Below are 60,948 nucleotides of genomic sequence, written 5' to 3'. Positions count from 1 at the left end.
AGATGAAGAGGGATGTTAATGCCACATTACATTCTGCACAAGGGAAGATATGTGCTGGTCGTAGCAAATTAAATCATGAAGATTGTTCTATGCATGTTTTCTTCAGGTGTCAATGAGGGATGGAGCCTTCATGGTTCAGGAGGATCTTTCACCTGGAGCAATTGACAAAACCCACCTGCATTAGCAAAATTAGATAGGTTTATGTTGAGCTCAGAACTGGCTTCGAAGTTTCCAACTGCTAAAATTTCAGCCAGATCATACTTCTTCTACATTACTGATACACCTCCCAAATTGCTTGAAAAAATGGAACCTGAATTGCTTGAATTGGAACAACTGAAAGGTAAACTTGATGTTAACAAAGATCAAAGGTCAAATGGATGAGAAAATAAGATGAAAAATAAATCATAATTCCGCAAAATAGCTTCGAGCAGAAACGTAAGAATCAGAATCAATTCCCTAACATTAGGAGGTCAAGAGGTGAAAGAACATAACCATGTCATCAAATGCTCACTGAATTTTTCAAAAGTAGCATTGGCACTACCCGTTAGTCGGATATCAGACTAGCCACACATATTGAATATAATCTGGCTAGCCCCTTTACCACACCTCAAATAGAGAGTACAGTTAAGTCTCTTAGAAGGCTCAAGTACCCTGGTTCTGATGAGCTAAACACTAAGTTCTTGTTACTTGGAACACTATTAAATCAGACAACATGTTCAATCAATTCTATGATGGATCTTTGGAAGTTGCAAGAGTAACTGTTGTTTTTCTAGTGCTGCTTCCCAAAAAGGAAGGAGCAAATAGCCCAAGAGGTTTTAGGCCTATAGCATTAGTGAACATCACTGTAAAGCTGTTGTCTAAAGTCCTCTCTACTAGATTACAAGGGGTTATTAAAGATCTGGTTAGCAAGTTCTAGAGTGGTTTCCAATGCAAAAAATAGTTTTATGTGTGCCAATGAACTTATCTTCTTATGCATAAGTTAGAAACAAGATGTTGCGGTAAACAAGTTGGATTTTTAAGTCTGCTGCATATAATTCTGATTAGAAGTTGTAATCATGGCATAATTTCCCAACTGCCACTAAAATTTAAACCACAAGGTAATAATATGGCACTTCCATATGCAATGATCATCCTAAAGGCTAATAAGAGACAATTCTAGAAACTCAAAGTCATCTTGGCACGATTAAGTTAAGACAATGGAGTAGAGGTGGAATCTCCGAACAATCTGTTAACTAGTATTTTCATTTTTTTTTTGGCATATATTACAACTCTCAATCACACGTAAACTTTTTACTAACCTTGTTATCTATACTGAGTTTATGTTCGTGCAAGGATTCAATGAAAAATTGTGGCCATCTATTAACCCCTCCCCCCTCCAATCAATTATTTATGATCACACATTAACATTCACAGAACCAAAAAAATATTTTTGAGGATGACACTATTGGAAGTAAATTTCCTAACTTTCTTTTTATAGCGCATGCTTACTCAAAGAAATGTATTATCATGGAGGGATAGATGTTGTTTACTTTTATCCTTCCACTTTTTTACTCCAATGGATGGAAAAAATAAAAAGAGAAAAATATATATATATAAGAAAAATTGACTTTATGTTCTATTGGTGCAGAGAATACCACACTGAACCTATATTCTGATATATGATAAATTTAAAGTTAGGTTATTTGTGGATTTGTGTGTCTCAAGTATGGAATGCAAGTAACTTGACATAGGAAAGACGTCTTGGTAGGTCAGGTGGCTAGATAACAGGTAGTAGAAAATACCTAGTGAGTTAGGTAATTAAACATTAGATAGTGGAAGATTTGATGAGTACTGAGTAGTAGAAAAATTTTAGTGGATTAGGTGACCAAACACTAAGCAATGGAAGCCCTAGTGGATCAGTAGAAGCTCGACTAAATGCTTGCAGAGACAAGTCTTGGATGTACTAACAAGGTAAGTTGAATGTCTTTTTGACACAGAAAGTGGCGAGGAGAGCTATGTTGAATTTTGTATTAAATTCAAAGTATTTTTTGGTAGTGTTTTTAGTTCCACATTGCTAAGTGGAGAAGCTTGGAAGGGCTTATATAGGAAGCCCTTCCATCCTTGCTTAGCAATGATAAGGGGACCTACACGCATGCGCGGGCCAAGCCCAAATCGAGTGGATTTGGGGGGTTCGAGCCGGAAATCCATAAACCGGGCGTCACGTACGCGATTAACGCGCGCAACACACACTATAAGTGATATCATTTTCCAACTTATCGGGGTGCAAATCCCCAGCCCGTGGGCCTTGCGCTCACGGGCGATCCGGTCTGTTTTTGCTAGTTTGGTTCAGTCTGAACCAAACCAGTTCGGTTAGTTCGAACCAAACCAGAGTTTGGTTTTTGTTCCGCGTAAGGAACGGACACAACACCGCGCGAGAGGAGATGCGGACGCGATACTGCGCGTGAGGAGACGCGGACGCGTTTCCTCGCTAGCGAAGCAGTGCTTCGTACCTCCTCAGAGTGAATAAAAGGGGACAAGCAGTGCCCCTATTCTTCACTCAATCTTCCTTCTTCTCCCTTCTCTGTGCGATACATTCTGCACAGCACCTCCTCTGTTTTTCTTTTCGAGTTCGAGTCTTTCTGCGCCTTTGTTGTGTCCTGAGGCTTGGTCTTTCGGCGATCTGAGGTTGGGTCCGAGTGTTGCGTCCGTTTTGGAGTGCACCTACGGACAAGACGAGCGGTTGTCGGATCTTGGGGGAATTTTGCCGGGGAGCCTTTGCACTGTGAGGCGACAATAAATTCTCTAAGGACAGTCGGCATGCCGACGCTTCAACCGGATAACTATATTCTAAACCCGACTACTTTATTTATCTGTCTATTGCATGCTATTTTTGTGTCAATATAATACTGCTGTTTATATTGCTTTAAATATATTACCAACATTCTTAGAGAATTTATTTGCCTGCATCTATAGACATGATGAATGATAGGGTAATAGGATCTGATGAGGCTAGTGCTAGACCCGAGAAATTTTACGGGCAAAACTTCAGACGTTGGCAACAACGAATGAAATTTTGGCTTACTACGCTAGGGTTATTCTCTGTTATAGAAACATACTCTCCTTCACCTAATGAAGAGGAACCTGCCCGTAGTGCTGCCTTAGAGAGGTTTAAGCAAAGGGATTATCTCTGCCATGGGAGAATCCTGTCTGCCCTCTCAGACGCACTATTTGATGTATATTGCTCAACCTCTTCAGCTAAAGAGCTGTGGAAATCTTTGGATAAAAAATACAACTCCGAAGATTCTGGTTTAGAAAAGTATACTGTGGCAAAATTCCTGAACTTCAAAATGGTTGAAGGCAAATCTGTGATTGAGCAGACACATGAATTCCAAGTTCAAATTCATGGTCTTGCTGAAGGAGATATGTCATTACCCGAAAAATTTCAGGTCTTGTCTATCATCGAAAAATTACCTCCGAGTTGGGAAGATTTTGGCATGACTCTTAAACATCGGAGAGGTAAAATCTCTCTCGAAGATTTGATGATTGCCTTAAATATCGAAGAAGAACATCGGAAGCAACATAAAAATGATGATACAAGAATGCCTATGGATTTTATTCCAAAGGCGAATGTAGTAGTCTCATCTGACAAGAGGAAATTCAAAAACCAGAAAATGAAAAACAAGATGAAACCCAACCCAAAGGTTCAAAAGAAAACTGGAACCAAACCTAAGCATTGCTGGGCATGTGGACAGGTTGGACATTATGCCAAATTCTACCCTAAGCGAAAGGACAAGGAGAAAAACCAAAGCAATACGTCCAACACTAAGGCACAAGTAAATGTCGTGACTGCTAGTGACGACACCAGTGATAGGTTTGTTACCTTCAAACCCGAACTAAACTTGATCTATCAACCCAATGAATGGTTAGTTGATACAGGTGCTAATGTACACTGTTGTGCTGATCGCTCTGCATTCCTTACTTATCAGGTAATTGAAGGCACTTCCGTGACCATGGGGAACCATTCTGCAGCCAGGGTGTTTGGGATAGGACAAGTTGACCTGAGGTTCACCTCTGGAAAAGTCCTGTCACTGCATGAGGTGCATCATGTTCCAGCGGTCCGTCGGAATTTGATTAGCGGATCAAAGTTAGTCCGTGCTGGTTATGAGTTGAACTTTAAATGTAATAAAGTTGTAATATTACATTTAGAAACCTTTATTGGAAAAGGTTACCTTAATGAAGGTTTATTTAAACTCAATGTAGAAAATGCTACTTTAAATAAAACTTCTGATATTGGTTGTTCATATAACATTGAGTCTTATGATCTATGGCATGACAGATTAGGACATGTCAATTTTAATACCGTAAAAAGGATGATGAATCTTGACATGATCCCTAAGCATGCTATAAATGATAAGAAAAAATGTGAAATTTGTGTGCAATATAAACAAACCCGTAAATCCTTCAAATCAGTTGATAGAAATTCTGATATTTTAGAATTGATTCATACTGACTGTTGTGAGTTTAACGGTGTAATAACGAGAGACCATAAAAGGTATTTCATTACCTTCATTGATGATCACTTTCGTTATTGTTATGTTTATTTGCTAAAAACCAAGGATGAAGCTTTAGATAAATTTATGGTTTTTAAATCTGAAGCTGAGAATCAAACCGATAAAACAATTAAGAGGTTAAGGTCTGATAGGGGTGGAGAATTTACCTCGAACCTGTTTCAAAAATTTTGTCAAGATACAGGTATAATCCATGAGGTAACTGCTCCATATAGTCCTCAATCCAACGGTATAGCAGAACGAAAAAATCGAACCCTTGAAGATATGATTAATTCCATGTTAGGCAGTTCTGGGTTACCCAACTTTATGCGGGGGGAGGCTCTATACACTGCATGTCATGTACTAAATAGAGTCCCAATGAAGTCAAGGGATAAAACCCCATATGAGCTTTGGAAAGGCCGAAGGACAAGTTTGAAATACCTTAAAGTATGGGGGTGCCTTGCAAAGGTACTAGTACCTGAACACAGAAGGAAAAAACTTGGTCCAAAGACTGTAGATGGTATCTTCTTGGGTTATGCTCAAAATAGTATTGCATATAGGTTCCTGATTATTAAATCAGAAATTCCTGGAATAGATGCAAATACTATTGTAGAACTTCGCGATGCTACATTTTTTGAGGATATATTTCCTATGAAGACGAGAACACCTCAATCTAATATTCTACTAGAAATGAGCCTTCTTCTGTAGAGGTCCCATTATCCGTAGTGGGTACACCTTCCTCAAGTCACTCTAGACTAGATGAATCTAGTGAGTGTACATAACCGAGAAGGAGCAAGAGGCAACGTGTGTCTACGGATTTAGGCTAGGACTTTATCACCTATAATATAGAAGGTGACCCTGTGACATATAGAGATGCTATGGCTTCTCCTGAAGCTAAGTACTGGAAAGAGGCCATTAAAAGTGAAATGGACTCTATTATCTCTAATGCTACTTGGGAGTTAGTAGATTTACCTCCTGGTGTAACACTATAGGATGTAAATGGGTGTTTAAAGGAAAACTAAAACCTGATGGGTCAGTAGATAAATTCAAAGCCCGCCTAGTTGCTAAGGGATTCAAACAGAAAGAAGGGATTGACTATTTTGATACTTATTCTCCTGTTACAAGAATTACTACAATCTGAGTATTAATAGCATTGGCGTCCATATATCATCTTGAGATCCATCAAATGGATGTTAAAACGACATTCCTTAATGGAGATCTTGAAGAAGAGATATATATGGATCAACCTGAGGGATATGTAGTTTCTGGAAATGAGAACAAAGTTTGTAGGTTAGTCAAATCTCTTTATGGTTTGAAGCAAGCCCCAAAGCAGTGACACGAAAAATTTGATAGAGTTATGCTATCATTTGGCGTTGAAGTGAATGACTCTGATAAATGTGTATATGCTAAAATGAAAGGTGATAATTGTATTATCCTATGCTTATATGTAGATGATATTCTACTGTTTGGAACTAACCTTTCTATTATAAATGAGACTAAGACCCTCTTAAGTGGTAAGTTTGATATGAAGGATATGGGTTGTGCTGATATGATTTTAGGGCTAAAGTTGACTCGATCAACTGATGGAATAGCAATTTCTCAGTCACTCTATGTTGAGAGAGTATTAGAGAAATATGGCTATAGCCAAGTTAAATCTGTTGTCACACCATATGACCCTTCAAAAACTCTCCACAAGAATAATAGTGGTGTGGCAGTGTCTCAATTAAGATACTCACAAATAATAGGTAGTCTAATGTATTTAGCTAATTGTTCTAGACCTGATATTTCTTTTGCTATATCGAAATTGAGCAGGTTTACCAGCTGTCCGGACAGAACACATTGGGATGCATTAGACAGAGTATTCAGATATCTGAAAGGCACTATATCCTTAGGCTTGTGGTACGGGAGATTCCCTGCAGTCCTGGAGGGATATAGTGATGCTAGTTGGATAGCTGACACTGCTGAGTGTAAAGGCGTTACTGGTTATGTCTTTACACTTGGAGGCGGTGCAGTTGCTTGGAGGTCTGTTAAACAGACGATTATAACCCGGTCTAAATCTGAGGCAGAATTGTGTGCTTTAGATACCACAGTAACTGAAGCTGATTGGCTTAAGGGTCTTCTTTATGAAATTCCCTTGATGATGAAGCCAATACCTTCTATTTCAGTACACTGTAATAATCAAACAACAATAGCTCAGATTAGAAGCTCCAAGTATAACCAGAAACAGAAGAGACATGTACGAATAAGATTAAAATATATTCGTGAGCTAGTGTCTCTTGGAGTGGTGTCATTGGACTTTGTAAGTTCAAAAGACAATATTGCTGACCCACTCACTAAAGGACTTGATTCTGAGAAAATCAAGAGATCCAGTAAGGGAATGGGACTGAGGCCTGTCCTGGTTTCATCTATAGCGGCAACCCAACCTATCTGATTGGAGATCCCAAAAAGTAGGTTCAATGTGGTACAAACAAGCTATAAGGGTGAAACGTAAGCATTAAATTGATTAAGATGTAATCTCATAGTCTCTTCCCTGGATAGATGCTTGACTGCTAGTAAGGATGAGCTTAGGAGCTCTTAATGAGTTCAAGGTCTTAATGACAGGATGCTTGCAGTACATCCTTGGAGAACTCACCTATGTAAGTGTAACTGTGTGGCCGCAGTGTGGGGGGTCTAGGCAACTCCCCTTAGTACTTATGAAACAAGATTCGGTGGCATGGTCGTAATGCACCAACCCAGAAGGATTCAACCGTCGCCCGTGATGAGTTGTTACCAATTGACTTCACATATAAAAAAGGTTTAAGTTCAAGACCTAGTTCACTTCAAACCTATGTGAATAAGATTGGTGTACTCAGGTGAAAATTCAAACCGGAATGTATTTTCACTAAAAGCTCATTGCAACCTAGCCTCAGGACATATTTTATCTTTTAAACCGAAATGATTTGAATTTGTGGGGGATTGTTGAATGAGGAATGATTCTCGCAGCAAACTCGGTCAGCGAAAACTCATCGCGACCGAGTTGGCTGCTTGCGTGGCGGTGCCCACCTCAGCGCGAAGCCCGTGCCCTAACTTTTTCTCCTCCCCTTTCTCTTGCGCGAAAAGCCCGTCGCATCCTCTCCTGCCCTAACTCAGCTCCTCCTCCTTCCTCTTTCGCGATTCTCCTTCGTGAAGCTCCCGAGCCGCTTCTGAGTTCCCTTTCGAGAAGAGAGAAGCGAAGCCCGTCGCTTCCTCCCCTGCCCTAACTCAGTTCCTCCTCCTCCTCCCTCTTTCGCGAGCGTTTCTGAGTTCCCCTTCGAGAAGAGAGAAGCGAAGCCCGTCCCTTTCGCGCCCTAACTTCTTCGGCCGCAGCCTCGCGTTCTCCTTCCTCTTACTCCCAGTGAGTTTTCTTTCTTTTTTTTCACAGTTCACGTTTTTGCTCCATTTGCATGCCCTAACTCCTCCTTCTTCTTCCCTCTTCCTTAGCACCAGCAGACAAGGAGCAATTTGAGTTTGAGCACCAACCAGCATATAGCACATCAAGTTTTGTGTGAAATCAGGCTTCGCTCTACTTTGTCGGTCGCAACTTCGGTAACCCACTTTTTTCTTTTCATCTATGCACCTCGATTTTTTGTTGAAGTAATAGCACCAGCAGACCTAGCTACGGGGTGAAGTAATAGCACCAGCAGACAAGGAGCAGTGAGCACTCTTTGAGGTAATCAACTTCTATTCCATTTGTTGTTCTTCTTCTTCGGCGCTTCATGGTTCTTACAATGTTCAGGTTCTTAAATTGGTCATGTTCTTAAATTGTTCTTACAATGTTCAAGTTCTTACAATGTTCAGGTTTTTAAATTGTTTAGGGTCATGTTCTTAAAATTCTTACAATGTTCAGGTTCTTAAATTGTTTAGGGTCATGTTCTTAAAATGTTCAGTTCAAGTTCTTAAAATGCTTAGGTTCTTGAAGAATGTTGTAGATTTATCAATAACAAAGAAAGAAAATATATTTGCGGTAGTAATGTGAAATGAAAGTTTTTTCTTCAATATAAACTCATAATCATATTTAGAATTGACCATAGTATTTGAATATGTGGATTTACCTTCGAATTCACTGCTCCTTTTGCTTGCTAATATCCAAAAGGTATTATTGATTTGCCCTTTTATTAGGTTGTTATTTTATGGCTGAATCAAGTTACAGCAACATCGACAATACAAGATTTCAACATGTAACATGTAGGGAATGCGGAGAAAGAACAATGGTGTGTGTTTCTAAATCAAACAAAAATCCTGGAAGATACTATTACAGATGTGGGCAACATGGATGGCAAAAGTGGGTGATGACTGATACTACTTCATCCTGCAAAATTGAAAGTGAACAACATGCTTCTCATGGGCATAATCAAAGAATAATCAATGTACCAAAATTCATTTGGATATTAGTGACGGTGAACTTGATTCTCTGTGCCGTAATCCAGATTGGGTTGTTAGTTCATCTGTTTAGTTAGTGTTAAGTAATGTTTGCGTTGTAATGTACAAGCTGTTAAGTAATGTTTGTGTTGTAATGTTTTGGCTATTAATTCATTTGGATATTGTAATGTTTGTGTTAAGTAATGTTTGTGTTCTATGTGATGCCATTGATTTGAGAATCATTCCTCTTGTATAATTTATGTGATGGTTATGCTAATACTGTGGTAATAATTTATGTGATGCCATTGATTTAGTAATGTCTATACTATCCATTCATGCTTCTTGATTCTAATTAGTGTGTTTTGCCCAACCTAGCTTAACTCTATCAGCATGGTGGGATACTGCTATATGGCTGTTCATTGACTCTGAAGAAAGACCAATATTAAAATTTTAGCTTTTCAATTCTCAATATTTTTGTTACGTACAATACTTTTTCCAACATACCTTAAAATATTAGGCGACTAAAATTTCCTGGTTATAACGTACCATAGGTGAGCCTTTCTATGATCTCCATTCTCTACTTTTTTTTCCTTGACCCAATATTGTTATTAGCAGTTAGTTATTTGCCTTTACCATAGTATTACCATAGTAGAATTCCATAGCTTGTAGTGTGTTCTGTTTCGGGCTGGAAACCACCAAAACCCACATGAGCACTGGATCGGTCTGCAGACCTATCTAGTGATACTAAGGATTCACTGATCGGTCTAGTGACCGATCAGTAACCACACAGAAAGTTTCTGTGGGTTATTTGATCGGTCTGTGGACCGATCAGTAACCACACAGAAGCATTCTGTGGGTTATCTGATCGGTCTATAGACCGATCAGAAAGAAGCGATGGGATGCGCTGGGACTCAAAGCGATAAGCGATAAGGGGGATCGGTCTGTGGACCGATCCACGCACAAGCTGATCGGTCCACAGACCGATCAGACTCATCCCAGACCGATCTCCTGATCGGTCCGGAAGGCTATGGATCGGTCTGTTGACCGATCCACAACATGTATCGTACCAATTCCATCAGAAGAATAAGAACAAGCCCTTTATGCTGTATTTCACTGCAAGGTCCTAACAGAAACCTCATATAATCATGTTATATATTTCAAAAAAGAAAATTTTGAATGAGTCTCAGAAATATTCTAGCAATCTTTCTCGTGAATCAGTGATGGAGCAACTCATCCATGCAAATCAGGGGCTGAATTTTCAACAGCAGAATAAAGATTTATTTAATGTAACTCCAAATTAAGCTAGAATAACACTTCCATAGACTCCAGATAGAAGCTAGAATAACACTTTCACATTACAAGTAAGCTATGCCAATTCCATCAAAGTAACTCCAAATCTAAAAAGACTCCAGATACATATACATACGAGCTCAACAATTATGCCAAAAAAAAAAACAACAATGAACTAGGCTCCAGTTACATATGCAGGTCAGATAACAACATCAGAAAATTCTTCAGACCCAGTAACTCCCTGCAGCAGGTTCAACCCTCATATATCATAGAAGCTCCAGCAGAATTTTACTCAGGACAGCAAGCTGCAAATTGAAAGAATCGGCTAATAGGATAGCAATTATGCAAAAGGAAAACAGAAACCAAAATATGCAAATTGATATTGACATAGACTACAAGCAATCAACCACCAATCAACTCCCTGCAGTGATTTCAGAACAGCAGGTCATACAATAGTTTCAGAACAAGCTTCAGAACCAGCAACTCCCTGCAGTGATTTCAACCCATCATATATCATAGAAAAAAAATTTAAACTAGCTAAAACAAGACCACACAATTATTTTAGGTATCTATTATATGTATCATTTACCTTCTTTCGGGCCTTTGCAATTGATTTCTTCATAATTTGTTCAACCTTAGATTGTTTCCTCTTTGTAGGTGGACGACCTCGAGATCTTACTTTTAATGGAGAATGTATTGCTTTTGCACCGGATGTAGATACTTCTTTCAATTGTTCAGCCCTTGAATGCTCAAAATCAATAGCAATCAATTTTTCCTTCGTGTCTTTCAACATTTCCACCAAAACTGAACAACTGTTGTCATTTTTTGCGCCAAGTTGTTGAACCTCTTGTATCAATGGAGTGAGAATATTATACCGATGTCTTTCTCCATCACAACCATAATCATCATAGATGTTACTGATACTTTGATAACCACGCTTAATATCTTTGTGCCATCGGTCCATAATATAATTCATAGAAACCTCAATCACCTTCATTCTTATCAACACATTGATCACATGCCTACATAAAATTCCCCGAAACTCAAATAGACGGCACACACACTTCAATTGGCAATGTAACTCCGTGTAATGTACCCTAAAGGAAACTTCTCTTACAAGTTCTCCATTCTTTCCCAACATAGTTTCTACTACTTCAAATACTAAAGTTGTCCCTTCTTCTTTCAACAAAGAGGCATTGCAAAACATCAACCCCCTAATTTCATCTTGGAACAACTTAAATAAGTTATTTGTGTAAGCATTTTGAAATTGTCTTTCAATAGGATGACCAAGAATAACTGGCATTATAGAATTAAAAGAAACAAAATCCATATGTTTTTCATTCTCAATCTTCTTCTTCAAAGCACTATCATACTGCTCAACAAATTGCTTCAAGGATGTTTTAGAATGAATGTAGTCATCAAAAAATGCATTCATACTTTCACTTCTTTGAGATGTAGACATACCTGCCCAAAACTTATCTTTAACATATATATGTATCCATCTATTCCGTTCTTTATGCAAAGATTTCAACCAATCATTGTTCTCCAAATTAAACTCCTCAATCATTTTCAACCAATTTTCATCACACTCATCAATTGTAAGAGAGTTATAAACAATGTTCTTCAATTGTTTCTTTATCGTTTTGTATTGAGCATGACCACCTAATTTTGCTGGAAGTTTTTTCATGATATGCCAAAGACACAGACGATGATGCAAATTCGGAAATACTTCTTCAATTGCAATTGCCATGGCGCGACATTGGTCTGTGATTATAGCCTTTGGAGCACGTCCGAGCATACATGACAACCAAGATTTGAACAACCATATGAAAGTTGCTGAGTCTTCACTTGATAATAATCCACATCCTAGCAAAATAGATTGACCATGATGATTCACCCCAACAAATGGAGCAAATGGCATGTCATAACTATTAGTCAAATAGGTTGTATCAAAAGTCACGACATCATAAAAGTATTCATATGCAGCCCTACATCTTGCATCTGCCCAAAAAATATTTCTTATTCGAGATTCCCCATCTAAATCAAGCACATAAAAAAAGTTAGAGTTCCTACTTTGCATGCGACAAAAATAATTACTCAAAGCTTCAGCATCTCCATCCCCTAACCTCAACCTTCTAACTTCTGAAATATAATTTCTACACTTTCTCTCATCAAATGCTAAATTCTCATAGCCTCCAGCCTCAACTACAAATGATTGAAAACTTTTACATAAAGTTATTCCAGCTTGATCATTTAACTCTAATTTTCTCTTTGTAGCTGAATCCAATACTTTATTACATCTAAAATGTCGTGACTTTCCAGGGCTCAAAATATGATTATGATCAAGGCATACACTAGTTATCACAAAGCTTCCATCATTGCGAATAACAACATTAATCTTAGCTTTGCAATTCGTCTTAGTAGAAGGTCGAGGGTATAAAACATTTTTTGCTTGAGATACTTTTCTACCATTTTTGGCACATCCAATAGAGAAATATTTTTGCTTTCCATCATCTCCATTTCTACCACCTAATTTGCAAATACCGAAACCAACATTCTGAGCATAGGAATTATAAAAAGTACGAATTTCTTCTTCAGATAAAAAAGTCATTCCAATCTCAGGGAGCTTGACTTCATTTACACTAGATGGAGATGGGTCTTGATCCATATGGTCATTGTTATCCGTTATCTCATTTGAATCAATTTTTCCTTCTTCCATGATACTTTCTTCACCTACATTGATTTAAAAAATACAGGGCCAAAAATAAATAGAAAACATAGACAGGATCAAAAAACATGAAACAAAGTGGAGAAAAACAAAACAAAGCTAAAAAAAAGAATATAGACCTTCAATTCTTCACCTGGTTCATATAATTTGTAAACAGTAGACTAATTTGCAGGCATACAACTATGAGCATGAACAAAATTCAAGCAAACAGTAGACTAACTTATTAAAATCATAAACAAAATTCAACAAAAAATCTCATTTATGAGCATAAACAAAAAAAAGAGTATATAGTTGACTATTTTGGTTGGAAATCTAGCAATCAACGGATGTATAAATCAAATACCCTTTAACTCAGTCAATTTTTAATCAAGCACGAAATTGAATGTTGAAATCGAATCGGAGAGGTGCAGAGATGAAAAGAAAAAAGTGGGTTACCGAAGTTGTGACCGACAAAGTAGAGCGAAGCCTGATTTCACACAAAACTTGATGTGCTATATGCTGGTTGGTGCTCAAACTCAAATTGCTCCTTGTCTGCTGGTGCTAAGGAAGAGGGAAGAAGAAGGAGTTAGGGCATGCAAATGGAGCAAAAACGTGAACTGTGAAAAAAAAGAAAGAAAACTCACTGGGAGTAAGAGGAAGGAGAACGCGAGGCTGCGGCTGAAGAAGTTAGGGCGCGAAGGGGACGGGCTTCGCTTCTCTCTTCTCGAAGGGGAACTTAGAAATGCTCGCGAAAGAGGGAGGAGGAGGAGGAACTGAGTTAGGGCAGGGGAGGAAGCGACGGGCTTCGCTTCTCGCTTCTCGAAAGGGAACTCAGAAGCGGCTCGGGAGCTTCGCGAAGGAGAATTGCGAAAGAGGAAGGAGGAGGAGCTGAGTTAGGGCAGGAGAGGATGCGACGGGCTTTTCGCGCAAGAGAAAGGGGGAGGAGAAAAAGTTAGGGCACGGGCTTCGCGCTGAGGTGGGCATCGCCACGCAAGCAGCCAACTCGGTCGCGATGAGTTTTCGCTGACCGAGTTCGCTGCGAGAATCATTCCTCTTGTTGAATTTTGTATTAAATTCAAAACATTTTTTGGTAGTGTTTTTAGTCCCACATTGCTAAGTGGAGAAGCTTGGAAGGGCTTATATAGGAAGCCCTTCCATCCTTGCTTAGCAATGATAAGGGGACCTACACTGTAACGACCCGCCTTCTACTGACTAGGCTGTAAGGCGAATCGCTACAGTTAATGCTAAACTACACTGTGCGGAAAACTGATCTAATTTGAGTTTTGCTAATTATCTGATTAATGTTAACTCTGACACTAACATTCCGGGTGTACCTTGGAGTTGTACACATGCTAGGGGAGGTATTTACAACTGGTAACACCCTCCGGATCGATCCACAGACCGATCTGCTGATACTGGTACGGTCACAAGACCCTGGATCGGTCGGCTGTCCGATCCCGAAGCTACATCGCTTCTGTCCTCAGCTGGATCGGTCTACCGACCGATCCAGGTACGTCTGGATCGGTCGGCTGACCGATCCAGGCACTTGGAACTCGGGGACTCGCTACTGTGTTGTACTGGATCGGTCGGCTGACCGATCCAGGTACCTGGAAATCCGGGGACTCGCTACTGTATTGTACTGGATCGGTCGGCTGACCGATCCAGGTAGGTCGGGAGACCGATCAGAGTCTGATTTCACCCGGGGAACTCTGATTTCAGCACTTTCGCGTGCCAAAACCCCACATAACATTTAACTAATGCATCATAAACTATTCTAACAACATGTAATAACATTCTAACGACATAAACTAGTAATCTAACTTAACATATGGCATAGTTTAGGAATTCATGGCAACACACAACTAAAAGTGCCTAGAACATGAAAACCAAAACCAATAAATAAAATGCTAAAGTAAATGCTAAAGAGTCTAATGCTCAATTTGCTACGTCCCCTGAGGACCTTTGATTCCAGTTCCATACACACCCATCCTCATCTGCATTGACCTCCAGCCTCCACTGCTAGTCCATTTTTCCTTTACCTTTATCTGCAGTATAAGAAAAGTAGTATCTGTAAGCTAACAAGCTTAGTAAGAAACCATCTACCTCACAAAAACATGCGACGATGCAATATGATTTTTAAAGCATGCTATTTGAAATAATCTGACTAGGCTAAAACATATAAACATGGCATGTGATCATACAAGCATAGCAATCAAGAACTAAACATGAGCTATCATAATGTGTAAGCAAGGAAGAGCTAAACTGGTACTGAATTCAAACTCAACTAACATAACTGATTTATATGAGTTTTGAAAACTAATACATAGTAAGTGAAAATACATAATCATGTTGTTTGGGCCCGGCAACTGTACTTGCTGTACGCGCATCCCTGACTAGACCCGGGTTTGCAAGTCCCGAATTTAGTAGGGTTAACTAGGTTATCTAAACCTAGGGACGACTGTGGGAGTCCAACCCAATGGATATCTGATCCAGTACAGTGCCACTGAAAATAAAATGCTGAAATAGCTAATACTTGCTTATTCTATTGTTTCTAGGTTATCTGAACCTAGAGCTAGGTTATCTAAACCTAGAGGCGACTGTGGGAGCCCACCCATTGGATATCTGATCCATATAAGCTGTAATAAACTGAGAATACTGAATAGATACTTCTAATGTATCTAACTAAGCTGTTGGAGATGCATATGGTGCATTTTACTAAACTAGCTGTTTTATCGAACACTTAGTGTGCCCTAACTCTCCTCTCTATTAAGGAGACCACCTCTAGGCACCCGACAACGTCTAACCTCCTATCTGAAGAGAGAAAGCGTGTCCGGCCCATCTAGAGGTGTTCAACTAAATCCCTAATCTGCGAAGAGAATTAAATACACCCTAGATATCGATAAAAATCTGCATACATCCTAACTAAATCATAAAAACTCAATCGGAAGCTATTATACTGCAGGTGAGGGGTTTCTTACCTCTTGTTCGTAATTTCTTACGATTCTATTTGCTAGAATTCCGGTGGAGATGACCTCCTCGACGATCCGATCACGTCTTCGCGTTCCTCTCGCAGAGAAGAACCTCTTTCGTGTTGGAGTCGTCGCCGGAAGGTGTCTTTGGGGCCTAGCCTTGGTGCGCCGAGAGAAAGGGGAGGAAGAGAGGTTGGCGTCGGTGAGGGTTTTGGAGAAGAAAAGTGGCGTGAGGTGAGGAGATGCCGAACCAAACTCTAAAATAAACCAAACCCTCTTTAAGTTCTTAATTTATATTAAGTGGTTTAATGAACCCAACTCTAATATAAATATATTTGGTTCTCCTTTCTTTCAGCACGGCCCTGCTGGGTTCACTGGTTCCTAACATTATCCGCAAACCATAGGTCTCGGGTTCGATTCCCGCCTAAGCTATTTTGCGGTTCTATTTATTTTTGCTGCTTCCGCTACTCGGAAAATTTCGGAAAAATATCTAAAAATTCCAGAAAAATCGTAGAATAATTCTAAAATAAATTTGGGAATTTTTCAGGCTTTACATACACGCATGCGCGGGTCAAGCCCAAATCGAGTGGATTTGGGGGGTTCGAGCCGGAAATCCATAAACCGGGCGTCACGTACGCGATTAACGCGCGCAGGGGGGTGCAAATCCCCAGCCCGTGGGCCTTACGCTCACGGGCGGCTCGGTCTGTTTTTGCTAGTTTGGTTCAGTCTGAACCAAACCAGTTCGGTTAGTTCGAACCAAACCAGAGTTTGGTTTTTGTTCCGCGTAAGGAACGGACGCAACACCGCGCGAGAGGAGACGCGGACGCGATACTGCGCGTGAGGAGACGCGGACGCGTTTCCTCGCTAGCGAAGCAGTGCTTCGTACCTCCTCAGAGTGAATAAAAAGGGACAAGCAGTGCCTCTATTCTTCACTCAATCTTCCTTCTTCTCCCTTCTCTGTGCGATACATTCTGCACAGCACCTCCTCTGTTTTTCTTTTCGAGTTCGAGTCTTTCTGCGCCTTTGTTGTGTCCTGAGGCTTGGTCTTTCGGCGATCTGAGGTTGGGTCCGAGTGTCGCGTCCGTTTTGGAGTGCACCTACGGACAAGACGAGCGGTTGTCGGATCTTGGGGGAATTTTGCTGGGGAGCCTTTGCACCGTGAGGCGGCAATAAATTCTCTAAGGACAGTCGGCGTGCCGACGCTTCAACCGGATAACTATATTCTAAACCCGACTACTTTATTTATCTGTCTATTGCATGCTATTTTTGTGTCAATATAATACTGCTGTTTATATTGCTTTAAATATATTACCAACAAGCTATCCCTTTTTAGGGTCAAGAGTAGGCTAATTAACTAGGCACAAACCGACTAAGAAACTACTTCGTGTTTCTAAGTTAAGGTGTAAACTAGTGTTGTCCTAAATATAAAAACTATATTTTATGAACTAATTTTGTGTTGTACGAAGCTACTTGGTGTTCCAAGCGATCGAAAGGGATCAAGATGATCAGACGCAGATAAAACCAATTAAACCAAGTCAGGAAGATCGAAATAAGGTCCGAGTGACCGGAAAAACTTCCAGGCAACACGAAATCATGCTCCAATCCAGAGGAGATGATCAAGAATAGAAGTTAACCTTACTCCAGACGTCCAGAGGAAGTCCAGGGGATAGAAATCCACGTCATCATGATCAAGAGTCAAAGTAGATCAAATTTGTAGCCAAGTCAATAGTGTTCAAGCGACTGAAAGGCCTTCCAAGTAATTGGACAAGTGTCACGTCAATAGTCGATAGAGCTCTATAAAAAGAGGGCCGAGACACCTATTTCATAACAATAATTCACTCATATTCTACCATCCTTGACTACTTTCTCATGATTATGCTGTTATACTGTGTCCAAGTGCTCTCCAAGTTCAATCGGCAATTTCGTTTGTTAATTTCCATTTCTTTTGTTGTTGCCTTACATTGTTTATATTTTGCTTGATATACTTGATTATAAAGATTTTTTCACCTTCAAAAGATTTCATAAAAGAGATTTTTTAGAGGGATTTCAGGATTAATCCACTTGATGAATCATACACTATAAACATAGAAACTCTGGAGGAAAGCTGAACTACGTTAAATCCTTGAGTACTTTTATGGTATTATTATTTTTTGTTATTATTCCAAAGCATCGTATCCAAGTTACTTAGTAATTGTCTTGCTACAAGTTTACTTAGTATTAATTTCATTGCAAATTGACTTAACATTGATTTCGTTCAACATTAACTTGGTTTTTATTTCATTAAATATTAATTAACTGTTTATTGTTGCAAGTTTAGTTGATCATATTATTCCACTGCAAGTTTAGTTAATCTTTATTTCGTTGCAAATTCTGATTGATTGATTGATTATTTTTATTTACTATCAACACTTAAAATTAATTATACATATTAATTATTCATCTCCTCTCAGGTGCGTATAATCCTACATGTTTAACCTTCTCAACTCGCACAACATGCTCAATCCATTTAGCTTGTTTGATTCATCCATCTTGACTTGCTTGTCTACACCATTCCATCTGACTAATCGATCTAAACCACCCCCAACCACAACTCGTAGTTCATACAATTCAATTTGTTTGACTTGTTCCAACCATTCGATCTACCTAGCCCAACCATCTTGATTTGACTATTAAACCCGATTGTGTTACGTAGCTTGTGTAAAACTACTTGATTTGTTGAATTTGCCGAGATATATTGCCATGTTTGAATCTTTCAACTAATTTGGTTCATCTACCCCACCTAAATTGATTTGCACGATGCTTGTCTAGCCTGACTGGCTCATCTAGCCTGTCATGCATGCCTAATTGGCTAGCTAACTATACTTGATATATTCAACCAATCTATCAAGGATTTAAAGAGTCACAATTGATTACCAATTTATGGTCATTGTGCCAAATAGAACTTCCAAGAAGTCCTAATTATGTTTCCTCGGATGGGTCTAGTGGTTAACAAATAAGATATTACCACAATGAGGTCTGGGGTTCGAATTTCAGTAAAGTCGAGGTAAATACCTCCCTTATGTGCTAGTCACTATTCAAAGGCTAGTAATCGCCCGTGATTTACCTCTTCCGTGTTAACCTTGGGACGGGTTGGCGGGGGCGTTGGGGGCGAGCGTATTCACCTTTTGCCACAAAGAAGTCCTAATTATGAAATCTTAGGTGGCTTTTGATTCTTTTTGAAGAAATATAAATTGGAATGAAAATTATAATATTATAAAATTAGAATGGGTATGAGCATGGATATCACTCTTCAAAATAATATTTGGTTAGTTGAATATTTTCTATCGAAATAAATCAAAATTTTCTTTTTTACCCTTAAAGAAAAATAAGAGAAAAAAGTAGATGAGAGAGAACGATAAGAGGAAATGTGATGAAAAAGAATAAAGAGAATGAAAGTGTGATAAGACAAAATAGGAAAGAGAGTGTGATAGGAGAGATTGAAGAGAAAGAAAGTGTAGGACCGTTAGAGTCGATAGAGGGGGGGTGAATATCGATTCGCAAAACAAGAGTATAAGCGCAGCGGAAAAGTAAAATAGACACAGTTGTTTTACTTCGTTCGGAGCCTGTGACGACTCCTACTCGAAGGCCCGTGGTCCTTGACACTTTCGTTGGGCAATCACTAGCAATTCGAAATAATGATTACAAAAGAATCGTACAGTGAATGCTAATGAAAACTAAAAACAAATACCGACAAAAGGGAAAAGAACGGAGCGTAGTGTCGGAGCTTTGTTGGCGTCGCACTGAACGTCGAGCAGCAAGACCAGCAGTAGAAGAGTTCTCAGCTTAATTGATTGATCCTGAAGCTCCTGTCTGGGGCTTCTTTTATATGCTGTTCCAGGCGCCTGGATCCCTTCCGGGCGCCTGGAATGTGACGCAGCTGCACAAACCATGATGCTCCACGTGGCGACGACTCGACTGGATAGAATTCGCCTTCCGGGCGCCCGGATCTCCGGGCGCCCGGATCCCCTCCGGGCGCCCGGACCACCTTGTTCCAGATAACTCCTTTTTCCTGCAAAACAAAGTTAGTCCGAGGCAGATGTATATCCTGCAACACAGATTGTCAGCACAGTTAAAGTTCAACAAATAAATAAAAAGAGTATGACTTAGATTCCGTCTTTCCGAGACCGGAATCTAGTCACGATCTCGACTTAGACATCCGAAATGGATCTAAGCCGGATCGACGCCTAATGTCCCCTTCCCGGGAACGCGTCCTCACAGTCACTCCCCTCCAGTGACTTACCTCACTTACCTGCCAGACGTCCGGTCAGCCCGTCGACCCGTCTGGACTTCTCGCCAAGCGTCCGGTCAGCCCGTCGACCCGCTTGGACTTCTCGGTCAGCCCGTCGACCTAGCTGGACTTCTCGCCAAGCGTCCGGTCAGCCCGTCGACCCGCTTGGACTTCTCGCCAGCTATCCGGTCAGCCCGTCGACCTAGCTGGACTTCGTGCCAGACATCCGGTCAGCCCGTCGACCTGTCTGGACTTTTCCTGCACACTTGATCAAAGTGTCAGACAACAACAAAACTAACTTAACCTATTTGTCATTCATCAAAACCTGGGTTAGACCGTTAGTGCTACCCGCACCAACAATCTCCCCCTTTTTGATGGAATGACAACTTGGTTTAAGTTAGTGAAAACATATGCAAGAAGCAACATGCATTTGTGTGGTTTTAAAGTTAGTTTGTGTTTTCAAATTGGTTTAGCTAACTTAACCACCTAACCCTTCTCCCCCTTTGGCATTCATCAAAAAAATGAACAGAGGTAAATAATCATAGTGAAGAGTTACTGTAACAGGTAAAAAAAATATCTAAGTTTGGTCAAAATTTGAAAGATAAAAGTGCAATTTTTAACACCAAGTAAAAAATAGTCAAGTTGACTGGGGGGAGACAAGTTGAGTTTTGAAAAGTTGATCAAGTTTAACTCTTAAGCTTTTCAAAAATAGGTTTTTCAAATTTACTTTTTATGTTTAAGTAACATCTACTTTTCAAAAAAAGGAAATTTTTCAACTTCGATTTTTCAAAACAAAGCAAAAATTAAATAATTTTTCAAGAAATAAAATTTTTGCCAACATTAATTTTTAAGGCTAATTTGATAGAGGCTAAATTTGAAAATTGGGTGGGATTAAACTTTCACATTTTTCAAATACTTAGTTAAATTTAACGTTTTGTAAATCAATGTTCAAACATATGTTAGGTTTTAAAAAGTATTTTTCAAACACACAAAATTTGAGTTAATTCTCCCCCTGAACTTGATACTTAACTCTAACCAGCTGTCTAACCAATTAGGTACTAACTAACTATCAGAAGATAGTAGCTTTCACTTGGTTAGTCAGATTAAGTTAATTATAACCAGTCAGTGTTTGACTTGACTGATGAACTTTAATCTGATTAATATCTGAGTTGTATTTAACATCCAGACTTATGTTGATGCACTGAAATAAGCATCTTAAGTCCAGACAGTTGGCCTATGCATCTCACCCCTTTCTATATTTGTCAAACACAAGCAAGGTAAACCTAGGGTGTTGGTGAGATGCTCAAAAACTAATCCTATTAGTACATGCTTTCTAAGGATTCAAAACTAGTCTAAGGCCAAAACTGTTTTTGAAAATCTAAAAATGGAAAGTTTTGAAAACATACAGTTTTAACTTATAAGTTAAAAAAACATTATTTTAAAAATAGTTTTAAGACAATCCTAGTCTATTAGACACATCCCTAATTTTCGTCGTAGGTTGCTAAATTCACTTTCAGGGAGTGGTTTTGTAAAAATGTCAGCTAAATTTGATTTGGACTCAATGTACTTGAGTTCAATATCACCTTTAGTAACATGATCCCTGATGAAGTGGTGCCTAATTTCAATATGTTTGGTTCTTGAATGATGCACAGGATTCTTGGTTAAGTTAATTGAACTTATATTGTCAATTAATACTTTTACATTCGTGATGTTTAAGTTGAAATCTTTTAGAGTATGCATCATCCATAATAATTGTGCAACACATTCGCCTATAGCTATGTATTCTGACTCAGTTGTAGATAGAGCAACACAATGTTGCTTTCTACTAAACCAGCTAACAAGTGATGAACCTAATAATTGGCATCCACCACTTGTGCTTTTGCGGTCTAATTTGCATCCAGCATAATCTGAGTCAGAATACCCTATTAGTTCAAAATTATTTGTCCTAGGATACCAGATTCCTACATTTGTTGTTCCTTTAAGATATCTAAAAATTCTTTTAACTTGTGTCAAATGGGATTCCTTAGCACAAGTTTGGTATCTAGCACACATACTAACTGCAAATAAAATATCAGGTCGGCTTGCAGTTAAGTACAGTAGGCTACCTATTGCACTTCTATAGTATTTTAAATCAATTGGTTTTCCATTTGGGTCACTGTCTAAGATTGTGTTTACTGCCATAGGTGTTTTTATTTCTTTTGTATTTTCCATTCCGAATTTTTTAAGTAATTCTTTGGTGTATTTATGTTGATAAATATAATTTCCTTCATTTGTTTGTTTGATTTGTAATCCTAAGAAATAGGTTAATTTTCCCACTAAGCTCATTTCAAATTCTTTTTCCATTAGATTAATAAATTCTTCTAAAAATTCTGAATTTGTTGAGCCAAATATTATATCATCTACGTATATTTGTGCAATAAATATGTCTGTATTTAATGATTTAACAAACAAGGTTGGGTCAATTTGACCTTGTTTGAATCCTTTAGATGTTAAGTAAGATGTTAGCCTCTCATACCATGCCCTGGGAGCTTGTTTAAGTCCATATAGTGCTTTCTTTAATTTAAAAACATAATCAGGGTGTTCTAGACTTTCAAACCCAGGAGGCTGACCTACATAAACTTCTTCTTTAATTAGTCCATTGAGAAAGGCAGACTTAACGTCCATTTGGTATAGTTTGAGTCCCTTATGGGCTGCATAACCTAGTAACATTCTAATGGATTCTAATCTGGCTACTGGGGCATATGTTTCATCATAGTCAAGTCCTTCAACTTGACTAAATCCTTTGGCAACCAGCCTAGCCTTATTTCTAGTAATTTCTCCAGTTTCACTTAATTTGTTTCTGAATACCCATTTTGTTTCTATTATTTTCTTGTTCTTAGGTGGTGGAACTAGGTCCCAGACCTCATTACGCTCAAATTGGGCTAGTTCTTCTTGCATAGCTATGATCCAATCTGGGTCTAGTAGGGATTCATCCACAGTTTTGGGTTCAATTTTTGAAATTAATGAAATTTGACTTAGGTTTCTAAACGATGATCTGGTTTGAACTCTTAATTCTGGGTCACCAATTATTTGATCAGTTGGATGATTTGGGTTAACCCTTATTGTTCTAGGAGGTTGATCCTCCTGATGTTGTTCCTCTTCTTCATGACTTAGAGTTTGGTTGGTTTCTGGAACAAACTCAGGTGTTTGTGTAGATCCTATGTCTTGTTTAGTTTCTTCAAATTTTACATTAGTAGTTTCTTCAATTTTTAAGGTAACCTTATTGTAAATTCTGTAGCCTCTACTATTTAGGGAATACCCTACAAAAATTCCATTTTCAATTTTAGAGGTGAATTTTCCTAAGTGTTCTCTTGTATTTAAGATGAAAACTGGGCACCCAAATACCTTAAAATATTTTATATTTGGTTGTTTATTATAAAACAATTCGAAGAACGTTTTGTTATGAGTTTTATTTATTGTTGTTCTGTTCTGTACATAGCAGACCCAAAAGTATTTAGGTAGGTTATACTCATTTAACATTGTTCTAGAAGCTTCAAGTAAGGTTCTATTTTTCTTTCTACAATTCCATTTTGTTGGGGGTTTTAGGGCATGAGAACTCATGATGGTAACCGTTTTCAAGACAAAAAATGTGGTGATTTTAAATTCTCCTCGTTGTCACTCCTAATTCTTTTAATTTTAATATCTTTTTCGTTCTCAATCTGTTTGCAAAAATTTGTAAAAATTTCAAAAGTTTCATCTTTATGTTTTAAGAATTTTACCCAAGTAAACCTAGAATAGTCGTCTATAATTACTAAACAATATAAGTTTCCATTTATAGATTTGACTCCATGGGAGTCAAAAAGATCTAAATGTAGAAGTTCTAAGATTGAGTTAGTTTGTGGTTGATTTGTTTGTTTGTGGGCTGATTTAGTTTGTTTGCCTTGTTGACAAGCATTACATATGGTTGAATCTAAGTTAGGTAGCTTTGGTAAGCCTTTTACAAGTCCATTTAGTTTACTTATATTTCTAAAGTTGGTGTGAGACATCCTCCTATGCCATAACCAAGTTTCTTCTTTTTGTGTTAAATAACACTTAATGGGAGAAATGGTTAGGTTGATGGCATAGATGTTGTCTTTTCTAAAACCTTTTAAGCTTATGGTAGGATTATCTAGATGTTTGATTAAACATTCTGTAGTTAGAAATTTGACCTTATACCTAGTATCACACAATTGACTTATACTTAGAAGATTATATTTAAAATTTTCAACAAGTAAAACATTTGTAATTATAAAGTCTAATTTTAATTCAATATTACCTATACCAATTACCTTGAGTTTGCCGTTGTTTCCAAAGGCAACTGTTCCTAGGCTTTTGTAAGTGAGTTGAGTGAACTTGGTGTGATCTCCAGTCATATGTTTGGAGCAACCACTGTCCAAAATCCACTTGGTTTCCTACAGTAAGTATGATTTAGAGTTAGTCTTTTGAGCATGCATTATTTAAGTGTAGAATTAATTTAAGTTTGAAATTAATTTTTAAGTTTAAAATTAAAATTTTGAAATTAATTTTTAAGTTTAAAATTAGAATTTTGAAATTAATTTTTAAGTTTAAAATTAAATTTTTTTTGAAATTAATTTTTAAGTTTAAAATTAAAATTTTTTTGAAATTAATTTTTAAGTTTAAAATTAATATTTTGAAATTAATTTTTAAGTTTAAAATTAAAATTTTGAAATTAATTTTTAAGTTTAAAATTAAAATTTTGAAATTAATTTTTAAGTTTAAAATTAAAATTTTGAAATTAATTTTTAAGTTTAAAATTAAAATTTTGAAATTAATTTTTAAGTTTAAAATTAAAATTTTGAAATTAATTTTTAAGTTTAAAATTAAAATTTTGAAAATTTTGAAATTAATTTTTAAGTTTAAGATTAAAATTTTTGAAATTTATTTTTAAGTTTAAAATTAAAATTTTGAAGTTAATTTTTAAGTTTAAAATTAAAATTTTGAAATTAATTTTTAAGTTTAAAATTAAAATTTTGAAAATTTTGAAATTAATTTTTAAGTTTAAGATTAAAATTTTTGAAATTTATTTTTAAGTTTAAAATTAAAATTTTGAAATTAATTTTTAAGTTTAAAATTAAAATTTTGAAATTAATTTTTAAGTTTAAAATTAGAATTTTGAAATTAATTTTTAAGTTTAAAATTAAAATTTTGAAATTAATTTTTAAGTTTAAAATTTAAAATTTTGAAATTAATTTTTAAGTTTAAAATTTAAAATTAATTTTTTAAATTAAAAAAACTTTTAAAATTAAAATTTAAGCCTTATTCATCTCACCCGATCTATATTATCAATCAGGGAATCCTATGATTTTGTGAGATGAAATTAGTTTGATTACAGAGTTTTGTTTTAACTTGTGTTAGATTCAGACTTAGCTTTGGTTCCCACAAATAGGCATTCTTCGGATAAACTTCTAAGCTTGGTGAGTCACAAGGACATCATTAGAAGTAACCAACCTTTCGAGGTTTTCCGAATAGTCCTATCCACGGAACTTAGTACTTAGGGTTCGTTTAAGGGTAGCTTCGGTCAGTTCCACTTGGCCAAATGCACCAGATCGAAACCATATCTTTCTAGACATGCGATGCCCAAGTTTCCCTAACGTACTATCATCCAAAAATTTCACCAGTACCATGATTCAAGTTAAACTTGGTCTCTTTTTAACTAATCCTAATTACCCTGCCGGGTTAGTTAGTTTTGGAGGTGCCAGCTATTCTGGAGCCTCCCCCTGAATTATTGGCCATTAATTTAGATTTTGGTTTTAGGCTTGTGTCGATTCTTTTTATAGTTATAGTTAACTTGGTGATAATTTTATTGTTTTTTAAACTGTTTAGATTTTGAATTTGATTTATGTTTGTATTTTGGATTTTGGTTTGGTTTATTTAATTTTATATAATGTATTTTTTCTTTAGGTATATAATATTGATTAAGTCCTACTTGCGTGGTCAAACACGCTTTTGGAACCCAAGCTAGATTGGTTGACTTGTATTGGGTTATTAATGATTTGAAGGTTTTATTTGAATTCGACTTATATCCTAGTCCGGTTTTATTATAACATGCTTTTTGATTATTTAGGATTAAGTCTAAATTTTTTGATCTTGTTGTGAATTTTTCTAACATCTCTTTTAAATTGTTTATTTCATTTTTTAATGATAAATTCTCTTCCTCAAGTGTTAGATCTTGAGTTGGATTCGAATTCTTTGATTGTTCCTTGAGGTTTTGATTGTCCTCAAGAAGTGATTTGTTTTCATTTTCTAATTTAGTTAATTTGCTATTTAAACAGGAAATAATTCTAAAAAATTTTTTGTTTAAATTAAAGTATACCTTATTTGGGCCTTCGGAAACGAGTACGGACTCGTGGCTTGTTTCTGTTTCAGCTTCGTGGGCCATCAGTGCGAGGTGGCTCTGATGTTTCTGCTCTTCTTCCTCCGATTCGTCCGAGGAGTCGTCCCACGTTGCTTTGAGTGCCTTCTTTTTGGTTGGTTTTGGTTTGTCGAACTTTAGTTTTGGACATTCGTTCTTGTAATGTCCCTTTTTGTTGCAGCCGTAGCAAGTCACGTTCTTTTGTTCTGAGGGAGAGCTGATCTTTTGAAGATCCTTTTTGCTGAAGCTCCTCTTTCTCCTGGTGAACATTTTTCTTACCAAGTTCACCAGGTGTTCTTCGTCTTCAGAATCTTGATCGGAGTCTTCTTCAAGTTCAGACTTGCTTTTCTTTTCTTTGGAGGAACCTGCAAATAGTGCTATACCTTTCTCGGCTCCAGCATTAGTTTGTTCGTGTAATTCTAATTCACAAAACAGCTCGTCTAATTTTAAGTTAGAAAGATTCTTAGAAATTTTGTAGGCATCCACTATTGATGCCCACAAACTATTACGTGGAAAAGCGTTTAAAGCGTACCTTATTAAATCTCTGTTCTCCATTTGGTGGCCTATTGCATGAAGCCCGTTGAGGATGTCCTTGATCCTCGCGTGTAGTTGATTCGCTGTTTCTCCTTCCTGCATTTTTATATTAAAAATTTTATTTAGAAGCAGGTCTCGTTTTGTTACCTTAGCGTCGCTCGTTCCCTCGTGCAGTTCGATCAGCTTGTCCCATAGCTCTTTAGCGTTTTTGTGTGGACCGACTCTATTCAGTTCTTCTCTTGTCAATCCGCACTATAGAGTGTTGATTGCTTTATTTTCTGTTGACGCTTTTTTCTTGAGATCTGCTGTCCAGTCTTCAGGATCCACTAGATTCCCGGCGTTGTCCACTGGAATTTTGTAAGGTTTCGTAATGCTCATCCACTGATCGAAGTCTGTTTTGAGGTAGACCTCCATGCGCTTCTTCCAGTAAGGGAAGTCGTCCCCGTTGAAGAGTGGAGGTCGCACTGTGCTGAATCCTTCTTGTTGGGACATTCTGTGCACAGGTAAATAACCAAAAAAAATATCCCAAGACTTGGTCTTGGATTAGTAGTGCGGGAAGAGAAAAATAGAAAAAAAATCTAGATTCGTGTTGCACTAATTTAAATTGATTAGTGAAATATTAAGTTAACGAAACACCAGTTTTAAAATTAATTAAAAAAAACAAAAACAATTCACCTCCTGTCTGATTGGTGGTTGCACCAAATCAGAGCGGTACCTGCTCTGATACCACTTGTAGGACCGTTAGAGTCGATAGAGGGGGGGGGGGGGTGAATATCGATTCGCAAAACAAGAGTATAAGCGCAGCGGAAAAGTAAAATAGACACAGTTGTTTTACTTCGTTCGGAGCCTGTGACGACTCCTACTCGAAGGCCCGTGGTCCTTGACCACTTTCGTTGGGCAATCACTAGCAATTCGAAATAATGATTACAAAAGAATCGTACAGTGAATGCTAATGAAAACTAAAAACAAATACCGACAAAAGGGAAAAGAACGGAGCGTAGTGTCGGAGCTTTGTTGGCGTCGCACTGAACGTCGAGCAACAAGACCAGCAGTAGAAAAGTTCTCAGCTTAATCGATTGATCCTGAAGCTCCTGTCTGGGGCTTCTTTTATATGTTGTTCCAGGCGCCTGGATCCCTTCCGGGCGCCTGGAATGTGACGCAGCTGCACAAACCATGATGCTCCACGTGGCGACGACTCGGCTGGATAGAATTCGCCTTCCGGGCGCCCGGAGATCGCCCGGATCCCCTCCGGGCGCCCGGACCACCTTGTTCCAGAAAACTCTTTTTTCCTGCAAAACAAAGTTAGTCCGAGGCAAATGTATATCCTGCAACACAGATTGTCAGCACAGTTAAAGTTCAACAAATAAATAAAAATAGTATGACTTAGATTCCGTCTTTCCGAGACCGGAATCTAGTCACGATCTCGACTTAGACATCCAAAATGGATCTAAGCCGGATCGACGCCTAATGTCCCCTTCCCGGGAACGCGTCCTCACAGTCACTCCCCTCCAGTGACTTACCTCACTTACCTGCCAGACGTCCGGTCAGCCCGTCGACCCGTCTGGACTTCTCGCCAAGCGTCCGGTCAGCCCGTCGACCCGCTTGGACTTCTCGCCAGCTATCCGGTCAGTCCGTCGACCTAGCTGGACTTCTCGCCAAGCATCCGGTCAGCCCGTCGACCCGCTTGGACTTCTCGCCAGCTATCCGGTTAGCCCGTCGACCTAGCTGGACTTCGTGCCAGACATCCGGTCAGCCCGTCGATCTGTCTGGACTTTTCCTGCACACTTGATCAAAGTGTCAGACAACAACAAAACTAACTTAACCTATTTGTCATTCATCAAAACCTGGGTTAGACCGTTAGTGCTACCCGCACCAACAGAAAGTATTATCATAGAGAAAGCGTGATGAGAAAAAAATAAGGAAAGAGAGTGTGATGGAAAAGAAAACATGATGAGAGAGTGAGAAGAGAGAATATGTGATGAAATAGAACAAAGAGAGTATGTAATGAGAGATATTGAAAAATGATAAAGTTTGATGATAGAATGAGGACAGATAAAGTATAATGAAAAAGTGATATGAAAGAAAAATTGAATAAATTTATTAATAGTATTTTCGTCTAAAATTTAATTTTTATTCTCATTTCCATCAAAACTTAAGGAAAGAGATGAATTTCATCCATATCCAAATTTTTAGATTTCATTCTCAAATTTTAATTTCATTCCTATCAACTAAATATAAAATTTAAGAATGAATCTATTGTCTCATTTCCAAATCCTTAAATCAAACGTCACTTTAATTAAGGATTTTAAATTTTAGATTTTTATTTTTTTTAAATAGTTATTGGATAGACGGCGGCACTGATAGTATTATATATATAATTCCATAAATAAATAAATATATATTCAATTTTTTAAAACTTTTTTTATTTAGTTAAAGAATGGCATTCTTAAACAACTATAAAAATATATTTTTTTTATTTTATTAATATATAAAGAAGACCGTATTATGAAATTACAAAGAATATTAAAAATATACTGGTGTATTTAAATATTAATTAATATTAACTATTATGTATTTTCAATTTATCCATGATACAAATTATTCAAAATAATTGAGAATTTATATAGAGAAAAATGATACTGCTTAAATAAAAGTTCATCTGCACGAGAAAGAGAATTATTGTTTGGTTGAATTTTCATTTCTCATAATTAAAAACGATGATGTTTCAGTTACAAATTGATTTGAATAATCTGCACCATTTCTTCATCCTTTGATCAGATGCTGCAGAAAAGTATAAGAACATTGTCCCACTGTCATCTGCAAGCCCAAAATCCATGGAAGCCAATAGGAAAAGTGAATTGTTTGGGCACTTCAAGCTTTGCTATCACTGCTTCATCTTCTCCTATTATTCTAGCATCCAATATCACCAAGTAGCACATTTTCTTCTCGACGGCATACTGGCGAAAGAACAACCCAACAACATACATAAGATCAACCACAAGTGATTGACAAGTGAAGTAAGACATCATTACCTCGACAACAAGAACATAACCATCATCTTCCTCCATGCCTTTAGGAACAAAAATAGGCTCGCCAATAAAAGATCGGTTCACTACCGACCATGACTTGGCCGATCCGTCACGCATGTTGACCTTAACTACACTGTCAAAGGGGAAACAAGGCAAGAAACTTCGCCTGCCAGAGGTCGAAGCAGCATAAATGTAAGTGTTTGGTTGCCCACTGAAGGAGGGATGGATGGTAGGGAAATCCGCAGGTTTCTTCCATCGGCTTGAGAGATCGTTAATGGAGCAACTACGACAAGTCCCTTTTGCATCCAACTCAAAGGATACCTGCAAGAGCTTTAGTTAATGGTTGTGAAGATCAAGTTACGATCGAGAACATGGAGTACTACTACCTGAACCAAGTGAGGCATCATATCTTCCTTTTCGTTGATTATGTTCATGAAGGTAGGGTCGAGTTTTCCAGTGTGCCAATTGTATCCTGTAATACAAATGTTTCATGTTCACTAACATTTTAACAAATTCAGTATATTTTGAGCAGTTTTTTACCAAACATTTTTTGGAAGTTGAACCACTTGTAGGAGCAAACAGAGATTTGCAGAGATATTTTCAAGTTTCCTGCTGCATCCATTTCTTCGAACGCATTGCCGACGTGAAGTGACCATCTCTGCCATGGAGCTTCGATGGGCACAAGCCAATTCCTTAGTTGGTGGGTGTGCTGGGAGAAACGAGGAAGGACGTAGATAGGAGTGGAAGGATGGGTTGGATCCACAGCCAGTGCTGCTATCATTGGGTGCAGACCTGACACTGCAAGTAAAGACCCTGTGTGCTCCTTTTTAGCATGAGCCTGCTTGCTTAATTGTTGGAATGATAATCAAGTTGATCGGAAAGTCACCGTGGATATCGAGTTTGATGTGGTTTCCGAAGAGAACGTAGTGGGTATCGGTCAAGGCCCAATCATGGATCATCAAGTGATCAGGGATGGTGAACTCCCTCTTCTCCTTTACCTCATAGTTCTCGTCCAATTCTAACAAACAAAATAAACATCCATTCAGCCATATCAGTACTCATTTGACAACATTGCAAATGAGCCAATAATATTATATAAAACCAAAAACACATTACAGAGAGAAAGATCCAACTATTTTGTAATTTGATTATCAGAAGTACTCATTATTTTGTGAATTTTTATGTTAAACACTTAGATTTTGTCAATACTTGATAAACATTGTGTAAATTTAGTCGTCATTTTATGCACCGAGACAAGGCGCCATAAATAGCATGCCACATGAGATTCTAGAAAATACAAAAGTTAAATTACAAGGCACCAAAATTCGGAGTTGGAAGGTCCAAAGAATGAGTCTGAGAGTTGAAATTATCCAAGGAAGCAATAGAAGTCAAAGTTATCAAGTGGCATAGATGCTTTGGTTTTAGCATTTTGGAAAAGATTGATAGAAAACATCTAAAGTGAGGTCTGAGTTGAAGATGTTTGATGTTGTTGAAGTTAGAGAAGCATAGCGCCTCGCCACGATGAGAGATACTGGAGTCCATATATGTAGCTAGAATTGAAGACAAAGTTGAGGATACTTTAATAAGATCCAAAGTTTATGATGTCCAAGATCGAATCTAAAGAAGGAACCTTCTAAAGTGGATAGTATTTGGAGAAGAAATTGGACTAGGAGACACTTATAATCAATGATATCCAAGGTTGAAGTTGAAGTTGGCGAGTTAAGCTAAGTAAAAGAAAGTGGGTTCAATCAACCCATTATAAAACTTGAAATTCATAAATATTAAACCAAGGTAATAAAAACAAGCTTTAAATTCATTATATTAATGAACTTTAAACCATAAATTGATTAAAAAAATGCTAGCGACTTCTAAAAAATTGAATAATTTCTCTCGAGTAGTTGATTATGCTTTATCAAAATCTATGTACATTATGATATTTCATGTTCATATTAGATTATTGCCTTTGAATAAATCTAGTGCCAGAGATATAGAAACACATTTGGAGTCAACAATGTCTAGATTAGAGCTACAGTTAGAGATGTCCAAGGTACAAACACCTACAGTCAAGTCTAGGGATGCAATTAGGTTAGAGATGTGCACCAAAAAATAGATGCTTGGAGCCCGGAGTCATTGAAGTCTAAGGTTACAATTACGTTTGAGATGCGAACAAAGTATCAGATGCTTGGGTCATTATGGTCCAATGATTGAGTTGGAGAAAAAGTCACTTGGTGTCGATAACAGATAAGGATGATATTGGAGGTGGAGATATGCTTGGAGTTGATGGGCAACCTTGGAGTAAAACATATCAAAACTAAAAACTCATAATCGATGTCTTCTGAGGCAAGATTTAGAGTCAAAAAATATATAAAATCATAGGCACTTAGAATTTATGACTATCATGACTGGCAATGGAATTAAATGTATAAATTGATGGCACTTAAGGTTATAGTTTGAATTGAAGGAATTGATAACACTTTAGATGAGGGCATCCAGGCTTGGCATTTGGCATTAGTGATGTCCAAGGTTAAGTTGGAGATACCCAATGTTAGAAATGAATTTGGCATCTCTAATATCAAGTTCGAGGCTGGACAAATAGATATTAAAAGATGGAAAAGCTTGGTGTCGAACACGCCTAAGTTTAAATTTAGAGTCAAAGGACTCAAATTAATTAGAAAGTATAATGGGCTTGATGACATCCAAGGTTGGAGTTGATGTCAAAAACATCCAAAGTCAAAAATGCTTAAGTTGATTAAACTCAAGGTCAAAACTAGATTTGGATATGGATGGAGGTGATAATGTCAAAGGGAACATTAGAGATTGACAAGGGCCCTCTCAAAGTCAATGATACCTAAGGAAAGTGTTCAGGTGTCATAATGCACAACAATTTCTCTTTATGTCACCAACAATGCCTAAGGACTTGTTTAACATTCAAAGATAGGACAAAGCATTGTGTTGTCCAACCAAATATTTTTGCCCATAGCACTGACGATGAGCTTCTTAGAGTTGATAAAATCCAACAAAAGTAATGTTTGGAATTGAAGATATTAAGTTCAAAATTGGCTTTCCATAGCAATCAAAGATGCAGAGCTTTAGATAGTGATGCATTTATCTTATACCATCATCAAGAGTAGACTTAAGGGGAGCTCATCACCCTTCCCTCAGGCCAATGATGGACTTCCTTAACACATTATTGTGTGGGTATATTGTTGTCATCATGATGCATGGATCAATCTGCATGAGCATCCTAAGGTGTATGTGTCTGCTCAAATCCAAATATGGGCATACCAAAGTCTATATGCTTCATGTGTGTGTACTATCTACTATGGTCTATGTGCTTCATTATTTTTTTTTGGGTCTGTAATCACGGGTTGTCCCCAATCCACATTGGATGTCAGACAATCCTCGTTGAGGTCGAAGCAACAAGGTCAACCTTATTAGGTCATTAATTCATTATCCATGAGTTTATCAAGCTCTTTGTGTTTCTAAGTAGGGGTGTAAACGAATCGAATCGAGCCGAATATGCTGAAAAACTTAAGGCTCGAATTCGGCTCGAAATAGGTATATTCGAGTTCGAGCTCGATTCGAAGCTCGAAAAAATTAAAATGTTTGATTCGAGTTCGGTTCGAATTAGGATTCGGATTCGAGTTCGGCTCGAAATATTCGAACATGTTCGCGAACTATTCGAATTATTACTCGAAAATAAGTTCGAAAGACTCGAAATTTTTTTATTTAATATATATTTAACTTGTATTAATTAATATTAAGGCTCGTGAGCAGCTCGCGAGCGGCTCGAACAATATAATTTGGGCTCGAGTTCGGCTCGAAAAAAAGTTCGAACATGTTCGAATTCGGCTCGAATTCGATATATTCGAATACGAATCGAATATTTTTCGAGCCGGCTCGAAAAGCTCGCGAGCCGGCTCGATTCGTTTGCAGCCCTATTTCTAAGTCCTCACTGTGCAGATAAACTGAGATCTTTATGCTGAGATTTCATTTGATGCAGTCTAGCATATATAGACAAGCAGATCTAAATACTCTGATTTAACTAGATCCTTATCACCATCAAAAAAATTAAAGACTAAGATCAGTTTACAATTTTTTTGACATTAATTCTTAGAGGACCAAAATGTTATCAAAATTGGAATAAATCAATCTATCATTCAACTGTTACATCAAGAATCAAAAACCAAATTAGGCTTGCTTGATTAGTCTTGGGTTAAATTCGGAGTTAACTAAATTTGTTTTTGTTCAACTAGAAAAATTGGAAACCAATTAGGCCTTTTTAATTCAACTGAGTCCCAGGTTTAGAAACATTGATACATCAAAGTCCTAGTAACACAACCAACCTTGGTCTGAAATAAAGGGAGCTAGATCCAATAGGCTTTCAGCTAAACGTAGATATTTGAATTTGTATAATGACACTATTGAGAAGGGGTTTAACTTTGCCACTAGCTCCTGTCCTGAATATGAAATAGTTCAAATTAAATGTAGCATGCGGACATCCTGCGGCCAATGTAGCAAGGGGAAATCCTCATTATTAGTCTTATTTCCGTTTTGATGTTTGACTAAGTGAGCTTTACGTAAGTGATTTATATTTAACAGCTGTTCGAATGTGCAAATTGTCTTAGGTTTGATGGATTCAAGCTAGGATGATGGCTGGCACTTCAAGCTAGGATGATGGCTTTTGTCAACCAAAGGCCCTTAAAGGTTAACCTACTAAATTCAAAATTGGATTTAGATGAGATTTTTTTTTTGGTAAGTTGGTAAGTTAAGTTGACAGTTATCTTCAATACTATCGAATGCCTTGGTCAACCTAACATGATTGCTTGGTTAACCTAGCATTAAAGATAAGATAAATCTCTCAACTTTAGCCATTGAAAACTCCCTACAAAAGAGTCAGAGGGTCAATACTCATGGCAACTCTCTAATTTTGACAATTATTTTTCTCTAAGAATACCTCTAAGCAGTTTAGACTTTTTAGGTATCCTTCGTATGTATCATCTTATGTATACACATCAGGCACTATTCAATAACTCATTATTCTCCTAACGCTTAATTCGTATATAGAGTTTTTCTAAGTTTGTCTTCATTTTCTCTCTTTTAGTACTCCAATTCTTATATAGTTTGTAAAAGCGAGGTATAGATCTAAGATCAATTTGGAGGTTTCATTCTCTGAGAAAGATCAAAGATATAAGTGAATTTTGGTTCTAAGGTTTCATCTATCATATAAAGTTTCTCATTGTAAGTTATATTGGGACTCTTGTTGCAATTACATTAAAATTTCTTGTTGCAATTACTCTAATTTTTCCATCGCAATCTTAATTTATTTTTCATTGCAGCTTAATTAATTCATTGTTGTTGTAACTTAATTCCTTATTATTTATCTTCTATCTTTTCACCAAGTAACTATATTTAATTACTAAACAACCAGCTTAACATTAATTAACCAGTCTAGTGCTTCTAATTGATTTTGTCATTGCAAATCTAATTTATATTCCCATTACATATCTTATTTTTTGTTGAAACTATTTATCAGTCATCTATTTATAATATTTTTTTTCCGTAAGGTTTTATATGCACTTATGTTTTCACACACATGCGCTAAAAAAATATTTTCAACCCGTCTATCCACCCCCTCTAGCTGGTCTTCTTTGATCTTTCAATTGATTCCAAATCTTGTTGCTTTATACTTGAATGACCTACATTACAACTGATATTAAGAGCCTCAAACTATATATTATATTGAACTACTTTACATTCAATACCACCATCAGTTGGTAGCAAAATAGTACTTAAGAATTTAATTAAAGTAGCGCTTAGTGTAATGGTCGACAACAACAAGAGCATCTCCATCTTTTGTCTCCTTAACTACCTTGACTTCAACAATGAGAAGGTGAAGATGTACACATTCTTCAAACATTACTTCGAGAAGATAATCACTCACAAGCAATGATTCACTGAACAAGTAAAGAACTTTGGTATGCCATCAAAATTATGCTTCATTTACTCCTAAGGATGGATGAAAGAAAGGATGGATTGCATGAAGAGATAATAGATAAAGCAGTGGTGAAAGAAACTATAAACGTAATTAGCATATATATGCACCTCAAGTAGAATTAGATGAAGCTACCAAATCAAATTTTGGAATGACCTAGATGAAATATTACAAAAATATTCCATCAAATGAAATGATTTTAATAGTAGGTGATCTAAATGGACATATCGGAGTGAAAAATGAGGAACATAAAAAGGTATATATCAGTTATGGATTTGGAATGAGAAATGAAGAACGAAAAATTATATTACATTTGCGATAGAATATGATCTTATATTAGCTAATACATTTTTTTAATAAAAGAGAAAAACACTTGGTTACGTTCAAAAGTGAAAAAAAATAAATTGCAAATTGACTTTCTTATGATTAGGAAGAAGGATAGAAAAATTTGTAAAGATTGCATGCTCATCCCTAGAAAAGCCCAACATAGATTAGTAGTTTTGGATATTTGCCTCAAGTATAGTATCAATAGAAGAAAAATATATACGACTCCTAAGTAGTGGAAGTTAAAGGATGGAAGCAAAACATATTTAAGGAGAAGGTAGGAGTACAAAGTATTAGCTGAAATATATAGTGACTCTAATATGACATAAGATAAGATGGTATCAAAGTTAAAAATAGTAGCTAAGAGTGTACTTAGTGAGTCAAAAGGACAAGCACTACCAAATAAAGAATCTTGGTGGTGGAATGAGAAAGTATAAGAGAAAGGAAGGGAAAACGAACTTATAAAGAATTATATATTCATAAGAACGAGAAAAACTTAAAAAAATATACAATAGTCAAGAAAGAAACTAAGACAGTTTTAAATGAAACATAGAATGCAACTTTTGACTAGTTATATCGAAAATTAGATTCAAATAAAGGAGAAAGAGACATTTATAGAGTAACTAAAGTGAGAGAAAGAAAGACAAGATTTCTAAATAAAATATATTAAAAATTAATTCAATAGGGTACTAGTAAACGATGGAGAAATAAAAGAGCGATCGAAAATGTATTTTTATCAACTTTTTAATGAAGGTTTAGATGATCAACTTAACTTAAGTAATTTAAGTAGGTCAAATAAGTAAAAAAATTTAAATTTTTATCGTAAAATTTAAATTTCATAAGTAGAACAAGCTAAATGAGATGTATAATGAAAAAACCATTGGACTGAATGATATTTCGATAGAGATATGAAAGTGTTAGAGTGTATACTAAAAGCCTAGCTTTTGTAAACATTTATTTTGAAATAAAGAATCACATTGGTCAAAAATGTCTACATTTATATGCTAAGTGTAGTTGTTCAATTAATTTATATTGTAGATAACATGGTGTGTGGTGTTACACACAGAAGATCATGTTATCGGTTCTTTATAAATTATAAACAGTAGCTCCCGACTAAGATGGAAAGGAACAAACCATTGGAATAGTTGTAGTGTAATTAAGTATTAGTTTATCTTGACTAATATATAGTGTATTGAGCAGGACCATTTAAGGTAAGTTCTTTTTATACTGACTTAATAAAAGAACAAGACCTTAGTTATTATAGAAGTGTGTGCTCTTAATCCTAATATAATAACAAGCACATATATTTAATATTTATTTCTTTAACTTATCAAAGGGTGAGATTTAGCTCGATAAATCAATAGGCCCGATAAGTTGGGAAATGATATTACTTATAGTGTGTGTTGTTGATTATAGAAGGAAACTGTGTCCTACTAATCTAGGTTGAGAATGCCCCCAAGAGGAGCTCATAAGGATTGTCATGTTAAACCCTGCGGGTGGACTTAGTCCGGCATGACGATAAAGTTGAGTGGTATTACTCTTGGACTAAGACATTAATTAAAATGAGTTGTCAGTAACGCAATTAATTAGTGGGTATCCGATATCTTAAACACAGGGAGATTAACACACTCATGATAAGAAGGAGCCCATAATGTAATTTGGGATTGGTGCGGTAGTGCAATAGTAACTCTCTAGTGGAATGAGTTATTATTGATGAACTTGAGTTGTGTGTTCGGGGCGAACACGGGATACTCAAGCTCATCGGGAGGTCAAAATCAATTTCTCCTCTAGGTCCCTATCGTAGCCTCATTAATGCCTCATATTCACTAATGAAAAGCTCATCTTGGTGTCCAAGAGGGGGTCGGCCATGGCTTGGTGACCAAGCCATAGGGGTCGGCCACTTCCTCCTCAAAGGGGTCGACCCTTTACTTGGTGCCCAAGCAAGAAGGGGTCGGCCACCATAATTCAAACTATGAGGGGTGTTTTGAATTTTTAAAATCTTCTCTTTGTAGATAACTACAAGTTTTAAAAGAGAGATTTTAAATTTATAAAAACTTTCCTTATTTGAATTAGGTCACATGGTTTAAAAGAAAGTTTTAAAACTTTCCTTTTTTAACCATCCACATGGATTTTAAAAAGAGAGTTTTAGTTTTAAAACTTTCCTTTTTTTGTAACCATATTAAAAAAGGAAATTTTAAATGAGAAGTTTTAAATCTTGAAACTTGGTTTAAAATTTTCCTTTTTTAAAATCCACATTAGGAATTTAAAAGAGAGCTTGTAAAATTTTATAAGAGCTTTCCTTCTTTGCTTATAAAATTTTTACAAGATAATTTTTTCCTCTTTTAAGGGTCGGCCACCCTTGCTTGGTGCCTAAGCAAGGGGCCGACCAATCAACCATTCAATCAAGAGGAGAAAAAAGGAATTAAAAAGGAGGAAAGGAAAAACAAGAGGAAGATTTTAATTTTTATAAAAATCATTCCTTATTTGCCTTGGGCAAGTATTATAAAAGAAAGGGAGGAGAGGTCTCATGAGATATCAATTCTTATTCTCTTGCTTGTGCATCCTCTTGTGGTCGACCCTCTCCCCTTTCCTTTCCTCTTGTTCTCTTTTATTTCTTTGTGGTGGTGGTGACCGGATTTTAGGGAAGGAGGAAGGAGCTTTTGGGTGGTGTTCATCTTGAAGGATCGTCGCCCACACGACGTCCAAGAGAAGACGAGGAATACGGCAAAAGATCTCGAAGTTATTAGCATACAAAGAAAAGGTATAACTAGTAATTGTTTTCCGCATCATGCTAATTTTTCTTTGTATGAATTCCAAACACAAGAGACATATGATTCTAGAGTTTCGAATTTGTGATTCGAGTTTGTGTTTTTTTGTTTTTCGAATTTGTGATTCGATTGTTCTTTTTGGTTAAACCTAGAGTTATATAAGGAAATTAAATATTAGCTTTCCTTAAAAGGCTTTGTCTAGGCGGTGGTGGATGATCCCATACCCAAGAAGGACTAGTGCCTCGTCATGCAGTCCTGGAAGCCAATTTTGGAAATTAATATTTAATTGAATTTATAACATAGGTGGATTTGGATCAATAATGTTAAGCATCGTTTGCGATACAAATCTAAACCATTAAGAATAGATAAGTTAAATTTGGAATCAATAATGTTAAGTTCCGTTTGCGATTCCTAATTTAATTTCTAAAGAACACAATAGGTTGTCTAGGAAAGGTTCGATACTTGTACAAAATTTTTGTACAGTGGAGCCGGTATGATCTTTCTAGGACCACCCAACAGAAAATGCCTAGGGAAACAAGGTATTGAATGACTTACAAAATTATTTAACATAATATTGAAAAAGAAAAAATACCTGAGCAATGAAGGATAAATACTCTAATTCCCTTATATAAGAAATAGGAGACATATAAAATTGTACAAATTATAAGGGTATTAAATTAATGAGTCATACCATGAAACTTTGGGAAAAAGTAATAGAAAAAAGATTAAGGAAAGAGATCGTTGTAACCGAAAATCAATTTGGGTTCATATCTGAAAGATCAACAAGAGAAGTTATATATCCTCTAAGTCAACTAATTAAAAATATTGGGAGCAAAAATAAAATCCCACATAGTATTCATTAACTTAAAAAAGCTTATGTTACAATACCGAGAGAAATTATATGGAGAATTATGGAATAGAGAGGTGTTAGCCTAACATATATTGAACTAATTAAGGATATATATGAGAATATAATAACGAGGAGAGATTTTAAGTGGATTCACTAAAGTATTTCCAATAAAAATAAGATTACATTAAGGATCAACCCTAAGTCTTTATTTTTTTACACTAATTATGGGCGAACTAAGGGGAGTACTATGGTGTATGTTGTTTCCAGATGATATTGTTTTGGTAGATGAGATGTGAAAGAGTAAATGCTAAACTAGAATCTTTGCAGTAAACACTAAAAGTAAAAGATTTTAGGCTTAATAGAATAAAAATAGAATATATGAGATTTAATTTTAGCAATATTAGACGTAGTAAGACAATTGTTAAGATAAGAGATGACGAGTTATTTAGAACCGAGAGAGCTTTAAGTATTTAGGATCATCTTAATAAAATGATGGAGGGATTAAGAGAGAGATATAACATAGAATACAAGTAAGATGATTGAAATGGAGGATAACATCGGGTGTTTTATATGATCGTAAAGTACTTCTAAAATTTAAAGAGAAGTTCTACAAAACGACGGTTAGACTTGCTATGTTATATGAAGTTGAGTGTTAGGCTATAACTCGAACATATGAGTAAAAGATGAGAGTTGCAAAGATGTGGATGTTAAGTTGGATGTGTGGACATACGAAGATGAACAGAATAAGACATGAGAGCATTAACGATAAAGTCGAAGTTGCATCTATTGAGGGAAAACTCCGAGAGACACGTTTAAGATGCTACGAACATGTGCTTAGACAACCAATAAATACTCCAGTAGGCGATGTGAAACTATGACAAATACATACATTAAATGAAGAAGAGGAAGACTAAAAAAGACTTGGTTAACAACCATAAAATAAGATAAAATTTATTTAAGTATAAATGATGATATACTAGGGGATAAAGCTAAATGACTCGCCAGTGGGATAAGTTTTGGTTATTGTTGTAGACTAATATATGTTATTGTAATATGAATACGAAAAATATAGAAAGAAACAAAATGTTGATGATCAATTTTCTCATACAATGGAAGTTCACTTATATCAACAAATAATGAGAGGTGTTCCAATAAGAAGAACAAAAAACTATAACAGGAAATTGAAGATATGTGTGCTGCTTGTAAGAGGATGGAGGAAGAAGTTATTTTTAAAAAAATGGAACTTGTTATCATAGAAAGTAATTAAAGGGAAGATAAATTTATGATGAAGGTGGGCGAAGATAAGAAAAAATCTCAAGAAGATAATTCGTAAAATAATTCAAGAGGTGGGATATACAAATCATTTATTTCTAGAAGGTTCTAATCTATGAAATGCCGTGATAAATGATATAAAAATTAGATTACTTGTGGGATTTAAAATTTTAATTAGTTACTTATGGTTTGATTAATGATTAAGTTTACTTGTGAATATTTATTTATATTAATGTTAATTATATGATATTTTTTAATTAAAAAATAGTTGTATTTAACATTTTAAAATTTTAATTTATTTGAAATGTATTTTCTTGCAAAATAATATGTAGATGAGAAATATAAAAATGAATTATAATATAAATTTAGAAATGGGTTTATATATGAATTTATAAACAGAATCATAAATAAATTTATAAATAGACTAAAATAATATTTGATATGCTATTTGAAATCAAATAATGACAGATTTAAGATAAAATTAGAGATGAAATTTGAATTTAAAACTAATATCATTTGGCCAAATTAAACAAATTTATAAACGTCTTTATAATCCATCTCTAAGATTAGAAGCGAAATATTTCCGTCTCAAACTTAGTAAGGAGTTTTCAATAACAAATTTTTGAGACAGAATATTCTGTCTTAAACTTTTGTTAGAGACAAAAAAAAAATAGTGTTCAAAGACGAATTTTTCCATCTCGGAAGCCATTGTTTTCTTGTAGTGACTATTGATAAGTTATTCATTTTGGAATATTAAGTTAATCTTACAAGAATTTATACACAATTGTGTTGCGACAAAAATTCACTTAAAACTAACAATATTATTTTTTTAAATAAATGTAATGATTTAAGACGTAGAATGTATTTCAACAATTGACCAAAGTACACACTTAAAGTTGCGGAATTTCCATAAGGCGCACCTAACTTTTATATTTCTAAAATGATGCACTTATTTCCTATCTTACCTTTCCGCCAACCACTGTGGGGTTGCATTTCAAAAATCAGCACCTCTTTAGTGCTGCATAAACTCTAAAATCAGCACCACAGTGGTGTTGTTTTTGAAATATAGTGTTGTTTTTGAAATATCAAACACCACCATTGTTCTTTGAATAACACCACAAAAATTGACAGGAGGGGTAAAATGAGAAACAGGTGTGCCCTTTGGGAAATCTAAAAGTTAGTTGTGACTTCTAGAAATTTTGTAACTTTAAATGCGCCCTTTGGTCAATTGCCAATGTATTTAAGATGTATGTACCATAGAAAGTGAAGTTGGAACGAGGGAGCAGCATGTCTTCGGTGTTGCAGGTGAGCATCACCAGTCTCTTCCGCTTTGGATCGATCTTATAGTGGGCCAGCAACCTCTTGTCAGGCATCTTGAATATTCCTGCACTTCCGACAAACAACTCGATCAAGATTGTGTAGGAAATATCGAAGGGACAGAAAACCATTTGAGGATGAATGGAAAGCCGATCGTGACCTCTCAATACAGGCTTCAGCAAACGTGCTGCAATCTCCACCGCCACGCTGCCCAACCCACCTCCTCCTCCGTCCTGCCTCCGCCCTGGCTCAACTCGGTAAGACCCAAGAAGATCCGCCGGCCCCACGGTGTCCAGCGTGGCAGGGTCGATCTCGTAGGGATCGCCACCCTCCCACAGGCACATCAGCCTGCGGCCCCACCGCAGCACGCTGGTGTTGGCCACGTTCTTCATCACCTTCAGGTTCCCCAGCCGCCGGCCGCCCCGGAGCACCGAGAAGGGCCCGCGGTGCGTGAACCGCCACCGCCCCGTCGCCTCCTCCCGCTCCTCCCGCTGCGCCTCCGTCGCCACGTAGCGGGCCGAGTACCTGCACCGCCCGTCCTCGCCGAACTCGAAGGCCCGGAGGTAGCCATGGCCGTCCAGGGGGTTCACGGTCGAGCCGTGGTCGTCGGAGAACAGGCCCGGGCCGGTAAGGTAGTACGTGCCGCAGGGGAAATCGGGCGGGACGGAGCCACGGACCGGACGGAGGAGGACCGGTTCGGCCGCCTCGGAGCGCTGGGAGGCGAAGAGGAGCTGGTAGTCGCGGAAGGCCGCGGTGGCCGAGTCCAGGTCCGCGGGTGACGTAGCAGCCGCCGGGGAGACTGAAACCGCGGTGATCCGGCCGGGGCTGGCGGCGGAAGGGATCGAGATCAGAAGGTTGGGCGGCGGTTGCCGGCTGGGGAGGTAGCGTTGGGGGCGAAGTGGAGTGGCAGAGGTCAAGGCGAGCATGATCAGTGTGGTCTTGGTTTTCGTGCGGGGAAATCAATGGAAGAGTAGTGAGTAGTACACTACAGAATCAGAAGTAGAGATTGAGCAAGAGGAACAAGAAGAGGCGCCATGATTAATGTGCTCATTAAGCAAACACTTAACACATGGAGTCGTTTCCACTCTCTACGCTTTTAATTTATTATTTTTGATGCTGGCGTCTGAATTTTCTCAGCTCGAATTGAGTCGTTTACACTCCTAAGGCGTTCGAATGGACAAACATGTGTTTTAAATAAGTTTTTTTTAATAATTTTTAATATGCCACTAGTATAAAAATTTATTATTCTTTTCTTAATTAAAAAATCTCCTTACACATCTCAAATCGTATTATTAATTTTGAAAGAAAAAAAAATTAAATTTTCACTATTATTTTTAACTAACAATCTCAAATCTAATGGTTCGAACTTTTTGTTTTTAATTTGGCAAACCTCTTTAAAAAAAAATATTACATTGAAGATGCTCTTATACTAGGAGCATTCACTTTAGTTGTTTTATAATATTTCTAAAATTTAACGTAAATTATCTATTTTATTAAATATAGACAATCAATTTTCACTATATACTCGATTATCCTAAAATTTTTATTATCTTATTTTTTTATTATTTTTATTTTTTTTTCTCTCTCAAATTAAATGATATTTTAATATTTAGGGAATAGATTCCATTTCCTAAATTTAAAGAAGTATTATTCATAAAATTTAAATTTAGAAAAGTATTATTCATAAAATTTAAATTTAGGGAATGATTATGGTAACTAATACAAAAAAAAAATTTTGATGTAAAATATAAAATTTAGGATAAATTCTGTATTTAGAGAAGTTGATATGGATAAGTACCTCCCTACAATTTTTTTTTTGACTCTATATTATACCTCCCTATATTACAAATCTTAAATAACAATGTAATACTATTTTATCATTAATTATAAATTTCATTTTTAAAGGAAAAATATATATTTAAAATTTTACTACTATTTTTAAACTATAATTGTTTATTTTTTTTTATTTTATAAACCTTTCATGAAGAGATGCTCGAGCAACTCCAATAAAAACTCTTTTTTTTTTTCAAAAAATCATAAACTTAAAAAATTAAACGAAAAAGCTGGAACCTGAGCATTAAGTTTGAGATTTTTTTTAAAAAGTAATAGTAAAAATTTTAAAACTGTTTTTTTTTCTCAAAATTAGAAATGTGAGTGGGGCTCATAAAATAATAAATTTGACGTATTATAATAAAAAAATAGTCATTTAGAGCAGGATGTGAGATGCGTTAACGTCCACAAACGAATTCGATAGCTTTAAGATGTGCACCAAACTTGTCTCCTACGTACTGCCATAGAAATGAAATGGCTCCTCAATCGCACAGCGAAGTGATGAACTGAATGGGAGCTGCACTACCATGACAGATTAGATTTGTCGACTCGATTAGCTTAATTAAAACTGAATCAAGCTATTTTTAAAAGTTGCATGATTTGATTTTTTGACCAGCAACCCACCACGTACCCTCCTCATTGTCATCATCAACATGATCAATTGGTTGCAAAAAGAGCGAGGCAGATTTGGTCAAAGCAAAGCACTTGAGCTCATCGTCGATCGTCGACCCATGGAATGAAAACAAAATCCACCTATTTCAACTTTTTATTAAAGGAATCATGGCTAGGCATCTCTTATGAATGATCCCTGCACAATTTTTTTTTAAAAAAAACCCACTTGTTTTATATGTGATAGTGCTTCTTTGGCCATTTCATTTTTTTTTTTTTTTTGTCTCTTAGAGCATTCAATATTTAAGTGATTAGTTCATAGGGACATCATCCAATATTTTTAATATACTTAAACATAACTACACTTTCAAGGCTGGAAAAAATTATTAAGATTGAACATATTATAATTATTTTGATGAATTGTATTCATCGTTATGCTTAAGGAAGGCACCATTGCAGCAAATTTATTCTTCCAAACTTGCCATCTGTAATCTATTAAAATTATGCATGCTAACAAACATTTTTAATTATAAACGTGGAGGGTTATTGTTTTTATTTAGTATAAATTAATAGTGTAAATTATGTAGAAAATAATTAATACAACATCTAATGTTTACTGTAAGTGACTATTTGTGATTTGCACTAAACTATAAAAAAGAGAAAAAAAACCAAGAGAGAATGGGAGAACTTGTAATTAGCTTATCATTGTTGCTTTGTCTCATTTTTATAGGTCACTAGACCAGCTGCTTATATTTTCAAACAATCACTTACTACTTCAAGTCAACTGTTGTTTCCAGGGTGGGCTCTAAGCATAGACTTTCAAGCATTATATCATTCCCGTGTATATATAATAGTGTTATCTTACACGATGGACGACATGAGTGACTCTTTATGAATCTGGACTCTCGGACCACCCCCGGGCACCGACTGCCCGAAATCCTCTTGGGGCACCTAGGAGTGGTCTGGGCTCCTGGATTCACAAAAAATCGGCCATGAGTCATCCATCGACCGGGTGTGCAGGGTAACATATATATATATATATATATATATATATATATATATATATATATATATATATATATATAGGGATAGAACCAGTAATTTAATATCGATTAATAAAAGTATATTCTGATACCAAACTTTTTAATAAAAGTATTTTAACAAAAGTAGATTAACAGTAAACAGTAATAGAAGTAGATTAACAGTAAACAGTAATAGAAAAGTAGATTAACAGTAAACAGTAATAGTAAAACAGTAATAGTTAACAGTAAATAGTAAAAGAAAAATACAGTAATAGTGCAGTGCAGAAATAAAGTAGATAGTCACAACGTGATGGTATGGTTAAATATATTGACTTTTAAAATTTTTACTCTTTTTTTTTTTACTAAACTGCTTTCTTTTCTTGTTTGTTTTCCAGGAAGTCTCACCTGTTCAGGTCCTCACCTTTCAATCAGTGCCCCAGCTTTTGCGTAAGATTTTGGGTTCCTACCCTTCTTACTTAGCCCGCACAGGTTTTATATGATTTTGGTTATTCCTGATACAGTTACTGTTCACCGGTAGGTTACTAAGACAAGGACTGAGGAAAAGAACCAAGACGAGAGAGACAGAATGTTTTTAAACGTAGATTGTCATTATAAAACAAACATAGATTTATATAGTGGAGAAATTTTATAGGGGATTACACTCAGCAAACTAATAATTACATAGTTTTTACATACTGAGACTGAAATTTTTAAAAGATATTACATACTGAAATTGACATATTTTACATACTTACAGGGAGAAAAGAAGGGTTTTGAAAGAGAGCTGGAAAGGGAGTTGCAAGAGCTTGAGGAAGTAAAGAGTGAGAGAGGGTTGTGCTTCGGGGAATGCCTTAGGAGGCAGAGGAAGATGGCCTTTTATAGGCAAGAGTAGAGAGATGTCTTCGGGAGGAAGGAAAACATTTGCTTAGGAGGGAAGGAAAGCATCTTAGAAAGTAACACAGGTGGAAGGAAGGTGTTGTCTAGGGTGAAAGGAAGGCATCTGCAAAAGAGACAGGTGGAAAGTAGTATTGGTTTTAGTGGAGACATTGGTGAGTGGTGGCACTGGTGATACTGTTGAGTATGGTGGTTGTCATTCTTAGCTGTCCATCATATAGCTATAGAGTAGTGGTGGCGCTGTTGAGTAAGGTGGTTGTCATTCTTAGCTGTCCATCATATTATCAATGTTGTCTTCTCCGGTTGAGTCTAAAGATGGTGCTTGTGAGCTGGAAGCTTGATTTGGTGCTCTGTGTCTGGCTAAGGCAGCTCGATAGGCTCTAGCTGAAAGGGCAGAACTTGCTAACCTCTTGTTACTCATTCTCTCTGTCTTCTTCTGGTAATGTTGAAACAGGGTAGTATGCTGTGTAGTAAAGTGAAAAGGAAAAAAATCTGGTACCCATATCTTTTGGCCAATAAATTTTTTCAGTGAATGATTCGCCAACCAGGAGATAGGTATCAGGATCTTCAAGTCTGTCCCAGCCCCAATGCGTCCCTTGGACTAAAGCTCTCCAGTGTTTGAGTTGGTCTGAAAAGGAGGGAGGAGCTTCCTAATCACAGTCTGGTCTGTAGGATAATCATGTAACTCGGCTTGGTAACCGCCAACTTCATTTACGTCAATTTTTACTAAATGTCGGGCTGGCTCTATCTTGAGATCCAGCCACTCTGGAGGAGTACTATCAAATGTGCATACTACAAACATTTCTTCTTCTTCTAAAGCAGTAGAAATAACAGTACCAAGTTTCTTTGGGAAATCTTTAACTGAATCTGGGACATGAATCCATAATTTATGTAAGAGGCCATAATCAAGAAGAGTAAAAGGGGTAATTTGTCTCCCTTTGTAAGCCGTAGTAATGTAGGATTCATAATCCATGTTAGCTCTTCTGAAAGCATAGAGAAGCTAGCATTGACATCCATATTTATCTGATTCTATACAATGTGGTCCTTTCTTCTGGCATTTAAGTTTTGGGCTGAACTCAGCTTCATATACAATAGTCATTCCTTCAGGAGGTGTTTTGTGAAAAGCTTTTAGGGCTTCACATAATTCTATAAACGTTTGTAGAGTAGATTTTTCAGCCAGACTGCGAACATAAGTATGAATATCTTCAGGAATAGTATTTGGGAAACCTGCCAGGCGCATCTCAGATGCTCTTTGTAAAGCTGTAGCCTTATTTTGTTCTTTAAGTTGAGCCAAAGTTAGGTAATCTGGTCTAATAGCAGTATTGGTGTGTTCTGTTGAAGGTTCTGCCAAGCTATTCTCAGGAGTATGTTGCACAACTTGAGCATAAGTAAAAGTATTTGTATCAGGGCTAGTAGCTTGTATTGGTGTTGTTTGCAGAGTTGTACTCACAAAGAAATGTGGTCCTAGATGGACTCTGGCTGCTGTAAAAGCCTCATCAAGTGAATAGTAGCCTTTAAAGTATGGATGTTCTAGGTTTTGAATGGCTAAATTGGTTTCTTCCCATGTAGAGTATACCCCTGCCTGGGGTCCTGAGAAGACCACGTAACAGGAAAATTTCTTTCCTGCTGGTTTCTGGATAATGGTAAGAAAGTAGTTGGAAAGAGCATTTATTACTGCAATTTTATGTCCAGAGCTTCCTGGAAGTGTAGGGATATGCCAAATATTGTCAATAAGACAATTTTGGATGTGGTCAAGTCTGTCTCTGCCAACAAAGCGAAAATGATCTTCTAGTTGTGTGAAAAGTTGTAAATCTTGAGTGCCAAAACGCATGATTTTGGTGGAAAAAGTACGAACTTTCCTTGGTCTATCAATCCTGTAAGGATTAAAAATGTTAATGCAACAATCTTGATAATGTATCTGCTAAAGAATTATTAACCCCTTTAATATGTTCTCATTGTATCTTAAGTCCTTTATTGATTATGGTATCTGTAAATTTTAACCAACGCTTTGTACTGAGGCCTTTTGTGATTGTTTTAGTTTGTTGACCATATTTGACTATGGCTTCACAGTTTGTTCTAATAAGGATTTCTGGTTTGTTACAAATAAATAGTCTAAAAGCTTCTAAGCAGTAAATAACAGCTAAAATTTCATAATCTAATGATGTTAAGTGTCCTTTTTCATGGTATTTTCCAGAGGCATAACGACATAAAGCTTCTGATGATTTAGGTTCATATTTGAAATTTTTGCGATATAAGATATCACCCCAACCAGTCTCACAACCATCTGTTTCAATAATTAAATAATCTGAGTCAAGAGGTAAAGTTAACTTAGGGATAGTTTTAACCAGTTGTTTGATTTGCTGAACTAAAGCAATATCTTGTTGGTTAAAATATTTTTGTCCTGTCAAATATGTCTTATTGTATAATGGTCCACTAATTTTTCCTATATCTTTTAGATAGGGTCTTGCATAATTTAGAAGACCTAGAAAAGCTCTTAAAGTTTTAGTGTCTTCCATTTTGTCTGGAAATGCCAGAATCTTAGCTGAAATATGAGGTTGTAAAGTGATTTGTCCTTGGCCTATTTCAGCCCCTAAGAATTCAACATGTGTAACAGCTAGTTTCATTTTCTTTCTTGAAATAATTAAATCATGTTTTTCAAATAGATTAAAGATTGTGTGTAAATGAGCATAGTATTCTTGTTTAGTTTTGGAAAAAAACTAAGATATCGTCTATGTAGACACAGGTGAAGTGAACAACATTTCTAAAAATATCATCCATTTTTCGTTGAAATATTTGAGGAGCTGTTTTAAGACCAAAAGACATAACAAGCCACTCAAAGTGGCATTCAGGACAGGAAAAAGCTATCCATTCTATTGAGTCTGGGTGCATCCGTACCTGCCAGAATCCTGATTTCATATCGAACTTTGAGTACCATTTAGAATGTTGAATTTTATTCAGAAGTTGGTCTTTATCTGGTATTTTGTAGTCATCTTCCTGCAGTTATCATTTAGTCTTTTGTAATTAAATACCATTCGGGATTGACCTCATTTTTGTTCAGCTCCTTTATTTACTATAAAAGCTGGGCTTCTATGTCTAGAGGTAGATCGTTGAATGGCTCCTGAGTGTAGTAATTGTTGAATATGTGTTTTGCATTCTTCAGTTTCCCAGTTTGTGTATCTTAAGTCTTGGGCCTTAATAGTTAGATCAGGGTTAATGATTGCTAATTTACAATAAATTTTATCTCTTTCCCAGTATTTGGTTGGGTTGTCGCCAATAATCTCTAGTTTTTCTAGTCGAGATATAAGAGAGTCTATATCTGGCTGATAGGTGTTAATAGTTTGAAGTAATTATTTAGGGAGAAGTAGATCATTAGGAATATCCCAGGAGGAAAGATCATTTAGAGGGCTTGTCCAGCCAAGTAAGTCTAGTTTTCCTAATATTCAGAAAAGGCAAGGTCATAGGATGACATCTGTTTACATGTCCCTTTTATAGTACACTAGCAAGTATTGTCCTTAGACTGGGTTTGGGTTTTTGTTGAAGCTGTTAAAGGCTTAACTACCGAGGGGTAGTCTGACACAATAGGTGCAACTATTGGATTAGAGAAGAATAGAGCATAATCTTTTGTAAGTAAAAAGGCCCTGTCTGGTGATATAAGAAAATTTAGTCCTAAGATAAGGTGGATATTCTGATGTAGTAACGGTTTAACCCATAATTTGGAGAGAGTTTGGGGAGTACTATAGGTGCCACAGTTATTATAAAATTTTATATGTATGTTTGTGACAAATTGGGTATTGGTAAGTTGCTGGCCATCAAATTATGTACTGATTAAAGGTTGTGATGAAGTTTTAATCAAATTTTTAGGTAAAATAGACAAAAGTGTAGCCTCATCTATAGTTGAATTAGTGGCTCCACTATCTAAGAAAGCTTGTAATGTAAATTCATGGCCATGTATATTTACTAAGCATTTTATCCTAACATCAAGAGTTTTATTTGTATTACATATACTAGGGGTTTTTATAAAAACCATATCAGTGTTTGGTGACTCTGTTATTTGTAAACTTTTACCCTTGTTAGATGATAACGACTACTATGATATTAGTTCTTCTATTTGGTTTGTTATTATATCCACATGAGTTTCTAGTTGGTTTATTCTGGTTTCTAATGTTGATACTCTTGTTTCTAAAAGGATATTTCTAGTACTACTTTTAGTGGGTTGTGTTATTGGGATTAGAACATTAAAATAACTCTGAAGACACAAATTACAGGCCTGTTTCTTGCAGGTTATACAGGTACCTCTTTTATCAATAGCTAGATAATAACTACACAAATAGCAGGGTATATTATTTGTTCCTGTTTTTAATTCCCAATCATGTGCACAATTAGAGTCACCTAAGTTTGTATTTAGTTGTGTGAGCATTAAGTTGGTATCCATGAAAGGAGAGTCATTCCATATTTCTGGTTCTAGGCTTATTGAATTGTAATCGAAGTCTGTGTTGTAGAAAGGAATTTACTAAGCTATAGTTGGAAGAGGGGGGAATTTCTTCCATATCATCTACAGAAATAATAGAATAGATAGAAGATGTGTCTGAGACATCTGATTGAATTTCTACTAAATCTAAATTTATACAGGTAACTAATTTAGCTTCTCTAGTGTATAAGTTTTTCTTATTTGGGCAGGCAGACGACAAATGTCCTGGTTCATTACAAGCAAAACAAGTAATAGTATTAGCATATGTTTTTTTTGGTTTATATTTTCTAACATGTTTTTCTTTATTTAAATATGGTTTATTTTCTCTGCTTTTCCTAACATAATATGTTTTTCTTGACCTGACATTTTTAGTTTTAGCCAGTTGTGTAGTTGCTTTAGTATTTCGATAATGCTTTTGTTTTTGTTTAGGTGTCATTGAATCATACTGTTGTGGGGTATATATTTGACTACAAAACTCATATTGCTGGTTTTTAAGTTGTTTTTGAATATGGATATAAGTACATTTTTCTTTTAATACAGAAATTATGTGTTGTATACGTATTCCTATATTGTCATATTGTGGTGCTATTTTCATATTTGTCCAAGCCTTGTGTATTTCCTTTCCTAATTCCCCTGGAAGTTTACTAAATAGTCGTTCTCCTAATTCCGGGTTACAGTAATTTCCTAATACTGCTGTTAAGGCAAGAAAGTCATTGCAAAAAGGTTTAATCCAATTTCAATTAAAAAGTTGTAATTGTTCTATATATATATATATAGGGATAGAACCAGTAATTTAATATCGAATGGGCGAAATGTATATGTTTACGTTGAGGAGAGGCGACTATGTTGTTGTCTCCCATTCGCCTCTCTTTCACCCATATTTCTATATAAATTGAGAGGCGGGAGAGGAGAGGGGGGGGGTAATTTTTTTTATTTTTATTTTTTTAATTAAAATTTGATCCATAATTTTGAATTTTTTATTGATAAAAATTATTCTACTACCTAAAATTATGTTTGTTAATAAATTAATAATATTTATTTGTTAGGGCATCCACAAATGCTACATCGTTATAACATTCATCACCTCATTAAAAAGTATGGGGTCCGTTATCATATACTCATTATAACAAACTCCTTCTTTCACCCACATTCTTTTAAAATTAATACTCATTATTTATAAACTCCACAATCCAATTAATCATCTTAAAATTATATCATATTAAATAAATATATTTTAAAATATTTAAATTATTATTATTTTTTTAATAATTATTTTATTTTTAAAAATATAAATATTTTTAAAAATCAAAGTATATTTAATATTGCACTATTATTTCTCTCTATTTTTTTTCTAATTCCTTTTACTCCATTATCATTTTTATACTGCTATTACTGTACTCTTATTCTTCTACAACTTTTGCACCTTCTCTTTCTTATTTTATAAGTTATCATCGATGTTTACAAGTTAAATATTTTTAGTTAAGATAATTTATCAAATTTAAAATTGATAAAATATGTAACTCGATGTATGAAGCTCCTGTCAATATAGCATCTCGGATTTATTATAAGCAACTATTATATTCGTTACTTGAACATATTACATGTAGATCATACAACAATAATTTTACTATTATGTCAAGACTTGCTACATTGAAGTTAAAATTGATAAATAAAAAAAATAGCAATTAAAATGTATATTAATATATGATAATAATTTATTACTCGTTGCCAAATTAATTAGTATTTTTAACATTTATTGGAGAAATTTAACTGCATTTATTTAATTAAAAATATTCATTAGATAAATATATTATTTTTTAATAAATTATGCGGGAAAGTTTAACATAAAAAATTATTTTTAAAATTTTACTAATAAAGAATCTTTTACTAATGAGTTTTTTGCAAAATAAAATTATTGCTATGTAATCTAACTGGTCACAACTTTCAATTACTAAAATAATCTTTTATAATATATAAAATTGTCCTTTTAAATTTTCTAATAAAATTAAATATCTCTAATAATATTTTATATAAAAATATATTTTTAAAAAAATAATATTTATTTAAAAAAAAATTAAAGCCTTAAAATTTTTCCTCTAGTTAAGGCCTCGAGAATTGCTGAGAATGCTACCAACTTTCCTTGTTGCAACATAGTTTAGATAAACTTCTAGACTTCAATTGATTGACTCTACCATCATTCGACTTAATTTGTCATCAATCAACTTAGCTTGCATAATTTCTTGATTAGAAACCATTGTCTAATCTAGATCAACATAAGTTATAACTATTGTCATAAGATGCATTAGATAATCATCCGTTGATTATTCTTCTAGTAACTCCAAGATCATTAACCATTGCAATAAAATAATGTCAATTAAAATTGTTTTCATTGTCTCATTAATCGACTCAACTTAAATACTAATTGATTGAATTGTCTTCTAAAATAAAGATGCATAGAGACATTCTATCACCTTTTCCATTGATATGAATTGATTGATACTCAATAAGTATATGAACTATAAATCTCAGTCAGTTGACTTGAACATTGACACAGACCTTTCTAAGGTCTAATCTATACTTAAGTCTAGTCAAATTAGTTATCCCTTATATAGGTGTGTTGGTGTTAGGAGCACAATATGTAACGCATAATTTTGATGTGTGACTATGGTTAAAATTAGGTTGTGATTTAACAATTTGTCTCAAGTGTGCAGATGGAGGTTACTTGACATGTGATGAAATCCTGGTTGGAAGCTAGACAGTGGCTAAGTCATAATAAAACTAGGCAACTAAAGATCTTATTGGGAGTCAAACATAAACTAATCTTGGTTGGAACCAAATAATTGTCTTAGCTGGGTGTTAGGTGAAATAAATTCAAGTAAAGTCAGTTGGGAGCTGAAGGTTTGACAGACAAAAACTAAGTGGAGTAAGATGGGAGCTGAAACTTGGTGGACAAGTCCAAATGGAGTAAGCTGGGAGCTGAAGCTTGGTGGACAAGTCCAAGTGGAGTAAGTTAAGTGTTGAAGGTTTGGCAGACAAAGTCCAAGTGAAGTAAGTTGGGAGCTGAAGTTTGGCAAATAAGTCCAAATAAAATCAGTTGGGAACTATAGCTTGGAAACTCAATCTAGATGAGTCAACTAGGGTTGAACATCTAGACCTAATGTAAGTATGAGTAACTTTACATTTTCTATCATACTCATTATGTGTAACTACTGTAAGGAAGTAAGGTTCGACGATTTTAGGCTATCGGAGGGAGTTCGGAGAGACTGATTGGTGATAACCCTCGACGAAGGATTTCGGAGGGTCTAGATGATCGTATAGGGTGGGGCGACTAGAGGATATGGGTGACCGGAGCAGCTTTCAGGCAACCGCGAGATGACATTATCAACAACACGAGCGAGTCGGGTTAAGATTAGGGTTGCCCTCTCTCTAAGTGATCGGAGGTAGTCTAGTCGGCCGAGCAGTTTCGTTAACATTATCTAATGGATAACAGTTGTAGCCACATTAGCACCTACCTAGGCGCCCGAGAATATCACAGTCGACCGGAGGAGTACTATAAAAAGAGTTTTGAGGTTGAACTTGAAAATCACTCAATTACTCATTTACATATAATTCACTCTTGTTCTCGTGCTCTAGGTACTCTCTCGTCTTCTGTGCTACGACACACTACAACTTGTGCTTCATTTATGATAGGCAATACTCAAGTAACATTTTCATTTCTTTTTGTGTTGTCTTATTAATTGTATATGTGCTTAATTTTTAGATTCTTTGTAATTTTTTTTCATCTTCAGAGGCTTTCTGGAAAGGGTAAATTAGAAATAAGAATCATATTTTTATAACTATTGTGTCTTTACATTTCTAATTTAATTGATCAGCTGCTTGCATGTTTAATTATTAACTAAATCATTTGCATGCTTACATTGATTTGTCTTACTTGATTGAATCAGTTTAAATAATTTCTATTTCTACTGTGCTACTCTAATTCAATTACTTTTTAAGTTATTATCTACTCATAAAATTTATAACGTTATTCATCCCCTCCTCTAGCGTCGGTTCAATCCTACAAGGTGCACTTGATTTTCAACTTCAATCATATTTATCAAGTAAAAGGATCCCCTCTAAGACTTCATATCCCAACATCGTCTCTGAAACTCCGTTGCCTGTCAAGTATTTGATCACTCTTGACTTGTTTAGACTTTAATATATCAAACATCTAAATCTTGTCACTATTAATCTGTCATGGCTTTAAACATTTTCTTTGGTACATTTGCATACTTGACATGCAATTTTAATTGTCATAATATAGTCTAATTTAAACTTTTGTATAAACATTAAAACTATATGCTTAAGTTTATGATTGCACCAACAATTTAGTCACCTGCATGGACAAGTTTCAATATTTTTTGTACAACCATGTCAGCTCAAAGCTTTCCAAGAGATTTTATAGAAAGCCTTATAATGGCTCCATTGTCCCGACCTTTACTAGACTTATCTGACCTCTATTTGACTAATTGGGTATATATAGTTGTTCGATAATCAATGACTCTTTAGTTAGTCGATTGGAATTTTTTTTCAGTCAACTGCTTTTACCTCTTTTCAACTAGAACCAATCAAGTTAGTTGTTACTCAAATAAAAAGGAGTTGACATATTTGGATAGTCAAAAAAGAGTTGACAAGAAAGAAAATCTAAATCAATTAAGGTTGATAGGACATTTAGTTGAGGAGAAGTCTAAATGAGTCAGATAGATTAGACACGTGGTACTGGAGATGTCCAATCATGTTAACAATGAAAGTCTAATTAGATCAATAATGATTGAATACTTGAGTATTGAAGTCCAAGGAAATGAGCTCTAGGTAAGTATTGATGTCCCAAAGAAGTAAACTCTAGGATGATGTTGAAGTTGCAAAGGAGTTAACTTTAAGTAAAATTGAAATCTTAAAGGAGTGAATTGTAGTTAAGCAGAAATCCTGATAGTTTAAGGTTGGCTTGAAACTTAACATGTAAAAATCCTGATGAGCCAAGGATGATTAAAATAGAGAAATGGAGAAAGCCCAGAGTATTGGTCTATAGGTATTGGAAGTTTCGATAGATCAAAGTCGACATGTACTAACACACAAGAAGTTCAAAGATATAAGGTCTCTTGGCTCAACATGGATTCATCTCTTGAGTGGATAGAGTTAGAATTTCAGTCGAATGATGAACCCAAAAGTGTTGTTGTGATTGATTAACAACAAAGTATTGGTTTATTGGTGACCTAGGCAGTAAAAAATCGATTAGCAGGTAACACAATCATGATAAACTAAAGCTTAGTAAATTGATTGTGAATTAATAGTCGACTAATAAACCAATCAATAAATGAATAAATGAATAAGTTCAAATCCAAGTAAACGGATAACGTTCATTGTTGAGTCGACTAATGGTAAGCAACTAGTCGATTGATGAATCATTCAATGGATAAACAAGTCCAATTCAAGATAAATTAGCGACGTGTCATAGATGAGTCAACTAAAATGTAGTATTCAGTCGACGAATTCAAAATAATCAAATAATTATTGCAGATAACATATGAGACTAGCGGACTAATTGACTATCAACAACAACCAGTATAAAAGGGAAGTGAAGGCTGCTTGGAATAATAAATTTCATGATCGACTCCAAGGAGAGTGCTTTTGCATTCCATGACCATTGTGAGCAATACAAAACAACACAAAACATGCAAATAATGTGTTCTTATATAATTTTTATTTAATATACTATTTTGTTACTTGGTTGTATTTTTTGTATTCTTGTATTCGTTGTAAGAATATAAATTGTAAAAAATTTCCCCGATTCTGGTAGGTGTTTGAAGATGAGAAAATATAGTGGTGATTTTGAGAATGATCAACTAATGGATTATATGTCGTAAAGTAGGAATCAGAGGTTCTAAACTATATAAAATTTGTTTGTGTATTATTTTTCCTTTTTCTATTAAACCCTTCTAGCTACATCATATTTGTAGGTGTATTCGACCTTTAGTCATGGTTAACTAAGCTCAAGTTGACTTAAGTTGTGTTTTATATTTGATCAATATATTTGAGGTTATGTGAAAAGTTAAGTAGGTCAAGATCACTAAATATTTAACAATGAAGAAGTCTAAGTGAGTTATGATTGACTGTATTGGTGTAATCGACCTCCAGAGTTTTAATGTTTATTTGACAATATGTCTATCTGGCTAAGGTTAGCCAAGTTAATTAGAAATCCTAACAGGTTAAGGCTGACTTAAGTAAAGGAAAAGTCTAGTCAAGTCAAGGTTGACCGCATGACTAGTGAAGAAAAAAGTCCAAGTAGGTCAAAGTTGACAGGATGCTTGGTAAGATAAAAGTTTAAATATGTCAAGGTTGACCGTATGTCTGGTAAGAGAAAAGTCTAGGTAGGTCAAGATTGATTGAATGTCTGGCAAAGGTAAAGTCCAACCAGTTCAAGGGTGACCAGATATTTGGTAAGAAAAAAAAATCTAAGAGAATGAATCTTAGGTAGCGAGAAATCTTGGAAGAGTAAACTCCAAGAAAGAGGAAAATTGTAAGAGAGTGAACCTTAGGAAGTGAGAAATTTTGGAGGAGTGAACTCCAAGCAAGAGGAATCATGGTCGATCAGACTAGTATATTTCGAATATTGCTAACACAGTTTTACTTTACTATTTGTATCTATTATGCAAATTTGGTATTGCAGGAAAGTGTTAGTGTAGAGAGCACCAGATGATCGAACCTGTGTTTTGATAATGACAAAGGAGTTCAAAATTAAGATTATTTTGTTATTTAACAAGTGTGAATGAATTTGCAGGAAATTCCTAGTGGAGTCTAGGAAGGTGAAAAGTCCTAGAGTCGTTGATTCTAGGTGGAAAGTCCTAGTGAAGTCCTGGTCTGGAGGACAGGGCAAAGTCTTGGTAGGTCGAAGACATCAGGCGAAATCCTAGGGTCGCTGATTCTAGGTGGAAAGTCCTGGTGGTCGTGGACACCAGACAAAAGACTGGACGGGTCGAGGATCGGACGCCCAACATAAAAGTCCTGAAGTCTCGAATGCTGAGCAAAAGTCTAGACGGTTTAGAGGACTGATCTGACAAAAGGTAAACTCTTCTGAGAGGAGTAGGCAAGGATGCGTTCCCCGTTGAGGGAACGATAAGCGTTGGTTCGACCTAAGGTTTTTGTAAAATCTGAAAGTCAGAACCGGATAGTCCGGAGGCTGTTAAAAGTTAATTTTTATATAATTTGCTTTTGTCCTAACTCTACTTTGCAGGAAACTAACAAACTTGCAGGTTTGAATTTTACTTCGTTCGGTCGACCGATCATTGGGATCAGTCGACTGAACCCCAGAGATCAGATCAACTCACAGTCGGGTTTTGACCAAGGGTTCGATCGACCAAACGTTGGGTTCAATATACCGATTAGTGGATAATAAGCGGGTTGATTCGACTGGGTTGATCGGACCAGATAAGCTAAGGAGCATCGACGAATCGGTCTACTGAATGGAGGGATCGGTTGACCGAATGAAAACTCATATGAAGCGACAGAATTTGGACGGGAAGACGGACCGATTCAGTCAAGAACTGTCAACCGATCCGGGGGATCGGTCGACGGATCAAAGTTGAGTGAAACCTTATTCTGAGATCAGTGGATAGAGCCGTCAATTTGGGTTGGGCCCGTCGGGTTGGTCCGCACCGCTAAACAATTTAAGCAGGTTGGGTTGGAACATTATCAACCCAAGCCCGCCATGGGCCTACCCGCCAAGGCCCGCGACGGGCTTGGGTTGGCCCGCGGGTTGAGAAACACATGTAAACTAAGTTTTATGTCATTTTATTATTTTTCTTTGTTATAATTTTGAAATAAAAATAGTACTTTTCATCCAACATAAGTATTTATCTCTGTCCATTTATATTTAAAATATATATTTGTGGATATATTTAATTGATGAAACCTTTCCGAAGTAAAATATTGAAAATATGAAATATTTTTTAATTTTTTTAAAAAAAATTGATGGGCTCGCGGGTTGGCCCACCAAACCCGCAACCCGCCTTGGATTGAGTTGGGTTGAAAATTTCCCAACCCACCATGTTGACGGGTCGGCCCGCCCCACCCCGCCAAATGGTTGGCCCGTCACGGACCAACCCGCCCCATCACGGGTTAACCCGTCTGACAGCTCTATCAGTGGATTTGGATCAGGCTCAACTTGGCTATAAAAGGAGGTCTTGACCCAGCACTTCGATATAACGAATTTCAAGCATCTTCAGCTTCTGTGCACTGCTCCAAAAAGATCTTACGACGCCAAAATTCTACTCTGACGACGACTACGCAAAAGCTCTAACTTTCCAAGTCGTCGAGATTCTTTTACATTACTTATATTCAAAGTGTAATCATTATTGTAACTTTCTAAATCTATAATTGTTGTCCAACGAAAGCGATCAGCGATTACGGGCCTTAGAGTAGGAATCGTCTCAGGCTCCAAACCAAGTAAAAGAAACGTATTAGCATTGTTATATTTTTCTTTCTTTATTTTGCTGCATTTATCTCCGATTGTTTTAAAAACGTATGAAATAGTCACTAGTGCTATTCACTCCCCTCTAGCACATCTCAATCATATAATTGGTATCAGAACCAGGCTGCTCTGAATTGGTGAAACCACCAATCGAGCAGGGGTTCCTTTTTGGAAAAAATTGTATATCGTTTTTGTTTAAAAATTAACAAAAACATCTTTTATTTTTTTCCTTCTAAATCTTTTTGAAAAATTCACTTTTATTTTTTTCACCATTAGTCAGAGTTGGTGAAATATTACATTTAACAAAATTTGTCATAATATTTATTATTATTATTATTATTTTTGAAATTAGTGGAACACTCTTATTTTATTTTTTTCTCTAGCACTACTAATTGAAGATCAAGTCTTGTGATATTTGTTAGTTTTTTATTGTATGCACGATTTTTCTAAATGGCCCACCAAGAAGGCTATAACATCACTCGTCTACCTCTCTTCTCCGGCGAGAATTTTGGCTATTGGAAGAGTCGAATGGAGTACCACCTCAAAACACAGGTGGAAATATGAATAATTATCCAACTGGGATTCATATATCCCACCGAAGACGGAGCTCTTGTTCCCTACGACAAATGGGATACACCAACCTGTAAGAAGATTGAAGCCAATGCAAAGGCAACCCAGACTCTTCAATGTGGTTTAACCAAAGAAGAGCTGAACTGGATCAGCCCTTTCAACAACACCAAGGAATTATGGGAAAAGCTAATCGAGCTGCACGAGGGCACATTCGACACTAAGGTAAGTAAACGTGACTTAATTTTAAATAAATTATACAATATTAAAATGCAGATGGTGAGTTGGCAAGTCAACTCCATGCTCAAATCCAAGACCTACTTAACAGACTATACACAATCGACCAAAAGGTAGAGAATTGTGACATTATCAGTTACACACTTAATACCTTTCCAAGGAATACTTTGTAGGCATCCATGGGGATGCTTACAAAGTA

At 36.0% G+C, this 60,948-nt stretch overlaps 2 protein-coding genes across 3 annotated transcripts; both read right to left on the bottom strand.

The window, feature by feature from the left end:
- Positions 1-10,459: 10,459 nt before the first annotated feature.
- On the bottom strand, positions 10,460-11,943 carry LOC121995372 (protein FAR-RED IMPAIRED RESPONSE 1-like). Its single transcript, XM_042549126.1, has 3 exons — positions 10,783-11,943; positions 10,645-10,680; positions 10,460-10,498 (listed from the first exon to the last, which is right to left on the bottom strand). Exons 1-3 carry the CDS (start codon positions 11,941-11,943, stop codon positions 10,460-10,462), a joined length of 1,236 nt encoding a protein of 411 aa, XP_042405060.1.
- Positions 11,944-29,731: 17,788 nt separating this feature from the next.
- Positions 29,732-43,772, bottom strand: LOC121998231 (carotenoid cleavage dioxygenase 7, chloroplastic-like). 2 transcript variants are annotated; one of them, XM_042553038.1, is made up of 7 exons: positions 42,777-43,772; positions 42,555-42,683; positions 30,977-31,108; positions 30,631-30,888; positions 30,477-30,562; positions 30,094-30,411; positions 29,732-30,018 (listed from the first exon to the last, which is right to left on the bottom strand). In XM_042553038.1, exons 1-7 carry the CDS (start codon positions 43,540-43,542, stop codon positions 29,875-29,877), a joined length of 1,833 nt encoding a protein of 610 aa, XP_042408972.1. In that variant the 5' UTR covers positions 43,543-43,772; the 3' UTR covers positions 29,732-29,874. The 2 variants fall into 2 exon arrangements, with proteins under 2 accessions (XP_042408972.1, XP_042408971.1); XM_042553037.1 differs by having other exon boundaries at positions 29,735-30,018; positions 30,631-30,903.
- Positions 43,773-60,948: the final 17,176 nt, after the last annotated feature.

Source organism: Zingiber officinale, chromosome 6A, assembly GCF_018446385.1.
Source record: "Zingiber officinale cultivar Zhangliang chromosome 6A, Zo_v1.1, whole genome shotgun sequence".
Taxonomy (NCBI): domain Eukaryota; kingdom Viridiplantae; phylum Streptophyta; class Magnoliopsida; order Zingiberales; family Zingiberaceae; genus Zingiber; species Zingiber officinale.
Note: the sequence above shows the minus strand (reverse complement) of the source record. Positions and strands in the feature narration are given on the sequence as shown.

Bases quoted from the DNA above. Each gene is read 5' to 3' on its own strand.
- LOC121995372 (XM_042549126.1), bottom strand. From the start codon at position 11,943: ATGGCAATTGCAATTGAAGAAGTATTTCCGAATTTGCATCATCGTCTG. The intron at 10,681-10,782 runs GTAAATGATACA...AAATCACTGCAG, and splicing joins TTGCAAAGGCCCGAAAGAAG to GGAGTTGCTGGTTCTGAAGC. The intron at 10,499-10,644 runs GTATGACCTGCT...TTCAATTTGCAG, and splicing joins AAGCTTGTTCTGAAACTATT to CTTGCTGTCCTGAGTAAAAT.
- LOC121998231 (XM_042553037.1), bottom strand. From the start codon at position 43,542: ATGCTCGCCTTGACCTCTGCCACTCCACTTCGCCCCCAACGCTACCTC. The intron at 31,109-42,554 runs GTACATACATCT...TTTGTTTGTTAG, and splicing joins TTCCAACTTCACTTTCTATG to AATTGGACGAGAACTATGAG. The intron at 30,904-30,976 runs GTGACTTTCCGA...AGGAGCACACAG, and splicing joins CATCAAACTCGATATCCACG to GGTCTTTACTTGCAGTGTCA.